Source organism: Mytilus californianus, unplaced genomic scaffold (assembly GCF_021869535.1).
Source record: "Mytilus californianus isolate M0D057914Y unplaced genomic scaffold, xbMytCali1.0.p SCAF_4, whole genome shotgun sequence".
Classification (NCBI taxonomy): domain Eukaryota; kingdom Metazoa; phylum Mollusca; class Bivalvia; order Mytilida; family Mytilidae; genus Mytilus; species Mytilus californianus.
In genome coordinates this window covers 73,469,996-73,523,440 of record NW_026262690.1, presented here as the reverse complement: position 1 = coordinate 73,523,440, position 53,445 = coordinate 73,469,996, and the positions used below count along the sequence as shown (strand labels likewise).

The window sequence follows — 53,445 nt, the reverse complement described above, 5'->3', positions numbered from 1 at the left end:
CTCTCCTAGCTTCAAAATGTATCCAAAATCAAAGATGTGGAACATATATATTCTATCATAATCATTTGGTAATTAATGCAATTAGTATCTGTTGAACATAAAAAACTAAATATTACATAAACAACACCCCTAATGCTCATGTTGGTTGTCATTGTGCAATGCAGTTAATACATAGAAAACATAAAACATAGAACTCCTTTTGTCATATAAAACACTGTCAAACATCCAATCATACTGTCCACACTGATCTGTGTCCACACTTGTTTTTAATAAAAAAATCTAAATCAAAAATATATGTTGAAACAAATTTATTTAAGACAAATGCAGTGATGAATTGAAGGATGTTTAATAAATCCAGTCATGTTCCTATTGAAATTATCAAAGCAACATGCCAGGTTTTTTTAAGAAGGAAAAGCATTTTTTTTATCCTTGCATGTTCCTATGTTCCTAAAAACACCAACGTAATCTATGTACTACTGGTAAATTATTAAGCCAGGGATTTCGTTACCACAAATTACTTAAAACCTTTACTAAATTCTTCCGCAGATTTAAAGATTTGGTTTTGAAGTTTGGTTGTACCTGTAGAAAACTTATTTCAAACGGGATTGCACATCCTCATTTTTACGGCAATATTGTTTACCGTGCCCGGAAATTTAGAAACGATCCTGGTAAACTTATCGATCCTTTAAATAAACTTATTCTTAAAGGTTACCAATTCAACACTGTAATTAGATCATTAAATATTGTTTTTATTGGTACTAATATTGATTTTGTTATCAGTTAATTAAAAGCAAACTAAATATTATTGTTATATACATATACACATTCATGGATCTACAATCTGTCGATACCTGTATCTTGGCATTGCACAAGGTCATGTTTTTCTCTGACTGTTTATGACGTCTTTAAACTAAATCCATTGGATGTTGGATGTGTACGGATTGATAATTTAGTCGTAGATGCATGATTTTTTTTATTAGTTGTTAGTGGCTTTGAACTAGCTGTCAGTAACTACTCTCAGATCTGTACTTAGTGTCTTTTTGTTGTTTGGATGTACAACTACCCGGCCACGTCCACTTGTGTTTGTAGTATTTGTATTTTATCCATCTGATGAGTTAAGCCTCTTTCAACTGATTTTTATAGTTCGTTCTTATATTGTACTGTTACACCACTGTCCCAGGTTAGGGGGAGGGTTGGGATCCCGCTAACATGTTTAACCCCGCCACATTTTGTATGTATGTGCCTGTAATTCAGTGGTTGTCGTTTGTTTATGTGTTACATATTTGTTTTTCGTTCATTTTTTGTACATAAATTAGGCCGTTAGTTTTCTCGTTTGAATTGTTTTACATTGTCATTTCGGGGCCTTTTATAGCTGACTGTGCGGTATGGGCTTTGCTCATTGTTAAAGGCCGTACGGTGACCTATAGTTGTTAATTTCTGTGTCATTTGGTCTCTTGTGGAGAGTTGTCTCATTGGAGTTACCACATCTTCTTTTTTTATATATACCAACATCTCAATAGAATTAACTCTTCGTTTCCCTTTGACTTGAAAATATGCAATATAAATTGATCAAAAAGTTCCCCCTTTTCTCTTTTATATTTATTCGTTCTAAGGCACCAGGTCCCATGTGCGAAATTGAGAAACTAGTCCCGAAAACTGTCTCAAATAAAGGGGAAAGGAGAGGAGGGTTGGTTATAGAAACAATAAACCTGTAAATTAAGTTTTGAAAATGCAATAGATATTTGTCACTGGACGTCAGATAAACAATCAATTAATACACGAAATGCGCCAGTTCGGGTTATGCAACTTTTTATTAATCATTATTATGATAAAATCATACCATTTGTAGAGAAATTCACAATTTGTTATATCAAATTAATAATTTTTTATATCAAATTGATAATCTGTTATATGAAATAAATAATTTGTTATATCAAAATTGAAAATCTGTTATATCAAACTGATAATTTGTTATATCAAATTGATAATTTGTTATATCAAATTGTAAAAAGTGAATTAAAATGGCCCTAAAAGGCTTCCGTAGACGGGGGACCCTTTAATATTTACTTGAACCTGTATATATATATATTGAGTTACTTAGTTATTGTCTTCATTTGTTTTGTTATATGTCACAAACTGTAAAGTTTATATGGCAATAAAATATTGAATTGAATTGAAATATATTTATGGTTTCAGGGTATTAGACGGTCCGACGCGTGCATTTTTATGTCATGCAATATATTTAGCCATGGTGGTAATGGATCGAAAATAATTAGCAAACTCGAATCAGAAACTCTAATGATTAAGTATTCTGTGAAATTTTATGTGAACTGGTTACGTACTCACGAGGCAAAGAATTTCTGAAAAGTTAACGGATGACAGACGACGGACGCTCAGTTATTGCGAAATCTCATACTGTTATTCTGTCCGAAGCGCTAAAAGTAGATAATCGTATTTAACATTATAGAAAGTAATTGTATGCAAATTAGTTTTATTTTGCCAATACCAAGACTGAAAAAAAATATTAAATAATCTCAGTGTTAGTTTTTGACCAAAAAATCAACAGTATTGTTGTAGTTTGACTTTTAAAAATACTATTCTGAAAAACTTAAAACTTAGATCACATATACTAGTAATGTCATTCCAGTTCATTTACATTTACAGAAACACCATTAAGTGTCATTTTCTAATATATCAAGGACCATGAACGGTAAATCTGAAAGATCGTCAATATCAAACTTGACTTCCATTTTGTCATCAGTATTAACGTACTAGTATTAACATTTGAAAACCATTTCTTTTATAGTTCATATTTTATTGCACGGAAACTGTTGGTAGCCACCCGCACGCCGCCGTACTTCACCGCTTTAATAACCAGACACCACAGACAATCCGGTTAAAAATGAATTTATCGCAGCCTGTGGTTTTTATAAAGCAATAGTTCATAGGGAATATAAAACTAAAATAGACAAATCAACACATCTTTTGAAAGATGGCAAAAGACCGTCTTTTTTGAGCCAATAAATATCCGGATGAGATTTATCTATCACCCGTATACCCATAACATATCCTTTTTGACAAATATTGCTACCCTTACCACTTGGCCTATTATTTTTTACTGGCCTACAGTTTGCATAACATTTGTAATCAGCATACTTCAGTACATCATTTTAGTAGCCTGTGTTTCTAATAAACAAACAATTCCTAAATGTTTTTGTTATAATTTAGGCCGCTAGTTATCTCAATTGAATTGTATCATATTTTCGGGTCCTTTTAAAGCCGATTATACGGTATGGGTTTTATCTCATTGTCGAAGGCCATACGGTTACCTAGAATTCCTTACATCCACTTCATTTAAACTTTGGTGGATAGTTGTCTCATTTGCAATCATACCACATCTCCTTATTTTCATAATATCGAACTTCAACTCAAAAGAATTTTCATCAAGTTTTCATCTTTGACCATTTGATATTTTGAAAAGTCCATTTATATTCAATGATTGATTGATTGTGTTAAATGCAACTTTCAGCATTCTTTACGTCTTGGCTATAGTATATTGTGTTGGCCAGTTTTTTATTGGTGGAGGAAGCCGGAGAGAACCACCGACCTTCGGCGTGAAAACTGACAATTTTACTCAATCGGAATTTTACGCACCTGTAAAGTGTGGGGTTCGAACTCACAACCTCAGTGTTGACAGGATTGTTGTAGATAAACTACTTAAAACACTCGGCCACCATTGCTCCTATATTCTATGATTGATTGATTGATTGATATTTAACGCCACTTTCAGCACTTTTGGCTATTTCGAGGCAGTCAATTTTTATAAATTGAGGAAGCCGGAGCAGTCAGGATTCTACTTCGTCAAATCTATCTCCCCATTACGCCACCTCATTTTTATAATCGTAAAAATGGAAGCCATTGTAGTGAAGACGCGCTGTCAATTTAGCTCTTGAAAACCGATAAATTTATCCACATAGCATCATTACGATCCTTATATGCTAGTTGTATTTTAAAAGAGAAATGTATCTACTAGCTAATGTCAGAGCATGATTTAATGTACTTTTCTGAATTTGGTTAATTTAAAACTATTAATAATTATTGTCTGATCGGTTGTCAGGGGGAATTTTCGAAAGTTAAAAAATAATCAAAATGTTTCGTAGAAGGGCAGACTAAAAAATTTCAAAGGTTGAAGACTAAATATCCTAGATAACATACACAAAAAATGAAGTTTTTTTTTGAAGTTATGCATTTTTATGATCCACTTGTAAAGTCTATTATTTTTAGTAAAAATGTGTTATTCGAACACACCTACTCTGTTGTTATGAATCATAAGAAAGGCATTTCACTTGACCCATATATAATTCATTTTTTAGTACTGTAGATTTTTAATATTATTATATCAACCTATAGCCTAAATATATAAAAATAATAGATTCTGAAGCGAGATGATGTATCAAATATTTTTCATTTATACGTTTCCAAGACAGAATAGTAAACTCAAACACGCCTGAACATAAAAAGGTGTAATCGACTTTCTCTTTTCGATGAAGTTATTGCCCTTTTTGGGATTTTGTTCCATGAACTGTCGTCGGGGACAGAGATGCAAATTAATGCTTTAAAAAGATCAATCTATTATCTTTCTTTGGATTTTTTTCGGCGGAATTTATGATTATGCACAAAAAAGATCCACATGTATTTGCACCTACCACAATCGACTTGTTTTGTGAAAATTTGTCTATAATTTAAAAGTTTACAAATATCTCGAAGCTCCATACCATAATTTAAGTAAAAACACATATAAAAGATGCATAAAGTCCTAAATCATGCACATCCATTAAGCTTTTAAAGCCCATAGAAGCAGATGTAAACAACTCAAATTTACCAACTTGGCCTTTTTACTGTTTTACCTTCTCTAATTAAGACTTCCAATTCTTTTGTTTAATTTCAACTGGGGTTCCGCGTGGGAGTGCCCAGATACATTCTTTAAAATTATAGCTATATTCTAAGGAAATTTTATTCATGTATTTGAATTTTAACCTCAGACTGTATCTCAATATTAACTGTCCATTTAACATTTATCAGTTACTCTCTTTTTTATATTTTAGCATCCCTTTGTTCTCTATTCATTTTTTGTCCAATTTTCATTATTCAGGTTTTGGCAAGTTATTATCTATTTTGTAAACTTATTACAGACTCTCAAACAACTCCTCCCCCCTCCGGTTTATCCTGGACAAAAGCCAGTGCTTATTTCCTCCCAGGAGCACTAAATCAGGGTATGAATAATCATAAACTGTTGCCGGCATAATTTTGAAAGATAACCTCTCTTTAGATATATTCGGGTTTTTTTCCCTCACTGTGTATGCTATCGATTAAATCCAGAGCTAACGCCTCTCCATCTGTAGTCAAAATATTAAATTGACATAGCGATCGTATGTAGTTAACTTGAATGTTGCTGTACAAGAATTGCAGATGAAATGAAGTATTCCGATTCAGGCGAGAACATTTTCGACTTACAAGACTTAGTGCTGAACTGAATAATACACTTTCAAATAACAGAAGTACATGTCACCAATTCCAATGTTGAAAATCACATAAATCTTACAAGAATCTGGGGCGGATCCAGCCATTTATAAAAGGTGGGGTTCCTAACCCAGGATAAGGGGGGGGGGGGGGGGGGGGGGGGTTCCAGCTATATGTCCCCATTCCAATGCATTGATCATCAAAAAAAAAGGGGGGGTTCCAACCCCCGGAACCCCCCCCCCCCCCCTGGATCCACCACTAAGAATAGAAAGCTGGAGAGCGCTTGGGGAATGGAGTATAGACCCCCGATTTTATCTAAATATTATTATTAAGTGTTTTAATTTTTTTTGTAATATTTATACTTATTTTGTGTACTCTCTTTTTCCGTACGATATTACAATGATAAATTTTTACCCTCTTTTATTATTTTCCATTGAAAAAAAACAAAACAAAATCGGGGGTCAATGCACCAAACACCTGTGTACACGAAGGTTTATTTTGTATGAAAATGTAAATGTATTTGTGGTGCACAAGATTTATTAGTCATTGATTGTTTCATTTGTTGAAATAAAAAACTTACCGAATGTTCTAAAATCCCGACTTTTAACAAATCACTAGCACGTGAAATAAGAAAACGTGCGCGGTCGCATTTAACACGGACTTCAGATGTGCGAAACCAGTCGAGTATTCCTTAGGAAAAGACTGAATATATACTAGCTAACGAAATAAACGCAACACTTCAGTAGGATTGTCACTGCAAATACTTTAACATCGTCGCTTATGCACAATAATGATAGAAATTGTATGAATTATTTTTATAAAACCTGAGTCACTTACCATTCGTCTTTTGAGTGGGGCATGGTTTTTATCAAAATTTGTTTGATTCCAAATTTCTTTAAAAGATATTTATATAGCAGACGTAATTCTCATAATTTCAGCGGAAAATCTATTGTTCAAAAATTAGGCTCCACGGCAAGAACTGAAATATTTGTTCAATGCTGTACGTGCAAGTTCTCCATATGGACGCTATAAATTATAAGCTCACAAGAAAACGTTTTGGTGAGTAGTAATAATGAAGGCAGTGGATATTTTGGCGGCTCCGGCAAAATAGCCTCTTTAATAGGTGCTTTTTAACGGCTCAGGTAAATTGCCTCCTTCGTGCTATTTTGCCGGCTCCGGCAAAATAGTGATTTATATAGAGTTTTGCTATTTTGTCGGTCTTATTTCAGATTTTTGTTCAGACTAAACTGGGAACAGTATATTTATATGTTCCTGGACTAAATGAAATATTTTTTTTATTGAAATCATTGACGTTCAAAAATGGAAGACTACACTTCGTTGTAAAAAAAATTGAATTAATTGCAATGACTCATATGAAGAGCTAAAGCAGGTTTTGGAGCACTTTGAAAATGCATAATAATACAAACCTAAAATAACAAATAAAGAATAATCGTGTTATTCTCGCTAATCAACAAATCATAAACAACCTATTCTAAACACCCTATCCAACAAGTGTTATGTGCAGTTCATGTTTGCAATGGCAGCATGTTTCTTGTGCAAGACTAAAAAATGCACCAAAAGCATGGCACTGCATGGTTTTGTGACACTTGTAAAGCAATTTGAAGTTGTTGAGTTTTGCTTTTAATTTCAAAACTCATGGGATATTTTTATTATAATTTTTAATTTGATTATCAATTTTAACATGCACGCTTTACTAAAGTAAAATATTATATTTTTGAAAAAGACATATCAAAGTAACTTATGTATACGTTTTTTAAAGAAGACATATTTTTTTAGATATTACTTATTAACATGTTAAAGTGTATGTCTCTACATTTCTTTCTTTTTCGTAATTAATATACTGAAAAATCGGAATTAAGACCAGCAAAATAGTAAAACTCAATATAAATCGCTAGTTTGTAGGAGCCGGCAAAATAGCACTAAGGTAGCCACTGCCATGAAATAAAATTCATGCTTTCATTGGAATTCGAAAATATAAAGCCCTTTGTTAATGTGTAAGGGTTAGACATATATAGATGTCAATATATATCGTTACGCAAATGATACCACATAGTTCAAGCAGAGACAATATGTCTCTGGTTCAAGTTATTATAATGGGAAATGATAATATCATGATCTGTATACATGAAACTGGTCCAAATAAAATAAATTTAATTTGGGTAAAAAAATATATCAAAAGACGTGGAATGACTTGAAACGTCTAAAAACAACATCTTTTTCGAGGGTGGTGTACCGCCTGAACTGTATTAAATGTGTACATATTAGACTCGGGGTAGCTTGTGATTCTGACTCACTGCCCCACTGCTCAGTACCAACGCAAAGAGGAGGTTGGGCCAGGATACCAAGCTGGACTAGGGGCGCATATAAGACCATAACGGTTAACCTCCAGGTGTTTTTCATAAAACAGTTATGCTTCACAACGTATAGACAGGCATTGCATCACAAGTTCGGTTGAATTTAAGTGAAAGCATCTTTAGAGACAAAACTCACATACTGCAAGACCCCAAAACACATACAGTATAGATATTCGTGGAATTCCAGACAATTAAGAACAAGGAAATGTCAGTACGTAATTGGACATTCTGGCACTTGAAAAACTCTGAAACACTGGGACAAGAATGATTAACGTGGGATATTTTAGTCCCAATCCCGATAAAATCGTCCCTAATTTCAGATTATTGAACTATCCCTTCTGACAATAAACTGTTAACACAGAGATATGTCTCGTCTATTTGTTATTTTGATAATGCAAATGTTGAAATTAAAATAACAATACTTTAACATGTAAATTATGCAAATATTCAAAGTCAATGAACCATGACTAAAGGTACAGGGCTAAACAATCTCCATGGAAATGAGATGTGCCAATGCTAATACAACTGCATACCAAATACCATTGACTTTTCATAAGTCGTTCCCTTTAAAGAAACATAAACATAAACACAAACATTAACTTGTAAACTGAGCAAAAGTTTCAAAGTCAATAGACCATGACTAAAAGGGCGGAGCCAAATAATATCCATGGAAATGAGATACGCAAATGTTTATACATTACAACTGCATACCAAATATCATTGACCTACCACTAGTGGTTCCCCATAAACTGACCTAATCACAAACTAATACATGAAAACTAAGCAAAAGTTTCAAAGTCAATAGACCATGACTGAAGGGGTGGGGCCAAATAATCCCCATGGAAATGAGATATGCAAATGCTTATACAACTGCATACAAAATATCATTGACCTACCACTAGTGGTTTCCCATAAACTGACCTAATCACAAACTAATACATGAAAACTAAGCAAAAGTTTCAGTCAATAGACCATGACTGAAGGGGCAGGGCCAAATAATCTCCATGGAAATGAGATATGCCAATGCTTATACAATTGCATACCAAATATCATTGACCTACCACTAGTGGTTCCCCATAAACTGACTTAATCACAAACTAATACATGTAAACTAAGCAAAGTTTCAAGGTCAATAAACCATGACTGAGGGGGCGGGGCCAAATAATCTCCATGGTAATGAGATGTGCCAATGCTAATACAACTGCATACCAAATATCATTGACCTACCACTAGTGGTTCACCATAAACTAGACCTAATCACAAACTAATACATTGTTGACGCCGCCACCCGCCGGAAACAGCATATTTTTGACTCCGTCAAGGCAAGAAAAAAATGTGATGGAGACATCAACCCATTGAAATAAACCAAAAAGAGAACATAATTTTATTGAAGTCCCGGTAAAAAAATTAATAAATAATAACACGAGACAATATGCAATACCCATATTTCTATGAAAACATTGTTCAGCAGTCACCAATGGTGGCCATATTGTTTGGTCATTAAAATTATAGATTTTGCATTATTGCTCTACCCAGGAATCAATGTCAAGTGATATTGTAAATCTGTAAAATGGTTTCATCAAAGATTTTGTTCGGCAAATGACATCTGTGTGTTCCATTATGCAATCACATCATATTTTGTAACAAGTTCTGGTATAATAGTTAATTCAAGAAGTCTGATTTATTAGAATAATATTTTATCACAACAGTTAAAGGGCTACATGAAAACTAAGAAAAACTGCTTTCAATGAGAATCTAGAGCTCGAGGTAATCCCCGAATTATCAGAAATACAGAAATCATTGCTTGAAGTAAGTACTGGAAACCTCTAAAACAATTTAACACAAAAGACCACATAAATTGAAATCTCTTATGCATGCTCAGATTACTCATGATAAAGCTCTAATTGTTCAAAAAATCATTATTTTTGGTAAAAATGTTAAAGGTTGAAAAGACGCCCAAGATCTGGTTATTTTACATTAGCTGACCCAATGACACAACAGCAGCCACTTGAATACATATGTGTCATTAAAAAAGAAAAGTGATAATTTGTAGCAGAACAAATAATTACTGACTGACTGTGTCTGTGTCAAAACAGAACAACTTTATGATCTGTACATTGTATCATGGAATTTGGAGAATAGGTTGTCAAAAATTAAAATAAAAAAGATTTCAGCAAATGCAAATCCATAACATGTCAATCAATAGCCCTAAGTCATTAAATCTTACTTCAAATATAAGGTGGAACTATTATAGCTTCCATAAAAGGTCATTTCCTATCTTGTTTATGTGCCTTAATATTAATAGGGTCGACTTAAGCTCATACTAACTTTAAACTCTTATTACATTTTATACTAAAATTGAAGCAATATCTTGTCTGCAACATCTCTTCCAAAAAAGGCAATACAGAATTGTACTAGAATAAAGAAGTTCAGCTTACTTTTGTCCGCAACCTAAAGAGCCGGGATCAAACCAGTAAAAAACTTTATAAACACTACTGAAAAACAATCAGTAAGACTAAGTAAGTCGTTGAGACATTTTAAATCCCTCACCCAAAAACTCTCTGCATAATAACCCCAAATAAAATAACCGCAGAGGTTCAACCCTTAACAGTTGGGGCAAAAATGGACACAATATTCGCCCTTGATACAGGTCTGAATTTGGGTTGTAATTCAATATTTGACACATAATAGGTTTCTGACACGGAATAACTGTAGTCAAAGAACTTAGAATTGGTTATATGATTTGAATTTATATTCAATTTTTTGCTTTTGTGCAATACACTATGCTGTTGCAAATTGACCTCACCCCCCCCCCCCCCCCCCCCCCCCCCCTTTTTTTCAAAAAAAAAAATTTGAAGGATTTTCTTTTTGATTTCTGAATCTTGAGGAGAAAAAATTGTCCCACCACCCCCCACCACCAATTTTTTGCGGTCATATAAAAAGGTTTCATAGATATAGTGTCAACGGAACAAAAGCGTAAACTGGATCTTTAATTTTATAATTACTCAATTTCTTAAAACATAATAACAAAATATGGTTTGGACAATTGAAATAAAAGTCAAAGGTTTCCAAGTTTTGAAAAAAAATATGTAACGGTTACTTATGTAATGAAATGACAACTTAATCTTCAACTCTCCATTACAGCTTCATACACATCAGCTCAATAATTGAATTACTAAAGGCATATTGAAAAGAATCTTGGAAGAAATTTTGGATTTCAGTAGAACAGGACAGACAGTGGTAACACTTTATGCTGTGGCCAATGAGTAACAGGGGATTAATATTCATGTAACTTAACTACTATCAATAGAGCCACAAAAAATTTGTAAAACTCTTTTATTTAAAACCCAATTCAGAAGTTTCAAATTTTTTACCTCCTTTTTGAATGGCTAAACAGTAAACATCCTAAATAACCCTCAACAAATTTTGGAACACACTGTTCCAACTGTAAAATGTGTTTGTTACCAAAGGAGAAAAGTTTATAGGCAAAACTATAGGTCTAAATTAATTTTGGATTGCAAAGAACTGCAAAAGATCTGTCTAGATTTTGACAGAAACTTGCAAATCTAATGTAGAAATGAAATCTATTTATAAGACTTCTTTATTATAAGAAGAAGATACCAATGCCTCTGCTCAATCTTTGAAATGTTCCAAGTTAAAAAGATGCATAACTCTAAAACGGTAAATGAATCACAACCCAAATTCGAACTCTGTCTGTGTGTTGTGGTTCTTAGAATTGTATACCAGTTTCATAAAATTTGGATGAGACAAACTTAAGTTAGAGTGTTGAAACGAGAAAATTTGCAATTTTCCAAGTTATAAAGGAGCACAACTCTAGAACGGTAAGTGACTAACTGCCCAAATTCGAATTCTATATGTGAGTTTTTATAACTTAGCATTGTGTATGAGTTTGATAAAATAGGCTTGAGTGCGGAAACAAAAAATGGGACAGACGGATGAATGGACAGAAAGACGGACAGTCAAGAGAAACACTTAATGCCCCCGTTGCCTAAGGCAGGGGCACAAAAATATTATGAATATATCTTATGGTAACAATTTTTTACATCAATTTTAAAATTTGTAATATATGGGGAGATAATTTATTTATCAAGGAATGTAAAGTTAATTTACCAATTTTGTTCAGTAACAAGCAAATAAGACGGGTAAGATGACCCAAATTTCTTTTTATTTTTGTTTTTTGAGAGAAAATAAGAGCTATCAACTCACATTTTATTTTAAATTTCTATAGTTTAGTTTTCATTCTATTCACACAAGAGTGCTTTTGTCATGTATAATTTTTATCAAATCTGACAAACCTGTACCTTGGAAAAAAAGCTAAGGGACCCATACTTATTGTATTTTTGAAAATAGGATGATATAAACTACATTTTGGCAAATTATCAAAATAAATCTATTATTTTAATTAGACCCCATCCCCCGCTCCCAAAATCTACCTTTTGTAAATCACACAACACTAGTATAATGATATGCCTATATTATTGTATTAAGATTCTGTAATGTGTCATTTTTAATGCTGTAACTTCATTTCTACATTTAAAAGCTTTTTTTGTGGTGATTTTCTACAGTGTGTAAGTGCTAAATTTCCATTCCCTCTGATTTTTTGAGTAAACCTGAATGAACTACCATATAAAAACCATTTTGTTCAAAGTTTTTATCTTACTAAATCTTGTTTTTCACTGATTTTTTAAATTTTTTTGGGAAAGTTCTTTCAATTGAATGAACTACTACATAAAATCATTCTATTCAAAATTCTTATCGTGAAAATATCAAAACAAAACATTATATTCTGAATATTTATAAAGCTAAAATCATTGAACATCACAAGCTATCCGGAATATTTTCTGATGCACATGAAGATTCTATATCATCAGGTTTCTCAGTTGTTTGTCTAAATGACAATGTCTTAAAGGTTCTTTGGATTTCTGGGAATTCCTCATCCTCATTGGAAACCACAGAAATGAATTCATCACAGGTTTTGCTAGAAATATCATTTGGTTCTGTATTATGCAAAACATTCTTATTGCAATCTCCTCTTTGAGCAGAAGAATCAGTCTGATTTGTATCTACCGGTACATTTAATTTTTTGTCAATATACGAATCCTCCAAATTATGGTCGTCTTCATAGGATCCATCTTCTAATGGTTCAGTAAATGTTTTTTGACTAGAATCTTTTGATCCATTCTGATCATGAGAATCGTCCACGGAATGCATGTCACTTGCACCTATACTTAAAAATTTCTTAAAATCGGAATGGTTCTGGTGATAATCTGTAGTTGAAAGAGTTGACATTTGACTTTCTAATATTAAATTTTTGCCGCCAAAATACTCTCCACTGTTTGTGGTCATATCAGAATCGGTTCTGGGTTTAACATCTAAAGAATTATTTCTATCATATTGGGCATGGTTGATTCCAAATTCACTAAAATCAACTAGTTCTGTAACTTTTAAGCTACTATCAATAGCATCAATATCATTGAAAAGGTCAGATTTATCGGAGACAGGATTTGAAATTTTGAAAAAATTGTCATCTGGTGAAGGATGAAAGTGAATGTCTGCTGAATCTTGGTCCTCCAAAGTTTGTCTGTTGGCATTAGAATTTACAGAACTAAGATTTGAAAAACTGTCATTTTCTCTTTTCAACCTTTCTGTTTTGGTTCCTGCCAAGACGTTTTCTATTGTGACCATATCTGTACTGTCTGGTGCACTTAATCTACCTCCAGAAGCTAGAGAGCTATGAGTGTCAATATCACTGTAATTTTTATCTTTAATATCACTATTTGGTTTGTGGAGTCTATTCTGGTTTTCTCTGAAAAATATAAGTACTGTTTCATTACTTCTACTTTAAAATCTATATCTATGTATTAAAATATTCTACTTCAGACATTCAATATGATTTTAAGGAGATGTGGGTAAATATAAATGAGACAGCAACATGACAATACAGATAACCATTAGGCATCTATATATGAAAAAAAAAAGTCTTAATAATAGACAGACGTGTAAGGTTATATCAACCTCTAAATTGTCACGTCTTAATATATTGTAAATAAATATACATGTAACACTTTTTTTGAAGGATAGAATTGTTTAAATCTCTCTACACAGGAATTTTTAAGAAACTTTTTCATGAAGCACTATGTTAATGGTTAACAGATAGCTAGCTAACTTATTCATGTTTCAACTAAAGCTTTAATAAAAGCACATACTATATTGAATAGCTTTCATTTTTGATATTGATTCAATTTACATTTGATTCAGATAGCTTACTATTACATGTTTAAATTATAGCAATAATTTTTATAATAAAAACACATACTATATGGAAAATCTGTCATTTGAAACATTAAATCAAATTATTCTTGATTTCGAATCAAAATAATTTTCCTTTTTCATACCCTCATATTTATGGTAACCTTCGATCAAATCACCATACATAAAACTGAAAGTTTTACACAGAAAAATATTGTTTATGTTAGTCTTTCTATAAAACTCCTAATAGAGGATCATTTCACTTTAGTTTAACTCAACATTTTAAGAGAATATGCAGCATGTTTTTTGAAAGAAGACACTATCAGCCTACTTCATCTTGTATTTTTTTTTTACAAGATTACATTTACAATACATGCCAGAGAATGAGAGATGATTATCTAGTGATGACAATATAGATTGGTTTTACATTTATTTGAAGAAAATGAGAATTTCGATAACAATAACTCCATATTTGTTATGGCAATGTATGGTAAGCAAAGAAAGAAATGTAAGCTTAATGAAGCATTTTGGGCATTATTTCAGTTATTACATGATTAACATTTAAAGAAAGAAGAATTAGTATGATGCTGTTACAAGTTTATTTATATGTTAATCAAGACGCAAAAGTAAGAAATTTTGATGTTTATATAACTTACCTTCTAATTTTCACTGTTAAAGACTTATATCATTTATTAATGAGTTTTGACTATACTTTTTTTAATCTTTTATATGTTTTCTTTACATTCAGAGTTCAAAGTATAAGTTTAAAGGAGAATCAGTGCATATTTCTCTAAATGAGGGAGCCTTGCATAAAAAGTATAAAATAAACAGGGATATAAACTACACACATGAAGAAAAATAGGCAGGATATTTTTTTCATGAATACCTGCAGATTGAAAAGATAACCAAGTTACTAGTTTAATTTTATCCGCATGGAGTAAAAGTTCCACAAATTAACTTTACTCTAAATCTTTACTGACAGTGGTGAAAGATTCAAAGCATAACAAATAGGACTAATTCTGGCATACTTATAACATGACTGTGGTACATGTATTATGTAGTGAAATTTCTGTAAAAAAAAACTGGTTTGACTAAATTTTTAAATATTGAAGAAAAGATGAAATTGACAAAAATATTATATAATATGGAATAAATAATAAGTGCATCCCAATACATAGCCTAACTTACACTTTCGTTCCAAGTCTAAGTTCTAATAATGTTTTGATATTTTGTAAAGTGGTCCGTAAATCAGCTGTCCCCATTCCGCAATAAAATCTAAGCTGAAAAACAATAATGATACATCTATATATTTCTATAAAATGCAGAAAATTTTTTTATAGTAAGGACATACAAAAAGTATTAGTGCATGAATTTTTTAAAAATTATTCTTGGTTTCTTGTTTGAATTATATCACATTTTGTCATCAAGCAGCCTTTTATAGCATACAATATTTGGTATGAAGCAGGCTAATTGTTGACGACTGTATGGTGTCCTATAGTTGTTTACATCCACATCCGTTTGTCTCTGTTTGATAGTTGTCTCATTGGCAATCATACCACACTTCCTTATTATTATATTGCTCTTGTTAAATCATGACAGTTGATGCATTTTCATATCTACGGATGTTTTAAATTATTAAAATTTTTATTTAAATGTCTTTGCATGCTATCTTGAAATGTGCTTTGAATCAATTCTTGCAACATGAAAAGTGCTGACTGCTGATCTCTACATAACTTTATTTTTTTATTTTTTTTTTATTTTTGTATTTAGTCAACAAAAGTGTTTAATTCTATCAAAAAACAGTGGAAAAAATAGACCTTTAAAAAAAGGAAACAGGTTTGTGAAACTAACCTGTACTGATATTTCCATAAAGTAATTACTAGTATTAAAACACACATGGTACCAAAGGAGGGCACTTTGAAAATGGGATAACCACCAATGAAGGCAATTTTGGAATATCACTTAAATTTTCACTTTACAAAAAAAGAATTTGACAGTTGACACCCACCCCTTGTTCAGATTTCAAAGTGCCTTCCTGGGTCACATGTATGTTTTTTATGGAACAGCCCTAACTTAAAATACCATTATTACTTGACATTACCTGACCAATATCTTTGTTCAGCAAATATACACCATAGTTAAAGTAAAACTTTTCTTTGCCTTTTGAGTAAAGTGGGAATCTACAAAACAGTATAGAAATTATTTATTCTGAAAATCAGTCAAATAAACATTACAATTCTACAGGATATGTACATTTTCATAAATGTCTCCATACAACAGCATAAGAAAATATTAAAACAATTTCAGCTCCTTGTGTGTTTCTAGGGTTCCATCTACAAATAATGATGTTTATATTGTAAATTTCATGAATTACTACAGATTATAAAAATAGTCAAATTACTAGTTTAATTTTATCTGCTTGGATTAAAACTTCCACAAATTAACTTTACTCTAAATCTTTACTGACAGTGGTGAAAGATTCAAAGCATAACAAATAGGACTAATTCTGGCATACTTATAACATGACTGTGGTACATGTCAGTAACTGCTAGTAGTCCTTTGTTAATTTATGTTTATCATTGTCATTTTATTTAGTTTCTTCTGTTACCTATTCTAAAATTGGACTCATACTTCTTTTGAACTGAGTTTTACTGTGTGTTTGTTTATTCCACATTGGCTCGAGTTATAGGGGGAGGGGTGAGATCTCACAAAACATGTTTAACCCTGTCACATGCTTGTGCTTGTCCCAAGTCAGGAACCTCTAGCTTTTGTTAGTCTTGTGTGTTTTTTTTTTAAATTTTCGGTTCATTTGTATGTTTCGGAGTTTAGTGTGGCATCCATTTTGCTGAACTAGTATACATAATTGTTTAGGGCCAGCCTCATGGTGCTGGATTTTCTCACTTCAAAGAAGACCCATCGGTGGCCTTGGGCTGTTTTCTGCTCTATGGTCGGGTTGTTGTCTCTTTGACACATTCCCCATTTCCATTCTTTATTCTATTTAATGTTTTCTGTTTTTCCAAATGCTTTCATTAACATATTTTTTTAAAGTGTGTTGATTCTCATACAACCAGGTTCAAATTGGTCATAAACGAGCAGATATTCTAAGTAATACACTGTTTTGGAGGAAGTCTACATTGTGTTGATGCAGAATTTAAGGATCAAATAAATAGAACTTTGTCAAAGTTATTGAATATATGAAAAGTCCTTTAAAATGATATCTGACAATTCATCAAAAAACATACGTATTATCTTTATCTGTTAGCTTGTGGTGTATATGGTCCATAATCTGTGACCTTGAACTCCTATGTTCTATAGGATATCTCAAAGGTACATCAAGAATGTGTGACATCATTGTAACCATATGAGCTGTGTAACCAAGGGCAACAGCTACCTGTGTGTCATCACAACCTATAAATTTCAATTTTTCGAGATTAGTTTTGCTTCTTAATACAAAGGGCTGTTCCAAAAAAATATGCATGGGACACAGGGAAGGCACTTTGAAATCTCAACTAGTGTCAGGTACAAAGAAATTCAAAATTTGCCTCTGTGGTTGTTATTTACCCCATTGTAAAAGTGCCTTCGCTGGGTACCATGTATATCTAAATGGAACAATTCCTAATAATTAATTATATTGATGTACTCATTCTATGAGTAAGCAAGAGAAATGCATAAAAATATCAAGAAATGTTTATTTCTTTGAATATCTGTACATTATCTTTTTGAACACTGCCTTCACAAAGACTTTCAAATGAGTTGATCAAATGAAATTGCTTAAACTTAATTTGTACACTTTAACTGCTCATACTAAAAATGAATATTGTTCTCCAGTTCAAAAATATTGACAAAATAACATAAATATATTTACCATGAAAACTTTCTGAATCTGGTAACTTGACATGACAAATAAAACAGTCTTTCTTTTTGTTCTACAAAAATTATCATATTCTTAACATGTAATCATCTTTTTAAAGGTTTCTTTATAAAGTTGATAAGTCATTAGTTTTAGCCAATTCTATTTTTTTATTATTTTTAAGTTCACACAGTTTTTCCTTTTTTTTTTCTCTTTGTCAATTGTTTGCAGATCAATTCTTGTTCTTCAAAGTGTTTATTTACAAATTGTACAAGACTTTTGAATACAAATTCTTTTCATTTGAACAAAAATATTCTTCTAAAGTGAAAAGCATTTCATTGTGAAAATGGTAACATTTAAATTACCAAACAAAACAATGGTTGCAGTGCATATGTCTAAAAATCCTAAAATTCAGAGATAATATAAAACAATTCTATTTCTCATATATGTTTGCAACATTGTTTTCTTCAAATTACTGAGTGATTTTATAAAACAAAAAGTCCATGACTTCTCTCATTTCAAAAGTATAGAAGATACATACAAAATTAAAGGCAAAAGACAATTATTTTTCCTAAATAAATGGGGAATGTGTCCATGGGACACAGATGATGCCCCACTTGCATAGCATATAAAACAAGTAAAACTGTGAGCTACTGCTCACTGATGATACCCCCGCCGAAATATTTTGGTAAACAGGAAGTTGTTGAGTGATGAATCTGAAAACGCATCACACGGTGTAACGTACTTATATAAACCCTGAAAACAAATTTCAAAAATCCTTGTCAAGTAGTTCCTGAGAAAAATGTTACGAAAATTTTCAACTTGGCTATCATGTGTAAAATAATACAAGTGTTCGGTAAACAGGAAGTTGTTGAGTGATGAATCTGAAAACGCATCACACAGTGTAACTTACTTATATAAACCCTGAAACCAAATTTCAGAAATCCTTGTCAAGTAGTTCCTGAGAAAAATGCGACGAAAATATTCATGGGACGGACGGATGGACTGACCGACTGATGGACTGACTGAAGGACAGACAGAGGTAAAACAGTATACCCCCCCTTTTTTAAAGCGGGATAATAATTATGGAGGGACATAACTGAAGAATGGTAAAAGTGACGCTACCCAAATTTGTACTTGATCTGAGTTTTGTGGTAATAAGTATTGTGTATTAGTTTCATAAAATTTGGTTGAGGCAAACTTAAGTTAGAGAACGGAAACGAAAAATTCAGCAATTGTACCATTTGTAAAGGGGCATAACTCTAGAACGGTTAAAGTGCTGCCACCAAAATTCAAACTTGATCTGTGTTTTGTGGTAATAAGCATTGTGTATAAGTTTCATAACATTTGGTTGAGGCAAAGTAAAGTTAGAGAATAGAAACCAACTTTGGGATGTACGGACATACGTACGTACAGACAGATAAGGGTAAAACTTAATGCCCCCCCCCCCCACTATGTCGGGGGCATAAAAACAAGAATGTGTCCATAGTACACGGATGCCCCACTCACACTATCATTTTCTATGTTGAATGGACTGTGAAATTGGGGTCAAAACTCTAATTTGGCATTACAATTAGAAAGATCATATCATAGGGAACATGTGTACTAAGTTTCAAGTTGATTGGTCTTCAACTTCATCAAAAACTACCTTCACCAAAAATTTTAACCTGAAGCAGGACAGACGGATGAACAGACGGATGGACAAACGAACGGATGGACAAACGAACGGATGTACAGACCAAAAAACAGATACAATCTTTAAAAAATTTTGTGTCACAAATTAAAGCATTATAATCCTACTTTTTCTCTCCCCAATAAAAACAACGGCTCTTCTTAACTTAACATTTCCAGTACTCCTGTTCTCATAAATAACTTCATGACATACAATTCATAAGTATAGTGGCTGAAAAAGGGCAGGTCCAAGGTCCAAAATGCAATGATTTCTGATGTAACTTAATAGCAATTTACAGATTAAAGCATACCTCTGTAATAGGATAAACATAGGTTTCCAACTCGCTAATCAACTGTTTTCTTCTTATCTTCCACTGTGCTTCTTCTTTGATAAAATTTTCTCTGAAAATAATTGAACATTTTTACACATTACAAGTACATATATATCTACTAAGGGGTTGAAATCATAACAATTAGCACATAAATCTCACTGCACTATGTTTGCTTCATACTAAATCTTAAACACTTGTATATAACAAAAGTAATTTCATTCACTTCCTCTCCTTCAGGATATTCGCTCCTCTGTTTCAAAATAACAAGCTTTTTAAAAGACTGTTATAAATTGATAGTATATAAATAACTGTACTTAAAAAGTAGAAAAAAATGACGGGTCCGTGTCCTTTTTTCTTGAGATATTATCAATTGAAAATTTGGCGGGAATGATTCTCTCTGGATTTTACATACATTTTACGTTGGCACCTTTTTCTTTCAAAAAACTATCTAAAAATAAGGATTTTATAAGATTTTCAAAAATGGCTTTTTAAACTTTATCTTATAAAATAATTAAAAGAAAATTAGGGGGTATCGGGCAAAATTTTGATTAACACTACATGGATAAAACTAGGGGATTCCGAATGTCTGACAAAAAGTCAAAAACAAGAGAAGCGAACATCCTTAATTTAAGTTTACTATCAATTATCATAATTGTCTGACCACACCTAAATGTAAATCTTCCATGGAAGACAATTGTAACCTACCAATCATATACACTAAGTGTCAAACTTCACAGTGTCAGATAATAATCTGTCTTTAAATCTTTAAAGTTTAACAAAAATGTTGTTCACAAAGTAAAACTAAAGCCTGTACCCCCTGTAGATTATGTTAATTGATATACTGTAAATTCAAAAGTTATTGCATGCATTTATAATTTTAATTTCGAAATGACAGACCAAAATGTAAGAATTGCTACACTCGCAATAATTTCTGAATTTACAGTACTATTTGCTTACACACACCAACCTTGTTTGATTATAACTTTTCTTGCTCTCACATAAATCTTCTCTCTTTTTCTTTAACTGGAGGAATCTTTCATTTATCTCTTCTTCTGAAATAGAACAAATTAACATTCTAAATGTTATTACCATGGAAACTGTTTTAAAAATGTCTTAAAAAAAAACAATATACTATACATGTACAAGTCTGACAGGCTAAATGTTCTGTTCTTGGATTTTATTTTAGTTTTAGTTTATATACTTTATTAAAAGATGATTATTTATCATAATAATATATACTGACATATATGTAGACCTGATATGTTAATCTGTAGAAAGCTGGTTTTATTTCATTATAATTTTTAAACAAAAAAGTTATCTGGAAAAAAGACTTCACTCGAAGTGCTGACCTCTCAAACAATATGCAGGTGCATAAATGTTTGATACATATTTTTTTTAAATAAGTAACAGACTGATTTAGTATATGACTTATCTATATCATTTCAAATTGTATAAAAAGATACAAGAAAAACCAGATAGAAAACAAAAGGCATGTTCTTTTCCAAATGGATGAGAGCAGGTCAATATATATTTCCTTCCATTGTCGTCTGGGATACATAATTCCCCAGTTTTTAATCCTGTATTTTGAAGTTATTTTTACAATTTCAATATTCATAATTTTGTCAAAGCTAGCATTTAGAGTTTTCAAATCATACCCATTTTTATGTGTTCTATTCCAATCTTGATTTGTTCAGAAAAAAGTAATATACTATAATTCAATATTGCTTAGTGCTCATTTTTAAAATTCTGTACCTTTTTGTTGACTGATATTTTTCTGTTTATCGAGATCATCTTTAGCTAACTGTAGTCTTGACATCTGCCATGTTAACTCACTTCTCATCTGTTCTCTCTTCATTATTAAAGCTTCTCTACTTGATAGCTGAAAAAAATATATGAAAATTTCTCAATATATTCTGATTACTTTTTACTATAAAAGTACTGTTTGGATACTACTATTTTGGGACTTTTTAGTACCTTTCTATTATACAGTAACTAAGGAAAGAGGTATTCCTTTGAATGAATTCAAGAACCAAAAACAATTAAATATCCAACCCACACAAAAAGGATTCAAACAATTTCAAGTAGTTCCATAGTATATTCAATATTTCTGATCAATGGCTGTCTATATCTAAATGGTTGTACAGTAATCTATAAATACATATAGATGCACTATTTGGTTGGATGTTATTTTTTGGTGGGTTGCTCTCTCCATGACAACCTCATTGTTTTTAAAAGAAAGTCTGATTGAACTTTAAATTTTGTTCTAGTATGCACACATGTGTTTTTTTAAACATTTAAAAATCCTATAATCTACATGTATATTCTTAGTAAATAAATGTAAATTTTGGTACAATGTAGTACTTAATCTTTTTATCCAGAAATAAATTGTATTCATTTTCAAAAGTAGAAATTATACCTTATCATTTCACATAAGTTAAGTGTAACTGCTTTAAAACTAAGGGTGGATTTATAAAACGAATTAGAAGAACATACCAATCCATTTTAAAATAAGAAATATGTGCTACTAAAAACTTAGACCTCATTTGTGTCTTTTATCATATATTGAAGTGTTCTGTCATTTTGGGTAATTTTGTATTGATGGCAGATCTTTGATAATCTGTCTTAAATTTATTTCCTTCTTTCTGTAATGTATAGTTTGACATATTGTAAAGATATCTACTGTGGATTCATTTATTTTCGTGTTTATCGATTTTCGTGGATTGAGGAAAACTTGCATTTTCGAGTATAATTAATTTCGTGGTCTTGCCAAAGTCTGTATACAACCTTATAGAGGATGTTTTATTCCTTGAACATTTAAATTAGCGGTTCACCTGTACCCACGAAATCAACAAAATTTAGTATATCACGAATAATAATGAATCCACGGTAGCTATTGTTAAAGACCATATGGTGATCTCTAGTTGTTTTTTATGTTATTAAGTTGTTGTCTCATTAATGTAGACCAAACATCTCTTTTTATTCATGTAACAATTGGATTACTTAAATCATACATTTAAAACCCAATTATATTTTTCTAATATTTCAATAAGTATTTCCACATTGGAATGTTCTAAGAATCCTAAAACTTAATGTCTTTACATTAAAAATTACGAAAGTCTGAATACTTTAACTAACAGTACTAAATTCTGAAGAAACAGATATAAATTTCATACCTTTTGGGATTTTTCTTGAGATGACAACAGTTTATCTTCAATTTTACTATGGTACTTGTTAACAGTAGCCTGGGTCTGTTTTGTTGCTCTCAGGACTGTGTAAATTCTGTAAAAAAAATTATTGAAAGAAACTTCAAAAAACGATTACTTAAATCTGCATTTGACTGTTTCATGCAAATGCAATCAGTCTTTATACAAAATTTCCCCTTTTATTTATTTTAAATCCAAAGATTATAATTCGATTTCATACTTCTTATATATGCTATGAACTTATCAAATATCGACTGAATTTCACGAACTACTATGACCCCAATATTTCATTAGAATTCATCAGTACAACAAGAAATGATTGTAACAGGATGCTGTTACGAAGTCTCCCAAACGAAGCTCCCATAATTCGTAATTCCCAGGGTCGTCTGACATTGGGCAACGTCCAGTGAAAATTGGTTTGGTCCAGTAAAGTTATATGCATTAGTGATGCCTGGGGACTAACCTTGTATATCATTCAAATCATCTTGGCATGACAAACCAGAATATATATGGTTTAGGGGTGGGGATCTCGACCATTTACAAGATACTAGAACATTGGGGGTGGGGAGGAACCCCTGGGGACTGGCCCTATACGTCATTCAAATGTTCATAACATGACGAACAGGAATATATATGGTTTAGGGGTGGGGATCTCAACCATTTACAAGATATTAGATAATTGGGGGTGGGGGGAACCCCTGGGGACTGACCGTATACGTCATTCAAATGTTCGACACATGACAAATAGGAATATATATGGTTTAGGGGTGGGGATCTCAACCATTTACAAGATATTAGAACTTTCTCAAATGGCAGGGGGTCGGGATTACCCCTGGGGACTAACCCTGTATATCATTCAAACCATCTTAGCATGACAAACCAGAATATATATGGTTTAGGGATGGGGATCTTGACCACTTAGAAGATATTAGAACTTTCTTAAATGGCAGGGGGTGGGGGTGACCCCTGGGGGCTAACCCTGTGTTTCATTTGATGTGCTTTATCATGACAAACCAGAATATATATGGTTTAGGGGTGGGGATCTCGACCATTTACAAAATATTAGAACTTTCTCAAATGGCAGGGGGTCGGGATTACCCCTGGGGACTAACCCTGTATATCATTCAAACCATCTTAGCATGACAAACCAGAATATATATGGTTTAGGGATGGGGATCTTGACCACTTAGAAGATATTAGAACTTTCTTAAATGGCAGGGGGTGGGGGTGACCCCTGGGGACTAACCCTGTATAACATTTGATGTGCTTTATCATGACAAACCAGAATATATATGGTTTAGGGGTGGGGATCTTGACCATTTACAAGATATTAGAACTTTCTCAAATGGCATGGGGGTCGGGATGACCCCTGGGGACTAACCCTGTATATCATTCAAACCATCTTAGCATGACAAACCAGAATATATATGGTTTAGGGGTGGGGATCTTGACCACTTACAAGGTATTAGAACTTTCTTAAATGGCAGGGGGTGGGGGTGACCCCTGGGGACTAACCCTGTATATCATTAAAACCATCTTAGCATGACAAACCAGAATATATATGGTTTAGGGGTGGGGATCTTGACAACTTACAAGATAATAGAACTTTCTTAAATGGCAGGGGGTGGGGTGACCCCTGGGGACTAACCCTGTATTTCATTTGATGTGCTTTATCATGACAAACCAGAATATATATGGTTTAGGGGTGGGGATCTCGACCATTTACAAGATATTAGAACTTTCTCAAATGGCAGGGGGTCGGGATGACCCCTGGGGACTAACCATGTATATCATTCAAACCATCTTAGCATGACAAACCAGAATATAAATGGTTTAGGGGTGGGGATCTCGACCATTTACAAGATATTAGAACTTTCACAAATGGCAGGGGGTCAGGATAACCCCTGGGGACTAACCCTGTTTATCATTCAAACCATCTTAGCATGACAAACCAGAATATATATGGTTTAGGGGTGGGGATCTTGACCACTTACAAGGTATTCGGACTTTCTTAAATGGCAGGGGGTGGGGGTGACCCCTGGGGACTAACCCTGTATTTCATTTAATGGGCTTTATCATTTAGAACATTTTCAATTAAAAAGATTGTGTCTATCACAAACGGTTTTCAATTTATAATCATTTGAAAATTTTAAAAAATAAAATCCCATAGGGTTCTATAGTAAAACCCTCTTTTCTTTTTGCCCCTCAAAGTACCCCTTTATAAACCCCATTGCACAAACAAAACCCTGATTGCACCACTAGACATGTTAGTCTAACATATTGTGAAACCCTAAGTTAATCTGACAAGCGGTTTTGGAGAACGAGTGCGGACAAGTTCAAATTTAAAAGCGGCGGAAGAAGAAGAAGAATAATAATAATAATAAGAACTGAGCAAAAACAATAAGTCTTCCCAAACTTCGTTTGGGAGACTTAATAAAACACAACATACATGCACCTTCTATTTTAGACAACAGAGAACTTTTCCTCAATATTCAACATTAAACTCTAATCATTTGATGTTATTGCTTGTCAAATTTACATAAATTTTGATATGTCACATCATATAAAAACAAAGACTTTTCAGACAGAAAACTTACAATTTGTTTAAGTTTATTTTTTTAATATCTAAAATCTAAAGACCAGAAATATTTTTTTTTTCAATTATAATTCATCTTATATACCCCAATATATTGTCAGACAACAAATCTAAATTTTGTATTTCATTTAAAAACATTTATAAAAACAACAAAAAAATCTTTCAATAGTTCTTTGTTTGATGCTCTTGAAATCACATTATTAATGATGCCAAGAAAAGCTACTTTTAAATGAATGAATTTCTATAACATCAACACATCTGGAATATTTTGACCTGTGACTGTACACACCTGGAAACAGAAAGTGCTCTGTAGGAGTTTCTGACTGCAGCTGAATCTATTTTCATCACATTTCCAGCTAACTCTGGTTTCTAAAATGGTAAAAAAGAGAATAACTGAAGATACCTCTGCTGATAAAAACTACAAAGATCTTTGAGTTCCTGTGTTTTTAAACAAATGACTTTTTTATTTTTGTTACAGATTAAATCTTGGCACTCACCAAGAAAAATGTATGGTCTTGAAAAATCATATTGTTAACAAAAGTTGACTTCTTAAATACAATTCATGTCAGATATCTTTATTTCAATTTACAGACTATCATCAGAAATCTTGATTTCTTATAGAATTTTTAGTCATTATGTTGCTGTCTCATTGGCATATACCCAACACGTCTTTTTATTCATAACAATTTTAAACAATCATAAATATTTTAAAGTATGTTCTGTTCGGAACCTAGTGAAGAATTGTGTTACCACACAGTAATTTACTGCATTCATTAATCCTCATGGAAAGTTACATGATGATGACGTCATATACGTTAATAAACATCTAGTCAGAAAATCTTATTATGCAATTATATTGTGAGCCGTTTTTCTTTATAGATCTTTTGAGTCACCGTGTTTTGGATTGATTGATCAATTGTTGGTGTTAAATGCCACTTTCAGCACAGTTTGCTATATCGTGACAACTGGTTTTTATTCATGGAGGAAGGCAGAGTACCTGGGCAGGAAAACTGGCAACCCAAGTGAGTTAATATAGGAGTCAATCATACATTACCACGAGCAGGATTCAAACTCACAATCTCAGTGTTGACAGGCTAGTTATAACTGTAGATGAACTACTAAGACCACTTGACCATAGAGGCCTCTAGGAGTTTTAGATCCTAACATACTAACTGTATTTTCATTTAGGAATGTTAAGAAACTATGTACTTCTGTGACTTACCTTTGTCAAGTCTACTTCAGGAGCAGTAAAATATTTGTCAAACATCCCAAATATAAGAGAATTAGAAGCATACTTTACTGTGTCTTGCTGAAGCTAAAATGGAACCAAAAAAATCTATATTAAATACAACTTTTGGAAAAGGAAATATCTTCAAAAGGATAAGAATAGTAAGTAACATAAAAAAAAATAACAGCAACTTTTTGGTTAAAAAGCTACTCATATGAAAAAAAAGTTAACTTTCATTTTGTGTAGAGTAGTAAATGGAATAGGCTTATACATCTATATATAACCTCTTATGGCATTTTTTAAAATAAAATTTTTTTTTTCCTAAAGAAACACCACTTTCATCATGTTCATATACACCGTAAATGTAAGTCAATAAATATGCATAAACATTGAATAATACAAATCATAAAATGACTCTGAATCCTTGTTTTAAGTTGTGTATTGCAAATTGCCTAGGTCATTGACATTAATTAGGTTTCACAGGTTTTTTAAAATTACATTCAGAATTTGTCATAAATGAACCCACAGAAATTTTTTTTAAATAATAAATGTGGATAGTGTCCACATGTGGACACAGATGATGCCCCTGCTTGCATATCATATAGTTATAAAGGGAAATAACTGAAGAACGGTAAAAGTGACGCTACCCAAATTTGAACTTGATCTGAGTTTTGTGGTAATAAGCATTGTGTGTACGTCTCATAACATTTGGATGAGGCTAACTTAAGTAGAGAACAGAAACTAAAAATTCAGCAATTTTTCTATTTGTAAACACGCACAACTGTAGATCGGTTGTGTATAAGTTTTATAACATTTGTTTGAGACAAACTTAAGTTAGAGAACGGAAACGAAAAATTCAGCAAATTTTTATGTTTATAAATGGACATAACTCAAGAATGGTAAAAGTGTCGCCACCAAATTTCATAACATTTGGTTGAGGCAAACTAAAGTTAGAAAACGGAAACAAAAAATTTGTATAGGTTTCATAATGTTTGGTTGGGGCAAACTTAAGTTACAGAATGGAAACGAAAAATTTTGCAATCTTTCAATTAATAAAGGGGCATAACTCAATAATGGTTAAAGTGACACTACCCAAATTCAACTTGATCTGTGTTTTATCAGTGGAAGTCAAAATTAAACATTGCATTGTATAAAGCATTGATTGTAGTTGATTCAACTATAATCATGGACAAAGGAAGATAACTCCAATTTTAATATAAATAAAATTACTTGATATTTAGAAGAAAATAAAAATTTTGCAATTTTTCCATTTATAAAGGGACATAACTCTAGAACGGTTAAAGTGACGCCACCAAAATTCAAACTTGATCTGTGTTTTGTGGTAATAAGCATTGTGTATAAGTTTCAAAACATTTGGTTAAGGCAAACTTAAGTTAGAGAACGGAAACTAAAAATTTTGCAATTTTTCCATTTATAAAGGGACATAACTCTAGAACGGTTAAAGTGACGCCACCAAAATTCAACTTAATCTGTGTTTTGTGGTAATAAGCATTGTGTATAAGTTTCATAACATTTGGTTGAGGCAAACTCAAGTGAGAGAACGGAAACCAATTTTGGGATGTATGGACGGACGTACAGACGGACAAGGGTAAAACTTAATGCCCCCACCGCTATGGCGGGGGCATAAAAATGTTTTAAATGTACTCAAGCTATCCAGTAAAAAATCCTACCTTGTCAGCAAAGAAAACCAGTCCCATTAGATTTACATCCCAATCAATCAATAGGTCAAATTTGTCCTTTATACCAACCCATACCTTCACTACTAAAACTGGTCCATTGTTAAGGAATATATCATATTAGATTAATCAAGGATTTGTATAGTACACTATACAAATCCTTGGATTAATCAAAAGATAAAAATACTTGGGCCAAAAAAAAATATATATTTTGTTCTGTTCCTTCCCCCATACCTATCCTAAATTTTCAAACCAATTTTTGTGATGGGAAGTAAAGAATACAGAAAATGTATTATAGACTTTAAGTTACTGAAGGCTGAACACTAAATCTAGCCAAATCTTATCATATAAAAAAGATACATCTTGTTCTTGTACTGATATTGTCTTCATATCTACTGATGTCAAAACTCTGCCATGTTGGATTCTACAATTATATACAAAATAGAATATACTTTTCAAAATGAAAAATACAGAAACCTACAAATGTATAGTTCATTAATAAGACTAATAGTATTTGTTAACTTCATTCATATTCTTTCTAGCTCCATCAAATTTTTAGTTCAGTAAGGACTACTACCATGAAAACATGAAAAAGCAAATTTTCTAAAATTAAATTAGGTCGCTAAAGCATTATTGATGTATGTTGGATCTGTTCACCTACATGTTGATAAAAGAATGCATTTTTTTTACTAATTCTTTCACTAACTGGAAGGGCTAAGATTTCTGTATCAATCTAACTATTTCAACTTGGGTAATACTAAATAGTTACATTTTTGTACTCCTGTCCCATTTTAGAAGTTTTTTAAGCCCCTATCAGTTTTTCCATAAAAGAAGTTACATATAATAAAGCTATAGGCTCCCAAGAGTCTAAGGTGCTTAACTGGCAAAATTAGGCTATAAGATATTTACTTTTATCTTTATTGCAATCAGTTATGTTTGCCCATTTGTAGATCTTATTTATCTAATCATTATGCTAATTTCTCTTTATTTATTATATATTTCAAAAGTGCCAAAAAAAAGGATAAAAACTTGTCATTTTTTTTTTTTATCTTGCAGAATATTTTTGCTGTTTACTGTTTCTCTTTATCTATTATAACATAGAGAATAATAGCCAAAACTGCAAAAAATAAAAAGGCAATAAATCATCAATTAAGGGTAATAACTTTTGAAATGAGACAATTGACAGGTTATGTGGACTTATTTATAATCATATTTAGATCTTATCTTGCTGAACAATTTTGCTGTTTAACAATTGTCAGGTTTTTTTTGCGAGAGTAATCAGAACTTAGTTTTCTCAATTGAATTGCTTCATATTTTTAATGTCGGGGCCTTTTATAGCCGACTATACGGTATGGGTTTTTCTCATAGTTGAAGGCCGTATGGTTGCCTATAACTGCTTACATCAACTTGATTTGAACTTTGGTGGGTAGTTGTCTCATTGGCAATCATACCTCATCTCCTTATTTTTATATTAACAAACAAAATAAATTTGATTATTACTGGATCAAATGTACATATTCAGCTCCAGATGTTCATTTCTTTGCTGATATTGCTTGGCTTCTGTCATATTGACAATTACTACATATGTCTTTTTCCATAACTTTATATGAATAAAAATTAATCGTAATTTTTCAGATAAACAATAAGTTTTCTTGAAAATAGTATGCTATAATATTCAAAAAGATTTCCTTGTAACTTATAACTTACCAGAGATCCCTGTATCTTTTCACTTGTATAAAATGCTAAAAAGAAAAAATGGACAATGCAATTACTATGAAAAATAACTGTAATCAACTTTTGTCAGCCTTTTATTCTTATGGCATATAATAAAATACATTTTAATGTAATTAAGAAGAAACCCTAAACATAGGGACCACAACCTTAGTCCGTGTGACTGATATCTAACACCACAGATCATCCAATTCAATCTAAGATTTAATAGTGTTCAAATCTCGCTCCATCCATTTGCAAATTGACAAATATGGTCATAATCAGATAATTGGAAAAGTATCCTACATAATGAAAGTAAATCATTTTCTTAAGGATGTTTGCTCCTCTGTTTAAAAATGACAAGCTTTTAAAAAGACTTACAAACTGATAGTATATAAAAAATGGAACTTAAAATGTTGAAAAAAATGACAGGTCTGTATCCTTGTTTTTGAGATATATATAATCAATTGAAAATTTGTCAGGAAATGATTCTCTCTAGATTTTTTACACATTTATCAAGGATTTGTATAGAGATACACTGGCATTGGCACCTTTTTTCTACAAAAACTATGAATAATTAACAAGGTTTTTTTTTCAGATTTAAAATAAACAGCTGCGCCATGAGCACATGATACGCCCGTCGTCTTGTGTGTGAATTTTTATGCAATAATCAGAAATAGTTTCTGACATACGGCGCGACATGCGAAAACCCCCTTTTTGTTTACAAAAATCTCAATATCTCTAAAATAAAATTTTGAATCAATACCAAAAAGTATGCAGATCTTTAGATTAATATTACTAAGAAATGTGTAAAATTTTAAGCTATAATCATAAATTGTTTTTGAGATATGGCGCGACATGTGAAAAACCCCTCCCCTTTTTTTACAAAATACTCAATAACTCAAAAATAAAATTTTGAATCATCACCAAAAAGTATACAGATCTTAAGATTAATATAACTAAGAAGTGTGTAAAATTTTAAGCAATAATCATAAATTGTTTTTGAGATACAGCGCGACATGTGAAAAACCCCTCCCCCTTTTTTTACAAAATACTCAATAACTCAAAAATAAAATTTTGAATCATCACCAAAAAGTCTACAAATCTTAAGATTAATATAACTAAGAAGTTTGTAAAGTTTTAAGCAATAATCATAAATTGTTTTTGAGATACTGCATGACATGTGAAAAAAAACACACACCTGTTTTAGTTACTAAGTCCTGTAACTCAAAAAGTTTTAATCTTATTTTCACCAAAAAGTATACAGATCGTTTGACCATCATAAGAAACAACTATGTAAAGTTTCATGAAATTTGGATAAGTCGTTCTCAAGTTACGGTGCAACATGTTTATGCCGGACAGACAGACGGACAGACGACATTTGTATACCATAATACGTCCCGTCAAAATTTTGACTAGCGTATTAAAAATGACTTTCTAAACTAATTGGTATATATATATAAATTATGAAAAGAAAAATAGGTGGGGGGGGGATTTTATTTGCACTACATGGATAAAACTAGGGGATTTGGAACATATCTGACAAAAAGTCAAAAACAAGAGTAGCAAACATCCTTTAGCATGTATTTTTTCTTGATTTTTCTTCTTTTCTGTCATTGCATTGCTATTGCCTTAACATAAACCCCACATCTTGTTTTGTTTATATCAATTTTTTTATTGGAGACTTAAATAATAATTTGCCAATTAGATACAAACTCTATGAGGGTATGGATAGGGTTTACAGAGTGGGGAATAATGGGCAATGACTACAGAAAATGCCGGCCCAAAAAATAAAGAAAAGAGAAAAATATGCCCAAAAAAAATTAATGGAGAATAATGACCAAAACAAATAAAGGATAAAGAAAAATAACCCAAACTTTAAAATAAAATGCTTCGCTGGGCGCAGCTTGATACGACCGCAGAGGTCGAACCCTGAACAGTTGGGGCAAGTATGGACACAACATTCAAGCTTGATACAGCTCTGAATTTGGATTGTGATTAAATATTTGACACAGCATAGGTTTCTGACACAGAAAGAATGTGGTCTAAGAACTTCAATTTTTTTAATTTACCTATTATGGTCCAATGTCCAAAATCAAAATACATGGTTAGATTCAGCATATCAAAGAACCCCATATATTCAATTTTTGTTGAAATCAAACAAAGTTTAATTTTGGACCCCAACTTGGACAAACTTGAAAACTGGTCCCATAATCAAAAATCTAAACACATGTTTAGATTCAGCATATCAAAGTACCCCAAGAATTCAATTTTTGTTAAAATCAAACTAAGTTTAATTTTGGACCCTTTGGACCTTAATGTAGACCAATTTAAAAAACGGGACCCAAAATTAAAAATCTAAATACACGGTTAGATTTGGCATATCAAAGAACCCCAATAATTCAATTTTTGATGAAATCAAACAAAGTTTAATTTTGGACCCTTTTGACCTCAATATGAACCAATTTGATAGCGGGCCCACAAAATAAAAAACCTAAATACATGGTAAGATTCAGCATATCAAAGAACCCCATATATTCAATTTTTGTTGAAATCAAACAAATTTAAATTTTGGACCCCAATTTGGACCAACTTGAAAACTGGGCCAAAAATCTAAAATCTAAATACATGTTTAGATTCAGCATATCAAAGAACCCCATATATTCAATTTTTGTTGAAATCAAACAAAGTTTAATTTTGGACCCCAACTTGGACCAACTTGAAAACTGGTCCCATAATCAAAAATCTAAACACATGTTTAGATTCAGCATATCAAAGAACCCCAAAAATTCACAATTTTTTTTAAAATCAAACTAAGTTTAATTTTGGACCCTTTGGACCTTAATGTAGACCAATTTAAAAAACAGGACCCAAAATTAAAAATCTAAATACACGGTTAGATTTGGCATATCAAAGAACCCCAATAATTCAATTTTTGATGAAATCAAACAAAGTTTAATTTTGGACCCTTTTGACCTCAATATGAACCAATTTGATAGCGGGCCCACAAATAAAAAATCTAAATACATGGTAAGATTCAGCATATCAAAGAACCCCATATATTCAATTTTTGTTGAAATCAAACAAAGTTTAATTTTGGACCCCAATTTGGACCAACTTGAAAACTGGGCCAAAATTCTAAAATCTAAATACATGTTTAGATTCAGCATATCAAAGAACCCCATATATTCAATTTTTGTTGAAATCAAACAAAGTTTAATTTTGGACCCCAACTTGGACCAACTTGAAAACTGGGCCCATAATCAAAAATCTAAACACATGTTTAGATTCAGCATATCAAAGAACCCCAAGAATTCAATTTTTGTTAAAATCAAACTAAGTTTAATTTTGGACCCTTTGGACCTTAATGTAGACCAATTTAAAAACAGGACCCAAAATTAAAAATCTAAATACACGGTTAGATTTGGCATATCAAAGAACCCCAACAATTCAATTTTTGATGAAATCAAACAAAGTTTAATTTTGGACCCTTTTGACCTCAATGTGGACAAAGTTGATAACGGGGCCCAAAAATCAAAAATCTAAATACATGGTTAGATTCAGCATATCAAAGAACCCCATATATTCAATTTTTGTTGAAATCAAACAAAGTTTAATTTTGGACCCCGATTTGGACCAACTTGAAAACTGGGCCCATAATCAAAAATCTAAATACATGTTTAGATTCAGCATATCAAAGTACCCTAAAAATTCAATTTTTGTTAAAATCAAACTAAGTTTAATTTTGGACCCTTTTGACCTTAATGTAGACCAATTTGAAAATGGAACCAAAAATTAAGAATCTAAATACACGGTTAGATTCGGCATATCAAAGAACCCCAATAATTCAATTTTTGATGAAATCAAACAAAGTTAAATTTTGGACCCTTTGGACCTCAATGTGGACCAATTTAAAAACGGGGCCCAAAATCCAAAAACTTAATACACGGTTAGATTCAGCATATTAAAGAACCCCAAGAATTCAAGAATAAAACCCCATTGAAATTGATCAAGAAATAAGCAATTTATACGAAGTATCTTCTTTTGCACAATACTGTGCAATTGAATATTTCTTGCTATTGTGCAATACTGTACAATTGACAATTTCTTGCTATTGCGCAATATTGTGCTATTGGATATTTCTTGCTATTGCGCAATACTGTGCAATTGAAGATTTCTTGCTATTGCTTAATACTGTGCAATTGAAGATTTCTTGCAATTGTGCAATACTGTGCAATTGAAAATTTCTTGCTATTGCACAATACTTATTATATAATAATTTACACATCCTGTTTGGTGTGTATCTCCTACCATATCATTATTATTTGCTTTAAAATATTAATCAGAAATAACCAACTTAAAATGGAAAATTTTAAAAGAAAAAAAAAAGGAAAAAAAGAAAAAAAAAGAAAAAAAAAAATCCCCCCCCCCCAAATTTTTTGAACCCCCTTATGATTCATCACCCCCAAACTCAATCCCAGCCTTCCCTTTGTGGTATGGTACCTTGCAGTACAATTTCAGAGAGATCCATACACTTGAACACAAGTTATTGTCTGGAAACTAGAAAAATGCTTATTTTTGGCCCCTTTTTGGCCCCCAATTCCTAAACGTTTCAGGCAATTACCCCCAAACTCAATTCCAGCTTTCCCTTTGTGATATGGAACCTTGTAGTACAATTTCAGAAATATCCAAACACTTACACACAAGTTATTGTCATGAAACTAGAAAAATGCTTGTTTTTTGCCCCTTTTTTGGCCCCTAATTCCTAAAATTTTGAGGCAATTACCCCCAAAATCAATTACAGCCTTCCCTTTGTGATATGGAACCTTGTGGTACAATGTCAGAGAGATCCATACACTTACACACAAGTTATTGTCTGGAAGTTACAAAAATGCTTATTTTTGGCCCCTTTTTGGCCCCTAATTCCTTAACTGTTGGTACCATAACCCCAAAAATCAATCCCCACCTTTCTTTCGTGGTATTGAACCTTATGGTAAAATTTCATGGAGATCCATTCACTTAAACTAAAGTTAGAGTGCGAAAACCAATGTGTCTTCGGACGACGCCGGACGACGACGACGACGACGACGACGACGACAGCGACGACGACGACGACGCCAACGTCATACCAATATACGACCAAAAAATTTTCAATTTTTGCGGTCGTATAAAAATACACGAATAAAGACAACCTGATTCATACCCTCCTCAAAGTTACACCAAGTAAAATTGAATCCAAGACCTTGTTAAAACACTGTACCTGGAACATTTCTGTCTGTATGTAGAGTAAAGTAGGACTGCAGATTTGTCAAGTCTTTTCCTTTGTGTCCTGGCCAACATAAATTTCTTAATGCTAGACATCTTAAGTGTCTGAGTCTTCTCTGAAAAAAATGAAATAAAATGTAAATTAACATCTTAAGGTAAAAATTTAAAAAAAAAACACTTTTGTAAGGGTTTCTCAAAATGCCTATCCTTTATAAATTTTATTGGGACTTTTGAACCTTGACAAATTACTGATTTTCCAATATATACAGATAAACAAATTGACCATTATAAAAAATACTTCCTACCCACTTACCCTGCTTTTCTTAACCATAAACATTTTTTTTAGCCTTCTCTGTGTATCTTCCAATGCAGCTAATTATCAACTGCCTCAAACATTAAAGTTTATGGTTTGTAAATTATGGTCAGTTACTTCAGTGTTACTGACAATAATTTGGTTTATTGCATTACACCTTTGTCATTTAATTTATAGTTTAAAAAAATGTAATGCATAAATCACCTTGCAACCGGAACTATTTTTAACTGTTTTGGAGTCAGTGCTCTATCTTTGAGCATTCACATCTTTCAAACTCTTAAAAAAAAGTCTTTCACCTACAATCTTTTTATGAACCTCGTTCAGTGTTTGATAATAAATGTTTTTGACATTGTGAATATATGAAATCATAACTAAAGGCTCCATGAGCCAGTATCGCTCATCTTTCAATTTTGCATAAAATTGATACATTGCAATGAGAATATTTTAAATAAGTTTCAGAAAAAATGTATTATTATCGTTCAAGGGCAATAACTCCTATAAGGAGTTGAGTAACAATTTCAGGTATGTTGACTGATTTGTAGTAAATGCCCAGCTGAATATTTTAGCCGGTTACAGTTGCTCTCCATCTACTTTAGCTAAAACAAACTAGAGGCTCTCAAGAGCCTGTGTCGCTCACCTGTATTTACTGATGCTTTGGAAATCATGTAAAATAAGGTTAAAATCATAATTAATAGTATTAGATATTAGATATTATAATGATATCTAAGATAATAAAAAAAAAAAGGCAAAATTTTTGTAAAATTACTAACTCAGGGGCAGCAACCCAACAACGGGTTGTCGGATTCGTCTGAAAATTTCAGGGCAGATAAATATAAATCTGATAAACATTTTTTGCCACCTGTCAGATTTGCTCTAAATGCTTTAGTTTCAGAGAAAAAACCAAAAACTGCATTTTACCCCTATGTTCTATTTTTAACCAAGTCGGCCATGATGGTTGGAAGGCGGGGTCATCGGACAAATATTTTAACCTAGATACCCTAATAATAATTATGGCCAATTATGGTTAAATTTGTCTCAGTAGTTTCTGAGAAGAAGATTTTTGTAAAAGATTACAAAAATTTACGAAAATTGTTAAAAATTGACTATTAAGGGCAATAACTCCTAAAGGGGTCAACTGACAATTTTGGTCATGACAACGTATTTGTAGATCTTACTTTGCTGAACATTATTGCTGTTTACAGTTTATCTCTATCTATAATAATATTCAAGATAATAACCAAAAACTGCAAAATTTCCTTATAATTACCAATTCAGGAACAGCAACCGAACAACGGGTTGTCAGATTCGTCTGAAAATTCCAGGGCAGATAGATCTTGACCTGATAATCAGTTTTACCTTATGTCAGATTTACTTAAATGCTTTGGTTTCAGAGATATAAGCCAAAAACTACATTTTACCCCTATGTTCTATTTTTAGCCATGGTGGCCATCTTGGTTGGTTGGCAGGGTCATCCGACACATTTTTTAAACTAGATACCCTAATGATGATTGTGGCCAAGTTTGGTTAAATTTGGCCCAGTGGTTTCAGAGGAGAAGATTTTTGTAAAAAGCTAACAACGACGGACGACGGACGCAAAGTGATGAGAAAAGCTCACTTGGCCCTTCGGGCCAGGTGAGCTCAAAAAAACAAAAAATGGTTTAAAATCATCATTCAAAGGCAATAACCCCTGTAAACAGTCAGCTGACAATTTCAGCCATATTTATTTAATAGTAGGTCTTATCCTGCTGGTCAATTTTGTTATACAGTTCCTTAAACATGTTAAAATCTACTAAAATTTCTGAAAAAAAACACCACAAAATGGGAATAAAGTCCCTTTAAAGCAGAATTCAATAACTCCTACAGATAAGGAGTCAACAGATGGTTTTTGCCATGTTTGACTGATTTATAGATCTTGTCCTGCTGATCAATTGGCTTCTTACAGTTTCTTTTCATCCTATATACTAGTTTATGTAACAGTAACAGAAAATGGTTAAAAATTCATTCAAGGGCAATAACTTCTACATTGAATAAACCAACAATTTCATCCAAGTTGTATTAATAGTAGATCTTGTACTGTTGGTCATTTTTGCTTGTACATTTTCTCTCTAACTAATCTAATTTCCACAAAAAAAAAACCCACAAAAATGGGTAAAAGGGTCTTTCAAGTGCAATAACTCCAATATGGAGTCGACTGTCAAATTGGGACATGTTGAATTATTTGTTGATCTTGTCCTTCTGATTAATCTTGTAGTTCATAATTTCTGTCTATCAATTTTGAGTCACAGCTAATAAACGGGTAAAAAAAGGTTCAGTTAATTACTGCTAATAACATTTGAATTTAGCCAAGTTAATTAGCACAAGCCAGGATGATTAAAATTCAAAAACCAAAAAATGGAAGAAGTTTACATGTAAACAATATCTCATCAAACCTTGATGCTAATCAGCTATTAAAAACATGGAACTGACTATCATACGAACATAATATTAACCCAGCAAAGACCAAGTACCTTTTTAAGTTTTACCCTGCATCGAAATCTAAGTTTTTAATGGTTCCAGTCCAGTTCCAAGGGTCCAGACTATAACTACAGAGTTCCACCAATATAACCCAGAACCTGATATGATGAAATCAGAAAAGTCAGTAAGTGCATTGTACAAACGGACTAGTGCTTAAAACTGTGACTTTAAACACTTGAAATTACTATGTCAAGTGCTCATCTTATACACTTCAGAGAAATTCATGTTCAAGAAGGATGTTTGTTATAAATTTGAGGAGTCACATGACACTGTGACTGACAAGTATAAAACGCACAAAAAATCTGATTGTTTGAAACAAATAACCTGCTAAAGCACCTGCCTTATCTTAACTGAAGTTAGACACGAGACATTTTTTTTGAATTTTTAAAACATGCCAAGACTAGAGAGGATACAGAGCTTGATACGGAAACTTACAAAAACAAATGTATCTACATTGTTTGTACATGTATAATTGAAGATCCAATGTTGAGCTTTAGGTGTCTTTATTGGTTTTAATAAATTAATGGTATTAAAATTACTGTCAAACTTCTGTCCTTCCCATTTAGAAGGCACCAGACATGTATGATGGATAATTGACAACATTGTACTTCTGAATCCCCACATTTTATACCTTAAATGATAAACAGCTACATGTATATTTGTAAATGTTTATGCCATCCATGTGAGGATACTGCCCCTGTAGTTACCAGTGTTTCTGGTATTTACCACCCTGGTGGATACTCCCCAATTAGGCATTTTACTTGCAAATACTTGTCAATTGAATTTTTATTGTTCTTTTAACTGACTTTACTATAGTAATAATTCTAGTTAAACATTGGTAGATCTAAACTTTATTCCTTTTGCATGATTCAGTTTATCATGGTTTATAAAAAAGAATAATGCTGGTATGTTCTATTAACTTTTAATATGAAAAATTTCTACTTAATTAGTTAGTGGGGTGATGATATTTAATACACAAGATATATATAAAATTTCTATTGTATAAATCAAGATATTTTTTCATCAAAAGGTTTGATTTTTTATAGGTATAAAATAAAAAAAAACAACCCATGACCAGGTTACCTAAGACCGTTGGTCCTAGCAATTTAGCAATTTTCTGTCCAATTCACCATGTAATTGACAAGCAGAGACCTTTTTTTTATAGTACTGTCCTATCAAAATTTCAATTGACCAGTACATGTATGTTCCTCTATTTACCATGGGGGCCTGGTCAATACTAATATTGACTTTTTTCCAACCTTGTAAGACGAAGTCTTGGAAAGCTTTATAATATTTATATTTTGCTGCAGTGTCTTCCTGGGACAGATCTATAAAAAAAAATATCCTCAGTAGGCTTCATAATTATCTGGATGAACACTCAGAACTTGAAGACTGACAGTGACAGAAGTAAAACCTTATTTACACACCTCACACAACCAAGTGCATATTTTCACGAGTCCTGTCAAGTTATTAGGATCAGAAAGTCACATAGGGAATTAGAAATTAAACTATCTGTATCGTCTGGGTCGGTGCTTATTTAATATTTGTATAATTTCATTTTTCTAAGTTTAATTTGCAGCGTCTTTTTCTTTCTTTCTTAAATTACCTGGTATGACGATAATTCAAAGTAGTTTCGCGCAAATTTAGAAGAATTTTCCATGTTACAGTATGTAGCTACATTATTGATAAGGATTCTAATGTGTTAATGTTTAAAATGTATTTCTAATAGTCATGGGGAGTTTTCGCTGTCGGAAATTAACTCCGTCCACCATTTTAAACATCTCGAATTTGATCATGTGACTTAATGTTCTCCCAGCGATTTCACTAAATTAAAGAGTGCTTGCACAAATTTAAGGGTCAAATAAACATTTTTATGCACCCACAATGGCAGACTTTACTGAAAAAGAAATCAAAACAATTAAATATAGAAGATTTTTCGGTTTTGAGGACGAGACTATAGATCATGTGATCGAATAAATTATCTACCGGAAGTCTAATAAGCAGACAGCAAACAGGTGCCCAAAGTAATCAAAGTTTTTAATGATTGAAACAACAATGAACTAAAACATCATCTTTTTATCAAGTAAATATATATTGTTATGAGAAACACTCATATATCTTTTATCCAGCAATCAGTAAACTATTGTACAACATAAATTAATCCTAAATATAAAGTTTTGAAATTAGTCCCTTGTACAAGATTCAAGATTTTTATAACCAATCATGGACCCTCTAATGCTCATGTACATGTACATGTACATGTTGTTTATTTATAAATTTTCTGCAACCATAGGCATACCTTCAGTTCGAAGTATCCAATCACCAATAGAATAATAACAGTATGTAGTGTACACTACACACATGTGTCAATAAATCCTTTGACTAGTTCACCACTCACTCCAGTATCACACATATAACATGTATAAAGTCTTACTTATAAAATCGAAATTCAGGAGAAAATATATAAAAGCCTTATACACAAATTTATGTCTTCTTAGGACTACTTATATTAATCACTTTTACAGTTCTATTTCTGTAGTGATTGTCTGAATTGACCAACATCAAAAGGGGAGCATGACCAAATAAGAAAATTGCATCAGACATGTGACAGAATTCGAAAATGGATTAGTCATCATGGTCATGTTAGTGATAACTCCGATATTTTGACATCCCAATTGTCTGACACCCAAATGGTACATTTTGTATATCCTTGATGATAGGAACCAGGAAATTTGTTACCCTATCCCAAAACACAAAAAAAACCAATCACAACCCCAAAGCAAAAATTATTCACTGTGCATGTAAATAATCTTTAGAAATAAGAAGATGTGCTATGAGTGCCAATGAGACAACTCTCCATCCAAGTCACAATGTATAAAAAGTTAACAATTATAGGTGAAAGTACGGCCTTCAACAGGGAGCCTTGGCTCACACCAAAAAAGCTGTAAAGGGCCCCAAAATGACCAACTTTTAAAACAATTCAAACAGAAACACCTATGAACCACACCAAACAACAACCACTGAACAACAGGCTCCTGACTTATTTTACTTATTTACAAATAGTCTGATTCCCTTTATTGGAGAGTAGATGGAGAAATATGGTTTCTCTGCTTATCTTTTCATATTGTGACCAAATTCAGTAATGAAAGTAGACATGCTTGTAAGTTCATGACCTTGTCATGGATGCTGGTTTCATGCATGTGCAGTAGAATCTGCAACATTATGTAGGCTTTTTATGTAGGCAAAGCCTACTGTATTATTTTAATATTTGAACATTGAAATATATAAATAAGCGATCTAATGAAAAAAAATAAATTTTTTTTAGAAAAAAATCATTAAATGAAATTTGGAATCACATGTTTGTGTATTCTTTCCACAACAATTATGCCAATTTTGACATGTGAATTTCAATGGTCAGTTGGAAATTCAAGGAAACTACTCTTACAAAACTCAAAATAACATTTAAGCATAAAAATATTTTTGTATAAAGTTTGCATTCAATGACATACAAATTATTTAACTTTTTTCTTTCAATCATTTTATTTTTTTATTATGTAAAAACACTCCCTGATCTGAAAAAGACAGTTTGTTATACATTTGTCATTTCAGGGCCTTTTATAGCTGACTATGGGGTGTGGGCTTTGCTCATTGTTGAAGGCCGTACAGTGACCTATAGTTGTTAATTTCTGTGTCATTTTGTCACTTGTGGAGAGTTGTCTCATTGGCATTCATACCACATCTTCTTTTTTATAATAATAATAAGTTAGGATAACAAACATAATACACTATTAATGTTTTATAGCTTAAATATAAGGAAAAAGTTTAACACTGATTATTTTCTGGTATTTGGAAATATTTTAACACATAAAACAGGCTCCTCTTTATATATTTTTGATATTTTTGTTGAATGAGCACTTATTTAATGACAGTTACAGTTAATATGGTTAATCATAACACATATTATTTCAGATTAGAAAATAGAAAATGACCACTGCACAAGGGATAGACAAGATTCAAGACTCTCACGGTTACCTGGTGCTGACTGATGATGGAGCTGTTCTTAGTGTGAGTTAACAGGGATATATTATTGTGAATTCCTTTTTTTACTTGTTGATTTGGTATACATATTTTTTAATTGCTTTTGTAGGAAAAAGATCAAACTGATCAACAAAACAAAAGAAAAACAAAAAAAATATATTTTAGACACCTCAAAGCAAGATATTATTTTTATCTCTTTCTAGCAGCATTTCGGTAACTTTGTCTAGAAGTAGTAGACACTGCACTGGAGATAAATAATATTATTGATTAACTAGATTTTCAGTGAAATATTACAAAATTATTTTTTAGAATATCACATTTTCATAAATCCTCAGATTTGGTGTATGCAATTTTATTCTTAGGGTGAGGGGTTGATTTGTTGTTGCATATTTGGATGGGTTGGAATAAGTCCAAAACTTGCTTATAGCATGGTGATGTTGGGCAGGGTAAATGTGGGTACCTAATTTGTGTAATCCACTCCTACACTTTTCAACCCAGATCCCTGAAACTTCACAGGAAGATTGCACATATGATGAAGGATTTTTGACATTTTTTAAACACTTAAGTGTCTTCTTCAGTCGATTCAATCAGTTTATGTAAAAGATTTGAACTGATTTGGTCATTAAAGATGCCTCAATTCAAGCTTTATTATGACAGATCTATCAAATATGCCACAAAACGTCACTTTTCAGATGGTTTTTGTCAGAAATGCAAGTTGCCGCATTCATGTTCAGTCTCAACCTTTATATATGTTCTGTATCATCATCAAATACAACATATATTTAAATAAAAAGACTGAACACAAGTGCGACCACTTCCATTTTAGACAAAAACCGTCTAAAAATAAGCACAAATGCAGTAATCTTTCATGAATTAATGGTGCTAGTACCTGATGCATGTCCATTGTATTGTAAAAAACAGCCCATATTTATGTAACAAAAGTATTCAACTTTCCAATAAATAGTGAAAAGAATACATTTTTAACAAATTTTTGAAATGCTATATTTTGGGGCCAAAAAGGGGTCTTACTGGGCCTTCTCCTTTATGAAAGATTGAAATATGTTGAAGTTGTGCACATACTATTATGGATTGTTTGGGAAATTTTTTCTCGTTTTTCCCAACTTCGGAGTTTAGTTATTTTGCATCAAAATTTACAACCTTCATGTAATTGCAAGTACGTAATATTGTAGACATTCTACATTGATTAGTCACAAATATTGCAATCTAGCCATTTGAGACTTTGACTAATTTTTTTGTTGTTGTTTTTTTTTGGGGGGGGGGGGGGGGTTGACATTTGATTCAGTTTTCCTTAATATGCTTGAAATATTTGCCTGTGGTTGATGTTAAACAACCCATCAATCATCAGTTCAACATTTCAATGTTATATTATATTATTATATTATCAATTTTAGTCAGGAGGAGACTTACAAAATGCAGAATCAATTGCTGAAAAAGTTTTGAAGTTAGTTCATACAGCAAACAAAATCCAAGTTACTTCAGACAAGAGAGACACTTTTAAAAGAATTTCAGGTATATAAGCTTGTTGAGAGTTACCAATGCTACTAAAGTTGTTAATCACACACTCAGTAATATAATGTATGTAGTGAAGGCATGAAGTGCCACTGTAAGATACTGCCATAACTTGGTGTCTGTTGTCCATCATCTGCAAACTTTTCACATTTTTAGCAACTTTTCTGAATTTAACAGGCAAATTTGAACAAAAATTGGCAGGAATAATATATGTATGTTTTTTTATTAAAGAAAATTTTTATTTCATGGCAGTCAGAGTAATTATTGATTCTGATATTCAAGTATCATTTTGTTCATATCAGTCTAATAAAAAAAACATGATTGCTAGAGGCAAATTAACTTGTCCATTGTAAACCAGACTTTGTTTGATTGTTGATTGCTTAATGTCCAGTGGCAAATCCTTCATGCATGATCAGGTCGAAACCGGACTTTGTAAGATATGATATGCTTTATATACGGTCCTTATAAGAGTTCTTTTGTTAGTTCCATTCAGCTGAATACAAATGTTAGAGTTTATTTTGATCGATTTTAGAATGCGAGGAAGTATTTCTAAAAAATCTGTTTAAGAACATGTCTAATTGCTGCCAAAAAATAAGGAGTGAATAAGTTTCATTGGTTGAAAAGTGGTCATTGTTGACATTGATGCAGGTGGGCAATATAGACTCCTAAGGGCATCTGTTAAGTTTATGTTTTGACTTTTGTGGTACACAATGCTTTACAAATGTTTGATATTTAACATAAAAATATTTGAATTATTTAATTTATCAACAGGAAAAAAAAAAACAACAGAAAAATACAACTTTATGAATATTTCATATGATAGATGTATATTGTTTTACCATATGTTTTATAAATTGTTTTGTAATATGAATACAATATAAGATGTGGGGTAAAGGTCAATGAAAAGCCAATCCAATGACACAAGAAAACTTAGAGACACCTAGACATGTTAAAGGTCAACCTACAGTATTCCACAAAAGACAGATATACAATGTGATTCAAGCTCAAATTTTCCCCTAGTTTAGCAAATCGTGCATAAATTTAAGAGACTGTTTCAAAACCAATAGTTTCCTCAATGACAAAAATGCATATTTATGTTTTCTTTAGAATTTTAATATTTTTGAATTTCAATTTAGAAAATTGTCTTTTTTTCTTACAGTTGTTTGGGAAAGTTTTATGTATGTTATTACAGCTTCAAATCAGAAGATTTATGTTAGTAAAAGACAGTATTCACCACAGGATCCAGCAGTAGCATGATTCATTATATATTTTATATTATCTTTATATTATAACTTGCAATATCATAATCATTTTCTTATACTATTTGTTTACATATGTAAATAAAACATTTTCTTCTATTGTATGATGTCTTATCACTGTTTTTTTCATCGAACCATTTTAACTAGAATAACTTGTCCTATTTGAATATTAAAGCTTAAATCGTTGACATTTCTGGAGCACCTGAGTTTGTCCCAGAACCTGATTGATTGTTGGTGTTAGACATGGCTTTCAGCACTCATTGTTTTATTGAGTGGACCTGTTTTAATTTGTAGAGGAAGCAGTAGAGAACCACTGACCAGGCAGGAACACTGTCAATCCTTGTCAATTAAGATTGGAGTCAAACACACCTTCCAAGTGCAGGGTTCCAACTGACAATATCAGTGTTGACAGGATAGTTATACTGTAGATGAACTACTTAGACCACTAGGCCACTCCCAGAACTTGGGTTCAGTCCCAGTTTTTGTTTGGAATTGTGTTACTCAATCCTTAGTTCTATGTATTGTTTTTTGTACTGTTTGTTCATCTGTTCATCTGTTTTTTTTGTCACACTGTTTTCAATTTTTATTTGACTTATTGTTTTAAATTGGTCCTTTTTCTACATGATGGTGTTCAGTTGAATAAAACAAGAAAAGTAAATGCAGTTAAGACATGCAGTTAATATGATGTTAATGTTTGGTTCAGTCTAGAGAGCAACATACAGTCTTCTACAAAAGACAGGTGACTATGCAATATATCAAGCTCTAAACAGTGGAGTAGCTTTAAAATACGTCTGGTGAACCATTATTTATAGCGATGTAAAAAATTTGAGTCAAGACTTTAATATTGGCTTTGGATTGGATGGCTTAAGTGTACATGTATAACTGGCATTGCAACAGAGTTTTAAGTAGGGATGTCAACGAGTATTCGAGTATCGCTTGGTAGTACTGAGTATCTAATACCAAAACGATACTCGACTAATCAGTTTCCTTTTAGAATATTGCTGTTTTCATAATATAAAATTGATCTTCTTGAGAACCTCTTTCAGAAAATTAAAAAGGCATCAGTGATTAATCATACTAGTACATTTTGTATCGAATGCTTGTGCTAAATGGTCACTTAAAATGCCTCTAAAAATACGTGGGCTTTACCTATGCTAACACTTTAAACTAAACATGTATTAGCCATTCTGTCACATCGGTACCGTCAGAGCAAATATTTTCGTTTGCAAGGCAGTAATTTACAAAGTTGCAATACCGACTGTCCGCAAAAGTTGACAACAAAATGTTTCCAAATAAAATAAATTTGTTGCATCCTCTGGTGACCCTCAGTAAATTGTTAAACTTCTAATCCTTACGCCTTTGTAAACATTAAATGTGTTTTCTTAACGATTACCAAATACTATTGTTTGATATGGTTTTTCCTTGTTATAATTTTTAAAGACGGCCCCTCTTTAAATAGGCGGTCATTAAATTGTATTGATTAGATTATTGTTTTTACTTAATTAGTACTTGTAGCAGAGACATATATACACATATATGTCTCTGCTTGTAGGTATTGACCTATAAATTATGGTGTGTAAATCCTTGTCCCAGATACTTATGTAGATGGTATTTCGTCGGTTTAACAAATAACCATGGAATATAAAGGACGTATTTTTGTGTTTCCGTGTTGTAGATATATTCTCGAGCGAGTACTGGAGTATCCCTGGATAATATCAACGAGTACTCGATTAGTAATTGTTCACCTAGTTAATTGACATCCCTAGTTTTAAGCATTTATAGATGCAAAAAATTCGAATTTTACACAGGTTTGGTTGTTGTTTGTTCAAGGTCTAGGGAATTAATGTTTCACGCATATTCAAGATGAAAACAAATAAACCTTATCTCACGCCTGGTAAACCATCAAATCTCAACCAAATGGTTAAGCGAGAAAAAAGTTTACACTGGCACTTCCTGTTGGGCTTTTCTGGTACAAAATATCAAAAATATAGATAGGGTATGTCGACTTTTCATCAATTTATTGTCAATATGTAAATATTTTGTTAAATAGGAGAATGTCATGCCATAGATAACTGAATGAGAGCTTGTCTCGTTCATTACTCGGACCAATGTGATTAAAAATGACATCGGGATGACTTTCCTCCTGCAGATGAGTGCGGCCAGCTCAGTGAGTTTTTGACAAAATGACAATGAGTTCATCAATATGTAAAACGTATATATCAGTATATAAGTATTCTTCGTCACTATAAACGTATGATAACAGTTTTTCCTATTTCTTTACGAATATAACTTTATTAAGCTAAATATGTTATAAAGTATGTCAGGTTGAGATTGTCTGTTATCGGTTGTGATATTCTGCAACAATGAGATTTTCTGTCAAATAAAACTTCAAACTAGCTAATTTTCAATCAGATATGACCGTCAAAATTCGTGAACCCTCTGTATAGTGGTTGTCATTATAGCTTGTTTTTGTTTTGACATTAGTTTTGTTCGGGCGTGTTTTCTGGTAGATAGGTTCTGCAGAGTTGGTCAACCAGGATGAAGGGCTTGATTTTTTAACTCACTGGAAAAAAGACATTTTAGACGGTCAGAAATTTTGCCTTGCAGGAGCTCAATTATGGACCCCTCAAAGAATTATTGTACTGAATCTGAAACGTGAAGAGAGCATGACACTCACAGTCTAAATGTAAAAGTTGTGAATAAATTAAACAGAAACAAACAAAGATCTGCAATCTACACCAAATGTTTACAAATGACAAAAATAAATGAAACAGTCAGTGACTTGCAGTTACTGAAAGAAAACCCAAACTACCTACCTATAATCTGTTGAATTGAAATCCTACCCTCCTACACACTAACAACAATTGCTGTATAGAAGATTTATTTTACAACACTGTCATAAACATTACAGGAGGCCAATATGATTTGCTTGGCACACTGAACTCCAGGAACTTCTGGATGTTTACTCTTCTCAGTCTGCCTTTATTTGATATAAATTTATGTATTTCCTTTGGTATTTCTGTCTTTAGAAGACATAATGTTTTATACATTAATTTGTTTGGCAGTTGAACACATTGTACTGTGGAAACTAAAGGACGATCCCTCCTCAACCATAGTTTCCTTAATATTAAATTATGTATCTACTTCGGCTGTAATGTTTTAAACTGGGACTGTCACCATAGTGTATCACTATTACATGAGATCAGGAAGTGTTCTATGGTTTCGTTCTCTTTACTACAGATTTTGCAGGTAGCAGGTACCTCACATTTTTTGAATTTGGTTCTATTTGATTGTATTTGTAGTATGTAGTTTCCGGTTGCGATTTTTATTCTGATAGGTTTTCTGTTGATGTCTATACAGTTTGAAGTGTTTATTGAAAGGATTGGATGAATTGCTTTAATCTAATAGGCACCTGATATGTGTTGTAAACTTGAATAACCATCAGAGTTTAATTTATCTTTTCACTCAGTATGTATAGATTTCCTTATAATCCGAATATTCCATTGGAATTTTCCAAAAGGATATGTTAAGAATTTCTGGCAGTCAGACAAATCATATTCTATGTATATTTTCTTCACTTGCACAAACCAATTTTTACTAATAGGTACGTGTGATTTTAATTTAGCTGTCTTAAGCTTTCGGCCAATCTCCATTCAATTGCTGTTTTGTTTGCTCTAGTAATGTTTCCAAAAGGTGTTAGAGTATTTCAGCTTCAATTGGTAGCATTCCAATTAGTATGTATATGGCCGGGTCAGCTTTTTGTTGAAACAATGAGAGTATTTATTTTATGATTTTCTTATGGAATTGGTGGATAATGTCCAAAACCATTTGTCAGAAGAGGCATAACATAAGAATTTAGAGAGTTATTGCAGTTTCGGGATCTAGTCCATTCTTCTCATACAGGCATGATTCCATTAGGCTATATAATGATCGTTTTGCTTTCATAATACTTTTGTCTACAGTTAATGTTGCTGAGTTTTTCTGACACTTTTGTATACCAATGTGTGAGGAATATTCTACGACTGGTATATGATTATTTTTTATATGCCAAAAATTGTCTTCTATTTAAATATATCTGATTGAAGTGTTAATGGGTAAAATCACGCTTTTAGCTGGTTTTAAGGTGTACCCCTCTCTCTTACTAAAATTGACAGCAATGTTAACCAACATCTGAAGCTCTAGTTGATTGTTTCCGATGATAGCTACATTTGTACGTCATCAGCACATGTTGGAGCAATGACTATGTGTTTCACATAAGAGGTTTAGTAGAGTATTCACATACAACTTGTATAAGTTGGACCACCTTGGCGTACACCCTGTTTTATTTCAAAGATTTCTGATGCGTTATTTCTCCATTTTACACAAGATGTTGCATTTTTATATAGGCTATCGATCTATTTTATTGATTGATCAGATATTCCTGTTTGATATAAATTCCTTATTATATTGGAATGTACAACAACATCAAATGCGAATTTACCAGTTAGAAAAGCTATATATGTTGGCAGTTTTAGATCTTTACTTTCACGCTCAAACTCTTCAATGATAAGTTCGCATTACAAAGGGGTTGTGTTCTCAGTATATCCTCTTTGGAATGGATTCTGTCTCTCCAGGATGATAAGAGTTCCCTTTTTTTTAATATCTTTTCTATTATTTTTTTCGAATATATAAGTGTGACTGTTATTCCTCTGTAGTGTTTAGCACATCTAGCATCACCCTTATTCTTATATACTGGGAATAGCGTATCAATTTTGAGAATGTCAGATACACAGCCAAGTTCAAAAGATTTGTCAATAAAAAGTTGTAGATATTGTTGTAAATGTTTACCACCATATATGATGTTTTCAGCATTTATACCAAAGTAGTCAGCAGCTTTATTTCTATCTAACCCTGATATTGCTTTCAAAACCTCTTCTTCTGTTATACGATTATGTTTTTTTTCGATCTTTACATATGTCAATTATTATATTAGCCTCTATTTCTATTAGATCTAGATATTCAATGTCTTATAATTTGCATTGTGTTCCATTTTTGCAAGTTGATGAAAGTGTTAGCGCCAACCATCTACGATGTCTTTATTGTGATATATATATTGTCATATACTTTTAATTGATCAATGAATCCGGATAATTTTCCTCTTTGGTTTTTGATAATTTTGTAAAACATATTTCTGTCTAATGTTCTGGCATTAATCAGTTTTTGACGTTCATTTATTCTTCGTTTAGCTACCTAGCTCTAATCTGCATTCTTTACGAAGTATATGAGTTGTCAGTTTTTTCCTTTTCAAATATATTCTGTGTGGATATTTTGGTCTCATGGAAAGCAAGTTTCTTCTTTTTGATAGCATCTTTAATTTCATCATTCATTACTGGTAGCTTTGGTCTTTTTCCCCTTATTTTAATCCGAGAAGCTGCAGCTTTAGTAGATTTTACAATAATTTCATTGGTATCTATAAATGCCATAGTTACATCACCTACCGTCTCTATTGTCGGTTTTCTGTTTGAGATTTCTGAAGCAATGATACTTTCGTATACCTGTTTATCAACTTTTTCCCATTTAATCTTAGGTTTCATTGTGCCATTACTTGGTTTTTCTTGTTTCACTTGATGATGGTGTTGGAGGACTAATTTAATCGGGTAATGATCTGAAACGTTAGATACTATATCCAGTTTCGAGATCTCAAGAACTGTATGTTTATATAAATCTTAATATATAAAATAGTCGATAGCAGTAGTATCACGGCCATTTGAATGGATCGATAAAGGTACTGCCAGTATATTTTGTATCAAAAACATGTTCTTTCATGAAGTCTTTGATACACGTCTTTCTTTGTGATGTTGGGCCATTTACGATTTGCACGTAAAAGTCTCCTGAAATAATTATTTGGTAGGTATGTTTATATCTACAGACTATTTCATGTAACACAGTCTTGAAAATCATTTAAATGTTGAGATGATCCTTTACATGGCATGTATACAGAAAGAATAATTAAATTAGGTTCACCAGTAACTTCTATTCCTTGAATTCTTTCCTTACCAATTGTTAAAGGTGAAAATCTTTTTTTCATACTATTGCTGAAATAGAAGGACGAAAGATACCAGGGGGACAGTCTGGTACCCCCCCCCCCTCCCCTCCCAAAAAAAAAACAAAAAAACTCTGGGCATCTGTATTGCAGGGATGGTATCTAATGAGTCAACTGCCTTGCCAACTCCAGTAAGCTTGTCACTTATCTCATTTAGTAGTGATAATTGACAATCAAAAGGCCAATGTTCCTCAAGAAGAAAAATATCAATACTGTTTTCTAGTTCCTTAAAAAATGAATCAAATGTTAAAACGATTTTACAATTAAAATCTAAAATGTTAAGTGTCTCTTCCATACGTGTTTTTACACCACTCTCTATTTACATGTTCGGCTATTTTTATCTGATGAGATTTGGGCTGGCCTGGAGTAAATAATGAATCGGTTGTGTAGACGGTTTATTGTATTGAGGTTGTCCTACAATTAGCTGGGATAGAGCTATATCCAGTTGTGATTATTGGGAATTTCTGTAGAGTATGTTTTGATCTCCAGTTGATTTTGTTGGCAGTTATTTGTCATTACATATATGTCGCATTGAAATTTCTGGTTTTGGATTAGGTTCAGTTGGTTGACCGGTTTTAGGTTGGATTTCAATAAGATTATCCATGCAGACATATTTTATCCCTGAGACTCTGTGTTTCTATAAGAAGTATAATCTTGTTCATAGCTGTGATACCAGTTTTCATGTGAATGTCTTGCGGCTGTATTGTAAATTACAGCCTTGCAGACGAAAATGTTTGCTCTAACGGTACCGATGTGACAGAATGGCTAAGACACGTTTAGTTTAAAGTGTTAGCCTTGGTAAAGCCCACGTATTTTTGGAGGCATTTTAAGTGACAATATAGCACAAGCATTAATTCGATACAAAATGTATTTTATTTACTAGTATGATTAATCACTGATGCCTTTTTAATTTTCCGAAAGAGGTTCTCAAGAAGATCAATTTTATATAAAGAAAACAGCAATATTCTAACAGGAAACCGATTAGTCGAGTATCGTTATTGGTATTCGATACTCTGTACTACCGAGCGATACTCGAATACTCAGTACTCGTTGACATCCCTAGTTATCATAGTTAGATTCTTATTTATTGAGCTCACCACCAATTATTAGCTCATCATCTCCTTCATTGTTGTAAGAATGAACATGTATAGGTTTTTTCATTTGATGTTGATGTTTGCATTGGTAATAAATTGCTCTATCCTAAAGTTTCTGTTGTATCCTTTAGTTCAGCGTTTCTTATTTCAGCTTTGTGCAATCTTTTAATTATATTTTTGTTTTTTTTCTTTCGTGTCTTCGTTTAACATTGCTTCTTTGATTTTTAATTGTTCCTCCTTCTAATTATTTAATTTTTGCTCTAAAGTTCGCAGTTCTTTCCCTTTATTTGACATAGTTTGTTCATTTTGATTGTCAAATTTTGAATGAATATCTAGACTTGTCACTTTAGATAAATTTAGTGATAATATATGGTTGTTTTGTACTACTTGCTGAATATTTTGTATCGGTACACAGTTGTCTGCCCATTGTTTTGTTGTTTCAGCTGCTGTTTATCTGTAGTTTGAACTAAATTTTGTACACTGTCTAAATTTTGCTTCATTTCAGTTTGATTAAGGAGTCATCTGTTGTATCTTGTTCCTCTAGACCAATACATGAGAAACACAGGTCACTTGTCTGATCTAAACATTGGGAGTGAAAAGTAAAATCACAAAAATACTGAACTCAGAGGAAAATTCAAAACGGAGAGTCCCTAATTAAATGGCAAAATTAAATGATAAAACGCATCAAACGAATGGACAACAACTGTCATATTCCTGACTTGGTACAGGCATTTTCAAATGTAGAAAATATTGGTTTGTACCTGGTTTTATAGCGCTAAACCTCTCACTTGTACGACAGTCGCATTTGACACATCTGTTTTTCTAAATTGTCATTACATTGTAATTCTTCTAATAATAATGTTTTTGTTCCGACTTGAAACGAGTCTTTATTTCTACC

At 32.2% G+C, this 53,445-nt stretch overlaps 2 protein-coding genes across 4 annotated transcripts; one reads left to right on the top strand and one right to left on the bottom strand.

Annotated features, from left to right (window-relative positions):
* Positions 1-12,695: 12,695 nt before the first annotated feature.
* Positions 12,696-40,326, bottom strand: LOC127738484 (UV radiation resistance-associated gene protein-like). Its single transcript, XM_052249760.1, has 16 exons — positions 40,151-40,326; positions 35,713-35,833; positions 30,450-30,484; positions 29,103-29,166; positions 28,737-28,834; positions 27,040-27,132; positions 26,107-26,186; positions 23,192-23,297; positions 21,771-21,897; positions 20,986-21,070; positions 19,998-20,088; positions 18,031-18,091; positions 17,408-17,573; positions 16,267-16,345; positions 15,354-15,445; positions 12,696-13,722 (listed from the first exon to the last, which is right to left on the bottom strand). Exons 1-16 carry the CDS (start codon positions 40,202-40,204, stop codon positions 12,735-12,737), a joined length of 2,340 nt encoding a protein of 779 aa, XP_052105720.1. The 5' UTR covers positions 40,205-40,326; the 3' UTR covers positions 12,696-12,734.
* Positions 40,327-40,484: 158 nt separating this feature from the next.
* LOC127738507 (ragulator complex protein LAMTOR4-like) lies at positions 40,485-45,475 on the top strand. Of its 3 annotated transcripts, none has more exons than XM_052249800.1 (4): positions 40,485-40,568; positions 42,514-42,609; positions 43,995-44,112; positions 45,272-45,475. In XM_052249800.1, the coding sequence occupies exons 2-4, from the start codon at positions 42,529-42,531 to the stop codon at positions 45,367-45,369; spliced, it is 297 nt and encodes a 98-aa protein (XP_052105760.1). In that variant the 5' UTR covers positions 40,485-40,568; positions 42,514-42,528; the 3' UTR covers positions 45,370-45,475. The 3 variants fall into 3 exon arrangements, with proteins under 3 accessions (XP_052105760.1, XP_052105759.1, XP_052105761.1); XM_052249799.1 differs by having other exon boundaries at positions 40,504-40,627; XM_052249801.1 differs by lacking the exon at positions 40,485-40,568 and adding an exon at positions 40,793-40,883.
* The last annotated feature ends 7,970 nt before the right edge of the window (positions 45,476-53,445 follow it).

Coding starts and splice junctions, on each gene's coding strand:
- LOC127738484 (XM_052249760.1), bottom strand. CDS start 40,204: ATGGAAAATTCTTCTAAATTTGCGCGAAACTACTTTGAATTATCGTCA. Junction 27,133..28,736: donor TGGTTTTCTTTGCTGACAAG/GTAGGATTTTTT, acceptor GTTCCATTTTAG/CTTCAGCAAGACACAGTAAA. Junction 20,089..20,985: donor AAAAGTTATAATCAAACAAG/GTTGGTGTGTGT, acceptor AATTATTTTCAG/AGAAAATTTTATCAAAGAAG.
- LOC127738507 (XM_052249800.1), top strand. CDS start 42,529: ATGACCACTGCACAAGGGATAGACAAGATTCAAGACTCTCACGGTTAC. Junction 42,610..43,994: donor ATGATGGAGCTGTTCTTAGT/GTGAGTTAACAG, acceptor TATCAATTTTAG/TCAGGAGGAGACTTACAAAA. Junction 44,113..45,271: donor CACTTTTAAAAGAATTTCAG/GTATATAAGCTT, acceptor TTTTTCTTACAG/TTGTTTGGGAAAGTTTTATG.